The following is a 72,089-nucleotide window of genomic DNA, read 5'->3' on the forward strand; positions in this document are numbered from 1 at the left end:
AGTGACTGAATGTTTATGATAAAACGGATTGTTTTGCATTCGATGAGTGTGTGCGACTGTGCGTTTGTCATTTCCGGCTTCGGCATACCGCATGGTAATGAAGGCCTCGTGGTGAGTTGCTTTCTTAGTGAAGCAGCCTCGCCTTGGAGTTGGATGAGTTGGAGTGATATAAGTTGTCAGTGTCTGTATGTTGCTTAAATTCTCCCAAACAGTGGGCGCTAAGGATCAGGGCACGGTAGACCATTGCAGCCATTGATCTCGAGCAGAAAAATAAATATGCTTACAGCACCTGGTATTCCCAGGCGGTCACCCATCCAAGTACTAACCAGGCCCGACCCTGCTTAGCTTCCGAGATCAGACGAGATCGGGCGTGATCAGGGTGGTATGGCCGTACGCAAATGTTATCGGGTCCATACTACCTTTTATTCAGCAGGAGCACAAAAGGACTGAGAGCGCTGCCGTGGCCAGAGACGGGACTTGTACAGAAACAATGATTAGATCCATAATGAAGGAAAGCAATGCATAAAGACTTTATTCCATACTCAAAGTACCATATGAAAACGCAATGCAATACACTGCGTGTGCGGTTGAGTGATCTTTTGAAGAAATGTAGCGTTGCAACACCAGGGATAGACTGCAATGTATCTCTGTCGTTGCAGCCCTCTGATGCTCCCTGCTGCCGGCGTCACAACAGTGTCTGCATGTTTCACAAATAGAGTTTGGAGAGACGTTGTCGGTGTCTGTATGTTGCTTAAATTCTCCCAAACAGTGGGCGCTAAAGATCAGGGCATGGCAGACCATTGCAGCCATTGATCTCGAGCAGAAAAATAAATATGCTTACAGCACCTGGGATTCCCAGGCGGTCACCCATCCAAGTACTAACCAGGCCCGACCCTGCTTAGCTTCCGAGATCAGACGAGATCTGGCGTGATCAGGGTGGTATGGCCGTACGCAAATGTTCCCGGGTCCATACTACGTTTTATTCAGCAGGAGCACAAAAGGACTGAGAGCGCTGCCGTGGCCAGAGACGGGACTTGTACAGAAACAATGATTAGATCCATAATGAAGGAAAGCAATGCATAAAGACTTTATTCCATACTCAAAGTACCATATCAAAACGCAATGCAATACACTGCGTGTGCGGTTGAGTGATCTTTTGAAGAAATGTAGCGTTGCAACACCAGGGATAGACTGCAATGTATCTCTGTCGTTGCAGCCCTCTGATGCTCCCTGCTGCCGGCGTCACAACAGTGTCTGCATTTTTCACAAATAGAGTTTGGAGAGACGTTGTCAGTGTCTGTATGTTGCTTAAATTCTCCCAAACAGTGGGCGCTAAGGATCAGGGCACGGCAGACCATTGCAGCCATTGATCTCGAGCAGAAAAAAAAAGAAGCTTACAGCACCTGGTATTCCCAGGCGGTCTCCCATCCAAGTACTAACCAGGCCCGACCCTGCTTAGCTTCCGAGATCAGACGAGATCGGGCGTGTTCAGGGTGGTATGGCCGTAAGCGAGTATAGCCGCATCCAAAGTAGGTTTTAAACAGCAGGAGCACATAAGGACTGAGAGCGCTGCCGTGACCATAGACCAGACTTGTACAGAAACAATTATTAGATCAATAATGAAGGAAAGCAATGAATGAATACTTTATTCCGGACTCAAAGTACCATATCAAAACGCAATGCAATACACCGAGTTGGCGTGTGTGCTCGTTTGCGTGAACCTTTGAAGAAACATAGCGTTTCAAACGCTGCGATGGACTGCAGCAGGTCAAGCGAAGCAGTCATTCATAGCTCTTATTTCTTTACAACAACATGATCAGGGGAGAGCGCGAACGCAGTCCCCCACTACCAGAAATTATGCAATCGAGATTCCCACATTTGGGGAATTCGCACGGGTCAGCAACAGCCGCAGTGCAATGGCCGAGCCTCACCATGGGTGAACCACCTTCTTGATCATGGTATCTCCCTTGCCAGGTAAGTATGATTAGTACTCGTTCAGATGGGCTGAACGCTGCCCACGCGTGTTCCCTTGGAGAACGGTTGCAAAGAATTCGGAGATGTCTAGACTTTAAAGTCCGTGTTGCAGGGTTTATTTTCCAACAAGTGTGTGCAATTTGCTTGTTCTTAATACAGATTTAAACTGTTATCCATTTTATTTCATGTTGTTAGGTATCACAAAACGGAATGTAATACGACAAAGTAGGTACTATTTTAGCGGTTTGCAATTGATTCTCTTTTCCCCCAGGATAATTAAATATGTTCTATTATTTGCCATGCGGAGCCAGCCAGTCCTGTGAATGTATGCAAATTAGCCATGTGCACCTAACAGAAGAATGACGTAATGTTGAGAACGAGTCATACTAAAAAGGGAGAGCAATCGACAGCTAAACCAGACTGTATCAATCACACACTTTGGGTCCATTCTAACTTATGATAAGAGGCTAGTCTTTAAATCTTTGCAGTGACTGAATGTTTATGATAAAACGGATTGTTTTGCATTCGATGAGTGTGTGCGACTGTGCGTTTGTCATTTCCGGCTTCGGCATACCGCATGGTAATGAAGGCCTCGTGGTGAGTTGCTTTCTTAGTGAAGCAGCCTCGCCTTGGAGTTGGATGAGTTGGAGTGATATAAGTTGTCAGTGTCTGTATGTTGCTTAAATTCTCCCAAACAGTGGGCGCTAAGGATCAGGGCACGGCAGACCATTGCAGCCATTGATCTCGAGCAGAAAAATAAATATGCTTACAGCACCTGGTATTCCCAGGCGGTCACCCATCCAAGTACTAACCAGGCCCGACCCTGCTTAGCTTCCGAGATCAGACGAGATCGGGCGTGATCAGGGTGGTATGGCCGTACGCAAATGTTATCGGGTCCATACTACCTTTTATTCAGCAGGAGCACAAAAGGACTGAGAGCGCTGCCGTGGCCAGAGACGGGACTTGTACAGAAACAATGATTAGATCCATAATGAAGGAAAGCAATGCATAAAGACTTTATTCCATACTCAAAGTACCATATCAAAACGCAATGCAATACACTGCGTGTGCGGTTGAGTGATCTTTTGAAGAAATGTAGCGTTGCAACACCAGGGATAGACTGCAATGTATCTCTGTCGTTGCAGCCCTCTGATGCTCCCTGCTGCCGGCGTCACAACAGTGTCTGCATGTTTCACAAATAGAGTTTGGAGAGACGTTGTCAGTGTCTGTATGTTGCTTAAATTCTCCCAAACAGTGGGCGCTAAAGATCTCTGCCCGTATGCAAATTAGCCATGTGCGCCTAACAGAAGAATGACGTAATGTTGAGAACGAGTCATACTAAAAACCGAGAGCAAGCGAAAGCTAAACCAGACTGTATCAATCACACACTTTGGGTCCATTCTAACTTTTGATAAGAGGCTAGTCTTTAAATCTTTGCAGTGACTGAATGTTGATGATAAAACGGATTGTTTTGCATAAGATGAGTGTGTGCGACTGTGTGTTTGTCATTTCCGGCTTCGGCATACCGCATGGTCATGAAGGCCTCGTGGTGAGTTACTTTCTTAGTGAAGCAGCTTAGCCTTACAGTTGGATAAGTTGGAGTGATTGGAGTTTATTTTTCACAGTGAGAGAGGGGTGCACCGGTCCTGGAGGTACTGCAATACCAGGTCGATGCGTGGAGTGGACGGAGCAAGCCCCTATTCCATCTCCCAGTTCCAAAAAACAATTTAATATATGGTCCCCGGGTAGGGGACGTATCAGATATTAAACTGATAAGAACAGATACTACACTTGATCTTAGCCAAAAGGCCGAGAAGCGATGCCCACACATGCTCAGACCAAGAGTCCAGCTTCCCAAACACGTCGCTCCACTTAGCGGTTTGACAGACGACGACAAAACAAATAGAAGACCAGTCACCCTGTGTGCGTGTTTGTGAAAGCTGAAGAAAAATGCCGAGGTCGCTGCATCTCTCTGCTGGTCCCTGCTGCCAGCGTCACTAGTGTGTCTGCATGTTTCTCAAATAGAGTTTGGAGAGACGTTGTCAGTGTCTGTATGTTGCTTAAATTCTCCCAAACAGTGGGCGCTAAAGATCACGGCACGGCAGGCCATTGCAGCCAATGAGCTCGAGTTGAAAAATAAATGTGCTTACAGCACCAGGTGGTCCCCCATCGATGTAGTAACCAGGCCCGACCCTGCTTAGCTTCCGAGATCAGACGAGATCGGGCATGATCAGGCTGTTATGGCCGTAAACTAACATTTCCGGGTCCATACTAGGTTTTACACAGCAGGAGCACATAAGGACTGAGGGTGCTGCCGTGGCCAGAGACGGGACTTGTACAGAAACAATGATTAGATCCATAATGAAGGAAAGCAATGCATAAAGACTTTATTCCAGACTCAATGTACCATATCAAAACGTAATGCAATACACTGCGTGTGCGGTTGAGTGATCTTTTGAAGAAATGTAGCGTTGCAACACCAGGGATAGACTGCAATGTATCTCTGTCGTTGCAGCCCTCTGATGCTCCCTGCTGCCGGCGTCACAACAGTGTCTGCATGTTTCACAAATAGAGTTTGGAGAGACGTTGTCAGTGTCTGTATGTTGCTTAAATTCTCCCAAACAGTGGGCGCTAAGGATCAGGGCACGGCAGACCATTGCAGCCATTGATCTCGAGCAGAAAAATAAAAAAGCTTACAGCACCTGGTATTCCCAGGCGGTCACCCATCCAAGTACTAACCAGGCCCGACCCTGCTTAGCTTCCGAGATCAGACGAGACCGGGCGTGATCAGGGTGGTATGGCCGTACGCAAATGTTACCGGGTCCATACTACCTTTTATTCAGCAGGAGCACAAAAGGACTGAGAGCGCTGCCGTGGCCAGAGACGGGACTTGTACAGAAACAATGATTAGATCCATAATGAAGGAAAGCAATGCATAAAGACTTTATTCCATACTCAAAGTACCATATCAAAACGCAATGCAATACACTGCGTGTGCGGTTGAGTGATCTTTTGAAGAAATGTTGCGTTGCAACACCAGGGATAGACTGCAATGTATCTCTGTCGTTGCAGCCCTCTGATGCTCCCTGCTGCCGGCGTCACAACAGTGTCTGCATGTTTCACAAATAGAGTTTGGAGAGACGTTGTCAGTGTCTGTATGTTGCTTAAATTCTCCCAAACAGTGGGCGCTAAGGATCAGGGCACGGCAGACCATTGCAGCCATTGATCTCGAGCAGAAAAATAAAAAAGCTTACAGCACCTGGTATTCCCAGGCGGTCACCCATCCAAGTACTAACCAGGCCCGACCCTGCTTAGCTTCCGAGATCAGACGAGACCGGGCGTGATCAGGGTGGTATGGCCGTACGCAAATGTTACCGGGTCCATACTACCTTTTATTCAGCAGGAGCACAAAAGGACTGAGAGCGCTGCCGTGGCCAGAGACGGGACTTGTACAGAAACAATGATTAGATCCATAATGAAGGAAAGCAATGCATAAAGACTTTATTCCATACTCAAAGTACCATATCAAAACGCAATGCAATACACTGCGTGTGCGGTTGAGTGATCTTTTGAAGAAATGTTGCGTTGCAACACCAGGGATAGACTGCAATGTATCTCTGTCGTTGCAGCCCTCTGATGCTCCCTGCTGCCGGCGTCACAACAGTGTCTGCATGTTTCACAAATAGAGTTTGGAGAGACGTTGTCGGTGTCTGTATGTTGCTTATATTCTCCCAAACAGTGGGCGCTAAGGATCAGGGCACGGCAGACCATTGCAGCCATTGATCTCGAGCAGAAAAATAAAAATGCTTACAGCACCTGGTATTCCCAGGCGGTCACCCATCCAAGTACTAACCAGGCCCGACCCTGCTTAGCTTCCGAGATCAGACGAGATCGGGCGTGATCAGGGTGGTATGGCCGTACGCAAATGTTACCGGGTCCATACTACCTTTTATTCAGCAGGAGCACAAAAGGACTGAGAGCGCTGCCGTGGCCAGAGACGGGACTTGTACAGAAACAATGATTAGATCCATAATGAAGGAAAGCAATGCATAAAGACTTTATTCCATACTCAAAGTACCATATCAAAACGCAATGCAATACACTGCGTGTGCGGTTGAGTGATCTTTTGAAGAAATGTAGCGTTGCAACACCAGGGATAGACTGTAATGTATCTCTGTCGTTGCAGCCCTCTGATGCTCCCTGCTGCCGGCGTCACAACAGTGTCTGCATGTTTCACAAATAGAGTTTGGAGAGACGTTGTCAGTGTCTGTATGTTGCTTAAATTCTCCCAAACAGTGGGCGCTAAGGATCAGGGCACGGCAGACCATTGCAGCCATTGATCTCGAGCAGAAAAATAATTATGCTTACAGCACCTGGTATTCCCAGGCGGTCACCCATCCAAGTACTAACCAGGCCCGACCCTGCTTAGCTTCCGAGATCAGACGAGATCGGGCGTGATCAGGGTGGTATGGCCGTACGCAAATGTTACCGGGTCCATACTACCTTTTATTCAGCAGGAGCACAAAAGGACTGAGAGCGCTGCCGTGGCCAGAGACGGGACTTGTACAGAAACAATGATTAGATCCATAATGAAGGAAAGCAATGCATAAAGACTTTATTCCATACTCAAAGTACCATATCAAAACGCAATGCAATACACTGCGTGTGCGGTTGAGTGATCTTTTGAAGAAATGTAGCGTTGCAACACCAGGGATAGACTGCAATGTATCTCTGTCGTTGCAGCCCTCTGATGCTCCCTGCTGCCGGCGTCACAACAGTGTCTGCATGTTTCACAAATAGAGTTTGGAGAGACGTTGTCGGTGTCTGTATGTTGCTTATATTCTCCCAAACAGTGGGCGCTAAGGATCAGGGCACGGCAGACCATTGCAGCCATTGATCTCGAGCAGAAAAATAATTTTGCTTACAGCACCTGGTATTCCCAGGCGGTCACCCATCCAAGTACTAACCAGGCCCGACCCTGCTTAGCTTCCGAGATCAGACGAGATCGGGCGTGATCAGGGTGGTATGGCCGTACGCAAATGTTACCGGGTCCATACTACCTTTTATTCAGCAGGAGCACAAAAGGACTGAGAGCGCTGCCGTGGCCAGAGACGGGACTTGTACAGAAACAATGATTAGATCCATAATGAAGGAAAGCAATGCATAAAGACTTTATTCCATACTCAAAGTACCATATGAAAACGCAATGCAATACACTGCGTGTGCGGTTGAGTGATCTTTTGAAGAAATGTAGCGTTGCAACACCAGGGATAGACTGCAATGTATCTCTGTCGTTGCAGCCCTCTGATGCTCCCTGCTGCCGGCGTCACAACAGTGTCTGCATTTTTCACAAATAGAGTTTGGAGAGACGTTGTCAGTGTCTGTATGTTGCTCAAATTCTCCCAAACAGTGGGCGCTAAAGATCAGGGCACGGCAGACCATTGCAGCCATTGATCTCGAGCAGAAAAATAAATATGCTTACAGCACCTGGTATTCCCAGGCGGTCACCCATCCAAGTACTAACCAGGCCCGACCCTGCTTAGCTTCCGAGATCAGACGAGATCGGGCGTGATCAGGGTGGTATGGCCGTACGCAAATGTTCCCGGGTCCATACTACCTTTTATTCAGCAGGAGCACAAAAGGACTGAGAGCGCTGCCGTGGCCAGAGACGGGACATGTACAGAAACAATGATTAGATCCATAATGAAGGAAAGCAATGCATAAAGACTTTATTCCATACTCAAAGTACCATATCAAAACGCAATGCAATACACTGCGTGTGCGGTTGAGTGATCTTTTGAAGAAATGTAGCGTTGCAACACCAGGGATAGACTGCAATGTATCTCTGTCGTTGCAGCCCTCTGATGCTCCCTGCTGCCGGCGTCACAACAGTGTCTGCATGTTTCACAAATAGAGTTTGGAGAGACGTTGTCAGTGTCTGTATGTTGCTTAAATTCTCCCAAACAGTGGGCGCTAAAGATCTCTGCCCGTATGCAAATTAGCCATGTGCGCCTAACAGAAGAATGACGTAATGTTGAGAACGAGTCATACTAAAAACCGAGAGCAAGCGAAAGCTAAACCAGACTGTATCAATCACACACTTTGGGTCCATTCTAACTTTTGATAAGAGGCTAGTCTTTAAATCTTTGCAGTGACTGAATGTTGATGATAAAACGGATTGTTTTGCATAAGATGAGTGTGTGCGACTGTGTGTTTGTCATTTCCGGCTTCGGCATACCGCATGGTCATGAAGGCCTCGTGGTGAGTTACTTTCTTAGTGAAGCAGCTTAGCCTTACAGTTGGATAAGTTGGAGTGATTGGAGTTTATTTTTCACAGTGAGAGAGGGGTGCACCGGTCCTGGAGGTACTGCAATACCAGGTCGATGCGTGGAGTGGACGGAGCAAGCCCCTATTCCATCTCCCAGTTCCAAAAAACAATTTAATATATGGTCCCCGGGTAGGGGACGTATCAGATATTAAACTGATAAGAACAGATACTACACTTGATCTTAGCCAAAAGGCCGAGAAGCGATGCCCACACATGCTCAGACCAAGAGTCCAGCTTCCCAAACACGTCGCTCCACTTAGCGGTTTGACAGACGACGACAAAACAAATAGAAGACCAGTCACCCTGTGTGCGTGTTTGTGAAAGCTGAAGAAAAATGCCGAGGTCGCTGCATCTCTCTGCTGGTCCCTGCTGCCAGCGTCACCAGTGTGTCTGCATGTTTCTCAAATAGAGTTTGGAGAGACGTTGTCAGTGTCTGTATGTTGCTTAAATTCTCCCAAACAGTGGGCGCTAAAGATCACGGCACGGCAGGCCATTGCAGCCAATGAGCTCGAGTTGAAAAATAAATGTGCTTACAGCACCAGGTGGTCCCCCATCGATGTAGTAACCAGGCCCGACCCTGCTTAGCTTCCGAGATCAGACGAGATCGGGCATGATCAGGCTGTTATGGCCGTAAACTAACATTTCCGGGTCCATACTAGGTTTTATACAGCAGGAGCACATAAGGACTGAGGGTGCTGCCGTGGCCAGAGACGGGACTTGTACAGAAACAATGATTAGATCCATAATGAAGGAAAGCAATGCATAAAGACTTTATTCCATACTCAAAGTACCATATGAAAACGCAATGCAATACACTGCGTGTGCGGTTGAGTGATCTTTTGAAGAAATGTAGCGTTGCAACACCAGGGATAGACTGCAATGTATCTCTGTCGTTGCAGCCCTCTGATGCTCCCTGCTGCCGGCGTCACAACAGTGTCTGCATGTTTCACAAATAGAGTTTGGAGAGACGTTGTCAGTGTCTGTATGTTGCTTAAATTCTCCCAAACAGTGGGCGCTAAGGATCAGGGCACGGCAGACCATTGCAGCCATTGATCTCGAGCAGAAAAATAATTATGCTTACAGCACCTGGTATTCCCAGGCGGTCACCAATCCAAGTACTAACCAGGCCCGGCCCTGCTTAGCTTCCGAGATCAGACGAGATCGGGCGTGATCAGGGTGGTATGGCCGTACGCAAATGTTACCGGGTCCATACTACCTTTTATTCAGCAGGAGCACAAAAGGACTGAGAGCGCTGCCGTGGCCAGAGACGGGACTTGTACAGAAACAATGATTAGATCCATAATGAAGGAAAGCAATGCATAAAGACTTTATTCCATACTCAAAGTACCATATCAAAACGCAATGCAATACACTGCGTGTGCGGTTGAGTGATCTTTTGAAGAAATGTAGCGTTGCAACACCAGGGATAGACTGCAATGTATCTCTGTCGTTGCAGCCCTCTGATGCTCCCTGCTGCCGGCGTCACAACAGTGTCTGCATTTTTCACAAATAGAGTTTGGAGAGACGTTGTCAGTGTCTGTATGTTGCTCAAATTCTCCCAAACAGTGGGCGCTAAAGATCAGGGCACGGCAGACCATTGCAGCCATTGATCTCGAGCAGAAAAATAAATATGCTTACAGCACCTGGTATTCCAACCCGGTATCACGCCATTGCGTGCTCCTGCGCACGAACGTTAATCTATTGAAGCGTGTTCCCGAGCACGATAGTCCGACTTTTTGCGTGTTACACAAAACGAAATGTAAACCAATGCATTCTGAATGGGAGTGTTCTAAGACAATTAACGTTCTCCACAAAACGCTACGAGAGAGAGAGAAAGAGAGAGCTGGAGGTACAGAGAGAGAGAGAGAGAGAGCGAGAGAGAGGCTTCAGAAAGGGTGTGCGCAGATAGTACAGTGCACCCTAGTTATGTTTATGCCAAAACCTATATATATAATTAGGCTATAATTATATTATTTAGCGTGTAATGAGACAATCTATAGCCAAATTGTCGAAGATGCCCGAGAATCTTTCGGGATATCAGCATGGGAAATCGGCGAATCAGACCCATGAATCTATTGTAGCGACCCTGGGACAGTTAAATAGTTTGTGTGTTATGTGTTACATTATATTTCGTTGTCCGTTATGCCAGTTGTTCTATGTGCATGTATTGTAATGTTATTCTTGTCAAACAGCGTGTGGGGCGAATCATTAGGTCAGCTGGGGGAGGGCCTTGGAAGAACAGGAGGGTGGGGGCCTGCACGCGAGTGAGACCGTGTTGCCGGGGTAACCGGGGTTTGTTTGGGTCCGGTTTTCAGCTGTTGGTTTCAATGTTGTTACAATGTTACGGGTTTCAGTGACCTGGTTTTTGGTCCATTAAAACTACCTTCAACTAATGACTCGACATGATTATGTCACCGGCGAGGTCGTTACACTATAAAGAAACACGTCATCTCAAGCGGGAGAGAAAGTTTGCGGTGCTGGTTTGTGTCACCAACCCAGCAACCCAGTCGCCAAGAAAAAACGTTGACAGTGCACGTTTCCATGAACACTGGATACGTAGCATTTCAACGTAAAAAATAGCGTGTTATACCTACAGTATCCACGTGTGCCGCTGTGGAGGCGGGTTTCGGGGTTTGGGACACGTTTGTTTGGGGGGGGGGGGAGACTGTTGTTGACCGGGGGGGGGGGGGGGGGGGGGGGGGGGGGGGGGGAACACACCAACCCAGCAACCCAGTCGCCAAGAAAAAACGTTGACGGTGCACGTTTCCATGAACACTGGATACGTAGCATTTCAACGTAAAAAATAGCGTGTTATACCTACAGTATCCACGTGTGCCGCTGTGGAGGCGGGTTTCGGGGTTTGGGACACGATTGTTTAGGGGGGGGGGGGGAGACTGTTGTTGACCGGGGAGGGGGGGGGGGGGGGGGGGGGGAAGACACGTTTGTTGAGGGGGACGACGACACACGATTGTAGGGGGGGGGACACACGTTAGTTGAAGGGGGGGGGGGGGGGGGGGGGGGGGGGGGGGACACGTTTGTTGAGGGGGGGAGACACGTTTGTATCCTAACAACAAAACAAGTTAACAAAAGCCCCATTTGTCAACTGAGAACCCCAATTCCCAGAATCCCCCGCGGCTCCGGAACACGGCGTAGCTTATATTAATCTTTATTATCTGAATGGGAAATGCAATATTTTAGGACAGATACACCATTAAACGCGTTTCTAATGACATTTCTAGCGAGAAATGTACATTTTCCTTACATAATCTTCAGTCAGTGAATGTGTATGATCTTTATTAATCTTTATTATCTGAATGGGAAATGCAATATTTTAGGACAGATACACCATTAAACGCGTTTCTAATGACTTTTCTAGCGAGAAATGTACATTTTCCTTACATAATCTTCAGTCAGTGAATGTGTATGATCTTTATTAATCTTTATTATCTGAATGGGAAATGCAATATTTTAGGACCGATTCACCGTTAAACGTGTTTCTAATAACATTTCTAGCGAGAAATATACTTTTTATTTGCATAATCTTTAGTCAGTGATTGTGTCTGATCTTTAGTTTTATAGTTATTAGGATTTGATCGGCTCGCTCGCATGTTTCAACGACGTCAGGTTGCTTTCGCTAAACTAGCAGCTCACGTGCTTCCTGCGTTTGTGTTATTAAACTGTTACTTTATGTAACTTTTAATGATATCATCTTGTTAGAAACACGTATATCTGAGAGCCAACCCAGTCGCCAAAAGCATACGTTGACAGTGTACTTTTCGTGAACACTGGATTACGTCGCATTTCAACATAAAATAGCGTGTTATACACACACACACACACACACGCACGCACACGCACAGACACGCGCGCGCGCGCGCGCACGCACACATAATTTTTCAGATGTGAGTGCTGTTCCAAATCGAGTACTCCGTGGTGCACTAACCGGAAATTACGATCACGACTGCCGCCGTGGCTCCTCCCCCGCAATAAACATCCCGCTTTGAAAGGTGAACTCTTTACGCCTAGCAGCTATAAAAAACTATAAAAACTAAAAAATGACTCTATTAATGCAGGCTATGTGGAAAATGCGCCGACTTTGGCTCAGCCTGGCTCCGACTCTTCCGCTACGTATAAATATGTGTAATCCAGCACATATAAAGACGGGGACCAGAAAATAATTACTTTCTCTCCATTGAAACCCATTCATATTTTTCGATCTCAGAGGTCCCATGAGGGGCCTACCGGAAGGGGCGAACTTACGAGCTCTATGACGCTGCTCTCGAGCGACATATAGATAGGACTGCTAATCTTACAAGCATTCTCAAGATCGATTGTCGGCAGTAGTTCTATTCATTCTATCGCTGTAACTTTTCTCTCGTGTTGCTATGGACAAGTTGTTTGACCTGGATCTCCGTGACCCCCGCACAGAAGGAAGACACCTTGCCGTTGGGTTGATGCATGACCAATTCCTTGCAGAAGCCATGGTAACAACCTTTTGTACATTAACTGAACTTGAACTTGTACATGAAATGAATGTTTCAGTACCTCAGAAACTCCGTCTAACAAGATGTTGGACTTAAACACACAGGAGGCTGCGGAGAATGTCAATCGGGCAAGATCTGGAGGGGATTCACCACGGAGCTCAACCAAACGGAGCGGACGCGGCAAGGCCAGAGGGAGACGTGGAGGCCGTGCGGGCCATACAGGCCGTGCAGACCGATGGAGTGGCCTAACTACAGGTTTGTTTATGTGCAAATTCAGATTAGTTTAATTTGGTGACAAACAATTACCCATGGCAATTAGGGATGGGTCAGAATTTTCTATTATTCGATTTTTCGTTCCCGTGGGTCAAAGTCGATTTGTAACATTTGGACCGTTAAAGGTTGGGTATGGGATTTGCGAAACGCCAGCAGATTTTGAAAATACACAACTCAAATGGTCCTACCCCCTCTCCTTCAACGCTGACTCTACCCATTCCAAGTACAAGTACATGGGAGCGGGGGAGAGGGAGTGCCGTACGACCGTTTGATTGACGTACTTACTGTCAAATGAGTTTCTTGCAGCAGTGCAAGCACTTGAGTGTCTGCCGTAGAGATATATTAATCTGTCATGTACTGTTTAACAGGCATGGACACTGAGGTGTTGGCACTTCCTTCAGAGGATTCCTTGCCCTTACCCAGAGCACAGCAAAATCCTCAAGAGATGTTTGGTAAATATACAGTGTTTAATTCTGAAATCCAAATACTGTATATAGAATGTAGATCATTTGGTTATATTTTATTTGCAGAACAAAACATGGAGAGGCTTTCTGCCCTACTGGATTCAAGCCCCTGTCCTGCTGAGCCTGAGAGAAGCGCAGCATCATCGTGGTCTGTTAGGCAGCAGAAAGCCTCTGACCGTTGGGAGGAAGCACGGCCGTACCACCTCAGATGCCTTTTGGAATCTGAGGCTGTTGGCAAGCCATTGTGTTGCTTCTGCCACAAGCCGGCTGTTATAAGGTTGGATGTTCATCAATCAAATAATAGAATGTATCTATGTACACTAAAAAAAGTATATCATATAAATTGAGTGACTTGACTTGAGTGTTTTGTCTGCTTAGGTGCAGAGAGTGCCTTCCGGAGCAGTGGTTTTGTGGGGCCTGCGACATGCATAACCACAGCAAACGGCCACTCCACAACAGGGACAGCGTGGTGGATGGCTTCTTTAAAGCCATTCCCCCATCCACATGTATCTCAAGAGGAGAGACTGGAATATATGCCACACATGAGCAAGGTAAGGTCTGACAAATCTACCTGTCTAGACTTCCTGATCCTTATCTTGTTTATTCAGTCTGCTGCCATATACAGAATGTTCACTTTTCTTTTCGACAGATCGCATTTTACCCACAATGCCAGCACAGCACTGCACCTGCCAGGTCCCTAGCTTCACAGTGGAAGCTGGGAAACCAGTCATCTTGATTACCATCAATGGTAGAAACCAGTTCTCTATTTAGACTTCTGTTAGTCTAATATACAATATGTGTCAATGATTATGACTAATGTTGTTTTTTTCGTTAGGGCGTTATGATTTGCATTTGCCACGTTATGTGTGCCAAACATGCCTGCAGCAGTGGGCCCCTGATGTGAGAGACCTAGTCAGGAGTGGATATTGGCCAGCTTCTGCAAATGCTTCCACAATCTACACGGTGGACCTCCTCAACACCTTTCAGGAGCTGAAGTTGATCTCACCTGGATTCTCCAGGCAAGCCCTTGCAAAAATGCTGGAACATCGCACACTGTGTGCAGGAAGAGTAAGTGACATCAGCAATACTATTTATTATGCTCACCAATATTGTCAGCAATTTTTTTATTTTTTTTTTGACTATCTCAAAAATGTTTTCCATATTCTGATATACTTTCTAGTCTGGACAGATCAACGGGGATGCCCTGCAGAGGAGCTTTCTTGAGTTTGCATACGCCTCCTTTGAGAAAGACCAGCTCTGCTGTGATACCCCTTTCACCTGCCCTGCCTGCACACCTGAAATGGTAGCAGTGTCAGCAGATGGCAACAGGAAGCTTTATCGCTTTGGCCATACTGGAAGGTGCACTTTAAGTTCTCTTTGGTAATTGAGTCGTGACTGTAAGTGACAACAAGAGTAGGTAATGGATGTTATATATTTTTCCCCTAGATCTAATGACACTCCCTTTTTTGATGGGCTATTTCTAGCCAAAGACAGTGAGGTGTCTGATTTTGTCAACACAATACAGATGGCGGTGAAGAATGTAAGTTTAAGCTAAGTTTAAACACTCAAATAGTTCTGTTACTAAAGGAATCATTGCATTTCCTGGACTTCTAGAAGTATTCCATACTCCCTACTCTTTTGTCGTGAATTACATTAACAATATGTGTATGCACTATATTCACAGATAAAGGGGAGAGGCACATGTGGAGACTCTCAATGGGCAGCAGCAAGGGAGACCTCTAGGCGGGCCTCTAAACTGGATGAGGAAGGCGTTGAGGTTGCGGTGTGTCGGCATGGCTTCCTTTTAAAAGCCCTTAACATGTACCGAGGAGAGATATTTGCGTATCCTATGTATCTCCAAAGGGAGCTTCTCCCAAGCAAGGCACAGTTTTTTGCTATGGATGTGGCATGCAAATACTGGCCATACCTACAAAAAGTTGCTTCGGTCATTCCAGCTCTCAAGAGCCTCACAGAAATGAAGCCCTTCCTGAGCATCATGCATGCAAGAGCTCATGCTACCAAGTGTGAGGTATGTCTGTTATCTGTTATTTTCAAATGAATACGCCATGTGTTACTATAGGAATGGACAGCTTTAAGCTGAATTCCTTTTCCATAATATTTGTCCACGTTTTCCAACTGCTTCATTGGCTCTAATGAACCCCAAATCCACCCATCCTTGCAACAGATAAAATGGAGTGGTCGGAATCAGAAGGGAGCAGGCACAACTGCCGGTGAGGAGGTGGAGCAAATAAACAGCTACCTCTCCCGTTGTGCCCTGACAACAAAGTACATGTCAAAAGCAGGTAAGTCACTTTGGTCTGAGTTTATGCTATCATCTAATATTGCTCATAGATTGCAGAACATAATGTAATTCTCCTTATACCAGCACGTGTGGACATGCTCACTGTGCATGCAATGGGTTGGAACCATCACAAAGCAGAGACGCTACACAAGGCCCTCTCCACAAGATATGTGAAGGTATGTTTCATATTCATGTATGTTTTTGTGCCAGTTGTTAGGCAGACTGAGTTCCTATTGTAATTATTGTAAATATTTTAGACATCTAAAAGGGCAGAAGAAGAGGCAGAGAGGCTGTCACAACTGCAGAAGGACCTGCAGTGCTCAAATGCAATGGCTGTACAGTGGATTGCTGAAGTCAAGGAATGGGCAGAGAGCGGTGAGGACAGAACAATATACATGCCTTTTTGCAGTTTCCTTACAGACATTTGTGTTCAAACGGTAATCAAAATAATACACAATCAGTGAAGCATTAGTGCTGCAAAAATCTAGAAAACTCGGTTGCATTGTATAGAATACAGTACACTGAGCTTAATTTCACCCTAACGGATATCTACAGAGACCCCAGTAACGGGTCTGCACGTTCTCCAGCAGTCCATTGAGGGTCTCCATCTGGGTCTAAAGCAACAGAAACAAACCCTCTACCGTCAGAATGGTATGTAGGCTTTTTCTTGAGTTATCCGGTATACCTAACAATGTATCTATATTGTTTTTAATATAACCTATGCAAGGTTTTTGTGTCTGCATATTACGTTTCTCCTAAACAATCTAGACAGCAACAAGCTTCGCCATCGTCTCCGAAGAAAGTTGACGGAAGACAAAAAGCGCCTTCTCCAGGAGATTGATAAATACAACAGTCTTGTTGCAGACCTCTCCAAAAGGATTGATGTGGCCTTGGTTGACCACTCTCTGGCTGGACAGAGCACTGGCGCAATATGGCCATGGGAGGACTATGGCAGTGGTATGCATTTTTCAATGCTTTTAAAATGTCATGCAGTATATCGGAATAGTGAACTATCCTGAAATGATATATTAAATATAATGGTGGTTTTGTAATATATAAAACGATTTTGGGAAAGAAACATCATTTCTAAATTCTGTTTCCATTATGGTTGCATTGCTAAATGTTATGCCAGATACTCATGTATTGATCTTAATATTTTGGATCATTAGTAACAATCGGGGTCAAGAAACGACTGCACGACCAGGAAATGCTGAAAACACGGCTGGAAGAGGAGCTCCCTATCCTGGTGTTGGAGATGGCCCAGCACTGTACGTGGTTGCAGAACCTGGGAGTGGCCCTCAAGACGGAGCTTGCAAGATACGGTAAGTTAAAGACAAGTTTTGGGGATCCCATTTAATGTATTCAATTAGTGGGGGATGTTTCAATATATATTAACGTCGTTGGGTTTTCTGTCCTCTACTTGTAGAAGATGAAAATGGACTTCACTGTCTCTTGGCAAGAAGACTTGCGGAAGTGGAAGAACGACATCAAATGGTCCTGCAGCGGTATAAGACTGCTCTAGGTCCATTGGCCTCTGTCCTCCTTGATGTTTGTGAGGAAGAGGAATGTGATCCGATGGGCCTGGTCAGTCCAGACACCAGCGAGGATGAGGAAGATGCAAGAGAACAAGCAACTTAGTTGATGGTGTGGTTTCGTGCCTCGCTTGATGTACACAAATGATCATTGTTATTGCTATGTTTAAAATAAAAAAATAAAAAAATCTATCTCTTCAATTCAAGATGGGGTGGGTGAGAATAAATAGTGCTATAACCTCACTAGCCTTATTGACATGGACACATCTGTTCCGCATAGATTTCTATGCACGAGACTTTTTAGGAAGAGATCTATGACGCATAGAAATCTATGCGGATCAGATGTGCCATGTAAACGCGGATACTATGAATTTCATTCATATATACAATTTCAGAAGTGGATGAGATTCGAGAAATATCTTGTTATAATGAGAAAGAATGTCAAGGTTTGGGGGTTGATGAAAAACTATTTTGAACCTTTGTGGTATGGCAACCCAGTCGCCAAAAGCATACGTTGACAGTCACTTTAAGGACAAGTTATGAGAGAAATGCACATTAACTTTTTGTTATCTCATAAGCGGTGTGGTGCCGGCTCCTTTTGACCTTTTGACCCCAGACTTCAAAAACGTGTCCACAGGCCAGCTGTGTCTACCCACCTTAAGCCACAAATGTACACCTACATCCCACAGTAAATGGGGACTAGAAACATAACCTCTGTCATATACATTTACTCTACTGTTGGAGGTCACGCCCCTTTTTCCACCTTTTCGAGATAGCTAGAGATGCTAAAATGTTTACACACATTTCCCGGGGCCCCGTGTACGACATATCCGAGATTTGGAGTTCTAGCCCTTAGAGAAAAAAAGTTTTCCCAAATGGAGTGTCATTTGGACAAAGCCCCTCAGAAGTGTAGCCTGCAAGACCTAATGGTTCAGAATGTGGTGGAAAAAGTTTTTGAGATAGGAAGGTCCTACCGCCCTGAAATTTTAATACCTTATTCTAGGGCCTAACTGGGACCTCCGCACCGAAACTTGGCCCGGTCGGACCCCGAGGGCAGGAAGGGGGGGCCTGCCCTCGGGGTCTGACCGGGCCAAGTCTCGGACAGGAAGGGCCCCCCCTTCCTGCCCTCGGGGTCCGACCGGGCCAAGTTTCGTTGCGGAGGTCCCAGTTAGGCCCTAGAACAAGGTATTAAAATTTCAGGGCGGTAGGACCTTCCTATCTCAAAAACTGTTTTTCCACCACATTCTGAACCATTAGGTCTTGCAGGCTACACTTCTGAGGGGCTTTGTCCAAATGACACTCCATTTGGGAAAACTTTTTTTCTCTAAGGGCTAGAACTCCAAATCTCGGATATGTCGTACACGGGGCCCCGGGAAATGTGTGTAAACATTTTAGCATCCCTAGCTATCTCGAAAAGGTCGGCAAAGGGGCGTGACCTCCAACAGTACAGTAAATGTACATAAGACAGAGGTTAGTTTCTAGTCCCCATTTTTTGTGGGATGGAGGTGTACATTTGTGGCTAAAGGTGTGTAGACACAGCTGGCCTGTGGCCACGTTTTTGAAGTCGGGGGTCAAAAGGTCAAAAGGAGCCGGCACCACGCCGCTTATGAGATAACAAAAAGTTAATGTGTGTTTCTCTCATAACTTTTTGTCATTATTAAAGAGAGGCCTGATTCTCAGATATGCATGTTGGATGGCTGGATGGCTGGTTTGGGTAGAACTTCAGACCAAAATCTTGTAAGCGAGCCGCTGGGTGAGGTGCAACAAGATGGAGCACTTGCTGAGTAATTTCTTGTAGGGCCGGTGCGTAAGAGGGCAAACAAGATGTCCTTCAATATCTACGCTTCCAGGCGATTGCAACGGTGCCACACATGAACACATTCAAACATGTTTAATGGTAGTAATTAGCTGTCGAAATTGGAGGCCTTAATCAATAATGACCAGCTATTGATTTGCTTCCCGATAAAAGTTTGTGACAAATGACATGTTATTTAGCATCTACACATTGAGCTGAGTCCAATGACACAAAGCATGACACTCCACGGCCCTACACGGCCCCCTACACTACATGGCCCCTGTATTTTACATGGTACACCTATGGTCTAGGGCATGATCTCTGTGTGGCACAAGGTCGAGCTTGATCTCATTGGACTCAGCTGCTAATGTAGATGCTAAATAACATGTAATTTGTCAGAAAACTCCATCGGGTAGCAAATCTATAGCTGGTTATTATCTATAAAGGCCTCCAAAATCGACAGCTAATTACTACCCTGAAACATAGTCAAATATGGTCATGCATGGCACCGTTGCAATCGCCTCGAAACGTAGATGACAAATGACACCTTGTTTGCCCCGTTACGGGAAGATATTTTCATGGTATATCTTTCTATTTCCTAACCAAGCTCCATTGCCGTCTTTAACCAACGTGGTTTGCCGAGAGTCACGTGACGTTGACGCAGGCCCATTGAAAAGAAAAGGCCCAAAAAACGTAGGCATGTCACATGTTTAAAGCCGTTATTGTAATTAATTAATTTAATATTAAAATATAGGCTATTATATGTATACAATTATTACGTCGTGTAATATTCTATCTATAAGTAGACCATAACTTTTATTCAATTATCGTTATAACATGATCTGTATCTGACCATTGAACATCTTTAACCAAGTTCAGGTATAACCAGACCATATAACAAATATTTATAACATATAAACTAGGCTATACGTATAGCATATCATACATTTGGTTACAGGCCAAATTCGGTATAAATGTTACCCTCTGCTGGCCCACAACTAGATCGTCGCGTCCCTAGCAACCTGACGTCTTTGAAACATGCTAGGGAGACCATAAAACCAACTATCGAACAAAAGATCAGACACATTCACTGACTGAAGATTATGCAAGTAAAAAGTATATTTCTCGCTAGAAATGTTATTAGAAACACGTTTAATGGTCAATCTGTCCTAAAATATTGGATATATATATATATATATATATATATATATATATATATATATATATATATATATATATATATATATATATATATATATGCCTAATGCCTTCAGGGCGGCGCTACTGTTCAATCAGGACAAGAACAATGAGGTACTCCCACTCTTTTATCCCTGCAACCATCAGGTTACTAAATGATGACAAAAGTAAGGAGTAGGTGGAGAGCACACCAGTGTTGCTGGGTGTTTCCGGGGGCAGGGTGGTTGTTACTGACGGGCTGAAATGAATTGTGAGTTAAATGTGTGTGTTGGACTGCCTTTGATATATGTTTTTGTCTACCTCCTATTGCTATTTATTGTATTTATTAAGTAATCTATTATGTGAGACTGGAAACTGTGAACGAAATTGCCCATTTTGGGATAAATAAAGTTTTCTAATCTAATCTAATATATATATATATATATACGTAACCATTTCCCCCAAATGCTGGGAGAACGTATCGACCCCTATTGGTGCTATTCCTCCATTCATTTAGATGGGCGGAAGAAACGTGTATCTCTTCACGCTTTGGTCAGGCATAGCGTGACACTGAACACTCCTTGCGAGGTGGACCAATGTATCTATTTCACGCCTTGGCGTGATACCGGGTTGAACAGACTGTTCTGTGTTTATGTGTGGAAAAATAACATCATTACACGGTTCCATAAAATAACATAATCAGCAAAGACAATGGTTTTATTTCCATGCTTTAAACGGCATTCGGGCTGCTAGTTTCAGCGTCCATAGCAACCATCATAGGCTTAGCCACCATGTTTTTCTGTCGAGACAAAATACGTTTTCAGACAAACGTAATTGAGAATGCCGAACAGACAGGGACAGGGTTGTCCTTTAGGGCTTCGGCCTCCTAATTGATCATTGGTCAAAACTCTGCCCAATCCTCACCTTCTCTGACGCAGAGAAACTCGTCCACGCCTTAATCCCCTCCAGGCTTGATTACTGTAACAGCCTTCTCATCGGTACACCCTATAACACCTATGGTCCTTAGATTATTATTTATTTTATTGTGTTATTGCCCTTCGTGTTTTGTTGTAGCACTTTGAGATTATTTTTATGAAAAGTGATTTACAAATAAAATGTATTATTATTATTATTGTAGTAGGCTATATTTGAATGCCCTTTCACATATATGAAACCACCACCACACCATGGTTGGTTTGACGTAGCAGCTAACTTAATCATCCAAGAGAATCTGGTGTTTTGGTGTTGAATAAAGATCTATCAGCACAATATTTTAATAATCTGTTGTGACTAAATTGACATTCAGTAGGCCCTGCTTGCACTTGTATGTTTAAAATCAATATTTTCTATACAATATAGCCATTTGCAATTATACCTGGATGCATATCTTAAATACATTGAATGGATTAAATACTCAATTAATTGCTGCTACTACTCTATTAGCTAGAGACCCTTCAGCCCACAACTTTTGAGTTACTTTAACTTTCCACCATGTACTGCCTACAGACTGGAATTCATATTTATATTAACTGTTGTGTCCATACATATATATATATATATATATATATATATATATATATATATATATATATATATATATATATATATATATATATATATATATATATATATATGTGTGTGTGTGTCATTAAGCTCTTAGTGACCACATTTGAATGGCTGGGCAATCATGTATCAGGAGTAGCACCACATTCTAGAAAGACTGAAAATATGTTTTTATTTGAAGAGGGCAGGGGGACTAATTCAAATCTTTTGGCTGCCAGGACCTGACCCACTCCTTCCCACTGAAAAGAGAACAAATAATATATCAATGAACCGTTTTGTGATGATTGGTCGAACTCCACTTACATAACACACAGTATATACCTACTTTATATTGATTCTCATCTATAAAGGCAATTACAAATCAAGCCCAATCTTTGCACATTTCTGTTCTTGAGCAATACCACACTTTCAAGTCATTTTCTAATAATTCAAGATCTAATAATGTAATAGTGTATGACACATAAGAAAGGGAATGATGAAACCACTTGATAGGAAATCTGGTTGGCAAGTGTGTTTGGTGGAAGAACTACTGTTAAACGTTAAAATAGCAGCAGCTATTTTGGACCAAGATGGTGCAAAATAATATGGTATAATATAGAATACTCGGAAAAGCAATGAAGTGGTTTAAAAAAACCCAGTGAAACAGAAAGAAACCAAATTAAATACATACCAAACTGGGCAAGGCTGCCAATCAACAAGGACTTCTTTAATGCCCTATCAAGGAAAGGAACCATAAATTCATTAGTAAGATAATAAATTCAGTGTTAGCCTATGAGTTTGATAGACAAAATGCATTGACGGTACTATTCCAAAATATTTATGCAAATTACTTGTATACATGAGTAAATTACATTTACAGTATGCACTTAATATGCATGCTCATGATCAATCAGCGAGAATGTCATTCCTACAGTTAATCACGCATGTGTTTTTGCTGGGTCTTTATGGGTCTGTCAAACCTTTCTCATCCTCTCCTTCCCGTAACTCCTTATTTCGAAGGAGTCACGACCAATATGGTAGGGGCAATCTGAAAATATAAAAAACATGTTTTTCACAACAAAACCATCTATGCTTATCCACTGGCAAATATAAAATACCGCAAATATAAAATCAATAACAGTAATTATTAATACTGTATTAATGCTGTAATCGCTGCTATGAATACACAGGAGAATAATTTACAATTCCATAATTATAAATTGTGTAAAGGGTTTGTCAGTGCTCTGATCGTTACAAACTATTTCATCTTACTCTTCGGTAAAGTCTTGTTCCTTTTTTCAAGCCCCTTCTGGCTGTGATGCTCTGTAGGAAAGAAATGTTGAGGTATGCAAACAAAGACTCAAATGGTCATAACCAACATTCTTATTACAGTCCTTTTTCCAAAATAACTACAATAAATGTAATGCTATGGTGAAAAGAATAGTAGTCAATTAGAAATTCGATCTGTACAGACATTCTGAACATACCTTTTCTCCTCCGCTTCCTCTGCACAGTAGAGACCGCTGTTGGAATGGAAAATAAAATATTACTCATTCAGGCAATGATGTTTATTTGTATGACACTTAGTACCTTCTCATGCATGCTTTAATTGAAAAATTCATACCTGGTCCTTCCGTGTCCGGGTGGGCCACCTCCTCTACCTGCAGGGCCCCCTCCTCCACCTGCAGGGCCCCCTCCTCCACCTGCAGGGCTACCTCCTCCCCCTCCTCCACCTGCAGGGCCACCTCCTCCACCTGCAGGGCCACCTCCTCCACCTGCAGGGCCACCTCCTCCACCTCCTCCACCTGCAGGGCCACCTCCTCCAACTGCAGGGCCACCTCCTCCCCCTCCTCCACCTGCAGGGCCACCTCCTCCAACTGCAGGGCCACCTCCTCCCCCTCCTCCACCTGCAGGGCCACCTCCTCCCCCTCCTCCACCTGCACGGCCCTGTCCTCCACCTCTCCCATGTCCATGTCCATCTAAGATGACATAAGATAACACTCACTCAAAGTCCAACAGTGGAACTTCAACAGTGCAAGTGTAAATTCAGTTTTAAAAAATATGAAATTAAGACCATACAGATCTATACACATCTATACACATAAATAACCATAAACAAACATGAAAAGAGGTTAGCACTTATACAGCTGACTTAGTATATTGTAATTTGTAGCATAATATATTGGAGTATATATGCAGTATATAACAATATATAGGATTAGCCTCTTTAATTGTCATAGATATTCCTGTATGTCTTCACCTGAGTGGTCCCCCTGCCCTCTTCTGGCCCCTCTGCAGTCCCACTTGCAAAAGGGGTCCATCCTGTGCAAGTTTGAAAAGTGTTGCAAAGGGTTATTAAATTGCAAATGGCAACCAAAAAAATTGTAGCAATAGTTCCATGATAAAAATGAATGTGGTGGACAAATAACAAGATGCAGTTAGTATTTTGGTAAACAAAGCAGAGGGTGTGTGGAATTTATAAAAATAAAGAATCATACCTTGACAAATGTACTCATGGATGGAGCCCATTTTTTTGAGGGACTCCTCCGCAAATGTGGCCAAGGTGCAACGAGGTGTGAACACCTTGACCACATGGCTCTTTTTAGTGGCTTTTCCAAGCAGCAGGACAGGTTTATATCCTGCTGCTTGAAGCTTTTCGAGCTGTAAGGAAATCACAGCATGTTAATGTTTTGCCTGTAGTAATCAAAAAAGACCTACTATTCAAAGCAATAGTGATTCAGACAGTTAAAGGTAGAACATAATTAATCTGAATTGTTTACATACCAGGAGGAACATTTCCTGCTTGACAACAGCCATGTTGTGGTTCTTCTTGCGGGAAGACGCCCACTCTTCCCGCTTAGCCTCAAATTTTCTCAAGGCAATTTTGAGGCGTTCCTTTACAGGCTGGACCATTTTGCAGTGGCTGCAAACCTTTTTAGCGCAAGGCAGAATGGTTTTGCAGGAGGGGCATGTTTTACATGTGCTGCCTGGCATATTGAAAGATTACCTAATTTACAAAGACACAGACAAACCGAATAGACAGATAAACAAAACAGATTAGATACACAGATAGTAGATAGATAAGAAAGATTATAGATATAAAATATTAGCATTGGCAGAGAGATAGTTAAGATGTATGATGCTTATTTGAAGCTGCAGGGAGAAAAAAGTAAATCACTAAAAACAAACTATTTTTTACAAACAGCCGACTACATTGTGTAAATTACCTTCTAACATGATGCTGTGTATGGTACTTATCTAAGCCTTTCTCATTGTTCAATTTCAATTACTAACGAACTAGCTAGCCTACCCGAGGGACAGGTGGCAACGTAGGCCTACATTAGCCTATGAAGCAACGCTTTTGTTATCTGTTATTAGCTGTTAATACCTGTTAATATTCTTTGACAACGGCAATATAATTATTTGCACTATCAACTCCATAATCTTAGTATTTCAAGCATTCAACCGTTTTTAAATAGCAGTCAATCATAGTTGAACTTACGTCACACAAACCAGCACCTCAAATTTTCGGTCACTCCAGAGTTGACGTCTTTCTTTCAACCCGGTGTCACGCGATTGCGTGCTCCTGCGCACGACCGTGTGCGTGTGTGTGCGTGCGTGCGTGCGTGTGTGTGTGTGCGTGTGTGTGTGTGTGTGTGTGTGTCTGTGCGTGTGCGTGCGTGTGTGTGTGTGTATAACACGCTATTTTATGTTGAAATGCGACGTAATCCAGTGTTCACGAAAAGTACACTGTCAACGTATGCTTTTGGCGACTGGGTTGGCTCTCAGATATACGTGTTTCTAACAAGATGATATCATTAAAAGTTACATAAAGTAACAGTTTAATAACACAAACGCAGGAAGCACGTGAGCTGCTAGTTTAGCGAAAGCAACCTGACGTCGTTGAAACATGCGAGCGAGCCGATCAAATCCTAATAACTATAAAACTAAAGATCAGACACAATCACTGACTAAAGATTATGCAAGTAAAAAGTATATTTCTCGCTAGAAATGTTATTAGAAACACGTTTAACGGTGAATCGGTCCTAAAATATTGCATTTCCCATTCAGATAATAAAGATTAATAAAGATCATACACATTCACTGACTGAAGATTATGTAAGGAAAATGTACATTTCTCGCTAGAAAAGTCATTAGAAACGCGTTTAATGGTGTATCTGTCCTAAAATATTGCATTTCCCATTCAGATAATAAAGATTAATAAAGATCATACACATTCACTGACTGAAGATTATGTAAGGAAAATGTACATTTCTCGCTAGAAATGTCATTAGAAACGCGTTTAATGGTGTATCTGTCCTAAAATATTGCATTTCCCATTCAGATAATAAAGATTAATATAAGCTACGCCGTGTTCCGGAGACGCGGGGGATTCTGGGAATTGGGGTTCTCAGTTGACAAATGGGGCTTTTGTTAACTTGTTTTGTTGTTAGGATACAAACGTGTCTCCCCCCCTCAACAAACGTGTCCCCCCCCCCCCCCCCCCTTCAACTAACGTGTGTCCCCCCCCCTACAATCGTGTGTCGTCGTCCCCCTCAACAAACGTGTCTCCCCCCCCCCCCCCCCCCCCCCCCCCTCCCCGGTCAACAACAGTCTCCCCCCCCCCCCCCCCCAAACAATCGTGTCCCAAACCCCGAAACCCGCCTCCACAGCGGCACACGTGGATACTGTAGGTATAACACGCTATTTTTTACGTTGAAATGCTACGTATCCAGTGTTCATGGAAACGTGCACCGTCAACGTTTTTTCTTGGCGACTGGGTTGCTGGGTTGGTGTGTTCCCCCCCCCCCCCGGTCAACAACAGTCTCCCCCCCCCCCCAAACAAACGTGTCCCAAACCCCGAAACCCGCCTCCACAGCGGCACACGTGGATACTGTAGGTATAACACGCTATTTTTTACGTTGAAATGCTACGTATCCAGTGTTCATGGAAACGTGCACTGTCAACGTTTTTTCTTGGCGACTGGGTTGCTGGGTTGGTGACACAAACCAGCACCGCAAACTTTCTCTCCCGCTTGAGATGACGTGTTTCTTTATAGTGTAACGACCTCGCCGGTGACATAATCATGTCGAGTCATTAGTTGAAGGTAGTTTTAATGGACCAAAAACCAGGTCACTGAAACCCGTAACATTGTAACAACATTGAAACCAACAGCTGAAAACCGGACCCAAACAAACCCCGGTTACCCCGGCAACACGGTCTCACTCGCGTGCAGGCCCCCACCCTCCTGTTCTTCCAAGGCCCTCCCCCAGCTGACCTAATGATTCGCCCCACACGCTGTTTGACAAGAATAACATTACAATACATGCACATAGAACAACTGGCATAACGGACAACGAAATATAATGTAACACATAACACACAAACTATTTAACTGTCCCAGGGTCGCTACAATAGATTCATGGGTCTGATTCGCCGATTTCCCATGCTGATATCCCGAAAGATTCTCGGGCATCTTCGACAATTTGGCTATAGATTGTCTCATTACACGCTAAATAATATAATTATAGCCTAATTATATATATAGGTTTTGGCATAAACATAACTAGGGTGCACTGTACTATCTGCGCACACCCTTTCTGAAGCCTCTCTCTCGCTCTCTCTCTCTCTCTCTGTCCCTCCCGCTCTCTCTTTCTCTCTCTCTCGTAGCGTTTTGTGGAGAACGTTAATTGTCTTAGAACACTCCCATTCAGAATGCATTGGTTTACATTTCGTTTTGTGTAACACGCAAAAAGTCGGACTATCGTGCTCGGGAACACGCTTCAATAGATTAACGTTCGTGCGCAGGAGCACGCAATGGCGTGATACCGGGTTGGGTATTCCCAGGCGGTCACCCATCCAAGTACTAACCAGGCCCGACCCTGCTTAGCTTCCGAGATCAGACGAGATCGGGCGTGATCAGGGTGGTATGGCCGTACGCAAATGTTACCGGGTCCATACTACCTTTTATTCAGCAGGAGCACAAAAGGACTGAGAGCGCTGCCGTGGCCAGAGACGGGACTTGTACAGAAACAATGATTAGATCCATAATGAAGGAAAGCAATGCATAAAGACTTTATTCCATACTCAAAGTACCATATCAAAACGCAATGCAATACACTGCGTGTGCGGTTGAGTGATCTTTTGAAGAAATGTAGCGTTGCAACACCAGGGATAGACTGTAATGTATCTCTGTCGTTGCAGCCCTCTGATGCTCCCTGCTGCCGGCGTCACAACAGTGTCTGCATGTTTCACAAATAGAGTTTGGAGAGACGTTGTCAGTGTCTGTATGTTGCTTAAATTCTCCCAAACAGTGGGCGCTAAGGATCAGGGCACGGCAGACCATTGCAGCCATTGATCTCGAGCAGAAAAATAATTATGCTTACAGCACCTGGTATTCCCAGGCGGTCACCCATCCAAGTACTAACCAGGCCCGACCCTGCTTAGCTTCCGAGATCAGACGAGATCGGGCGTGATCAGGGTGGTATGGCCGTACGCAAATGTTACCGGGTCCATACTACCTTTTATTCAGCAGGAGCACAAAAGGACTGAGAGCGCTGCCGTGGCCAGAGACGGGACTTGTACAGAAACAATGATTAGATCCATAATGAAGGAAAGCAATGCATAAAGACTTTATTCCATACTCAAAGTACCATATCAAAACGCAATGCAATACACTGCGTGTGCGGTTGAGTGATCTTTTGAAGAAATGTAGCGTTGCAACACCAGGGATAGACTGCAATGTATCTCTGTCGTTGCAGCCCTCTGATGCTCCCTGCTGCCGGCGTCACAACAGTGTCTGCATGTTTCACAAATAGAGTTTGGAGAGACGTTGTCGGTGTCTGTATGTTGCTTATATTCTCCCAAACAGTGGGCGCTAAGGATCAGGGCACGGCAGACCATTGCAGCCATTGATCTCGAGCAGAAAAATAATTATGCTTACAGCACCTGGTATTCCCAGGCGGTCACCCATCCAAGTAATAAACCAGGCCCGACCCTGCTTAGCTTCCGAGATCAGACGAGATCGGGCGTGATCAGGGTGGTATGGCCGTACGCAAATGTTACCGGGTCCATACTACCTTTTATTCAGCAGGAGCACAAAAGGACTGAGAGCGCTGCCGTGGCCAGAGACGGGACTTGTACAGAAACAATGATTAGATCCATAATGAAGGAAAGCAATGCATAAAGACTTTATTCCATACTCAAAGTACCATATGAAAACGCAATGCAATACACTGCGTGTGCGGTTGAGTGATCTTTTGAAGAAATGTAGCGTTGCAACACCAGGGATAGACTGCAATGTATCTCTGTCGTTGCAGCCCTCTGATGCTCCCTGCTGCCGGCGTCACAACAGTGTCTGCATTTTTCACAAATAGAGTTTGGAGAGACGTTGTCAGTGTCTGTATGTTGCTCAAATTCTCCCAAACAGTGGGCGCTAAAGATCAGGGCACGGCAGACCATTGCAGCCATTGATCTCGAGCAGAAAAATAAATATGCTTACAGCACCTGGTATTCCCAGGCGGTCACCCATCCAAGTACTAACCAGGCCCGACCCTGCTTAGCTTCCGAGATCAGACGAGATCGGGCGTGATCAGGGTGGTATGGCCGTACGCAAATGTTACCGGGTCCATACTACCTTTTATTCAGCAGGAGCACAAAAGGACTGAGAGCGCTGCCGTGGCCAGAGACGGGACTTGTGAAACAATGATTAGATCCATAATGAAGGAAAGCAATGCATAAAGACTTTATTCCATACTCAAAGTACCATATCAAAACGCAATGCAATACAGTGCGTGTGCGGTTGAGTGATCTTTTGAAGAAATGTAGCGTTGCAACACCAGGGATAGACTGCAATGTATCTCTGTCGTTGCAGCCCTCTGATGCTCCCTGCTGCCGGCGTCACAACAGTGTCTGCATGTTTCACAAATAGAGTTTGGAGAGACGTTGTCAGTGTCTGTATGTTGCTTAAATTCTCCCAAACAGTGGGCGCTAAAGATCTCTGCCCGTATGCAAATTAGCCATGTGCGCCTAACAGAAGAATGACGTAATGTTGAGAACGAGTCATACTAAAAACCGAGAGCAAGCGAAAGCTAAACCAGACTGTATCAATCACACACTTTGGGTCCATTCTAACTTTTGATAAGAGGCTAGTCTTTAAATCTTTGCAGTGACTGAATGTTGATGATAAAACGGATTGTTTTGCATAAGATGAGTGTGTGCGACTGTGTGTTTGTCATTTCCGGCTTCGGCATACCGCATGGTCATGAAGGCCTCGTGGTGAGTTACTTTCTTAGTGAAGCAGCTTAGCCTTACAGTTGGATAAGTTGGAGTGATTGGAGTTTATTTTTCACAGTGAGAGAGGGGTGCACCGGTCCTGGAGGTACTGCAATACCAGGTCGATGCGTGGAGTGGACGGAGCAAGCCCCTATTCCATCTCCCAGTTCCAAAAAACAATTTAATATATGGTCCCCGGGTAGGGGACGTATCAGATATTAAACTGATAAGAACAGATACTACACTTGATCTTAGCCAAAAGGCCGAGAAGCGATGCCCACACATGCTCAGACCAAGAGTCCAGCTTCCCAAACACGTCGCTCCACTTAGCGGTTTGACAGACGACGACAAAACAAATAGAAGACCAGTCACCCTGTGTGCGTGTTTGTGAAAGCTGAAGAAAAATGCCGAGGTCGCTGCATCTCTCTGCTGGTCCCTGCTGCCAGCGTCACCAGTGTGTCTGCATGTTTCTCAAATAGAGTTTGGAGAGACGTTGTCAGTGTCTGTATGTTGCTTAAATTCTCCCAAACAGTGGGCGCTAAAGATCACGGCACGGCAGGCCATTGCAGCCAATGAGCTCGAGTTGAAAAATAAATGTGCTTACAGCACCAGGTGGTCCCCCATCGATGTAGTAACCAGGCCCGACCCTGCTTAGCTTCCGAGATCAGACGAGATCGGGCATGATCAGGCTGTTATGGCCGTAAACTAACATTTCCGGGTCCATACTAGGTTTTATACAGCAGGAGCACATAAGGACTGAGGGTGCTGCCGTGGCCAGAGACGGGACTTGTACAGAAACAATGATTAGATCCATAATGAAGGAAAGCAATGCATAAAGACTTTATTCCAGACTCAATGTACCATATCAAAACGTAATGCAATACACTGCGTGTGCGGTTGAGTGATCTTTTGAAGAAATGTAGCGTTGCAACACCAGGGATAGACTGCAATGTATCTCTGTCGTTGCAGCCCTCTGATGCTCCCTGCTGCCGGCGTCACAACAGTGTCTGCATGTTTCACAAATAGAGTTTGGAGAGACGTTGTCAGTGTCTGTATGTTGCTTAAATTCTCCCAAACAGTGGGCGCTAAGGATCAGGGCACGGCAGACCATTGCAGCCATTGATCTCGAGCAGAAAAATAAAAAAGCTTACAGCACCTGGTATTCCCAGGCGGTCACCCATCCAAGTACTAACCAGGCCCGACCCTGCTTAGCTTCCGAGATCAGACGAGACCGGGCGTGATCAGGGTGGTATGGCCGTACGCAAATGTTACCGGGTCCATACTACCTTTTATTCAGCAGGAGCACAAAAGGACTGAGAGCGCTGCCGTGGCCAGAGACGGGACTTGTACAGAAACAATGATTAGATCCATAATGAAGGAAAGCAATGCATAAAGACTTTATTCCATACTCAAAGTACCATATGAAAACGCAATGCAATACACTGCGTGTGCGGTTGAGTGATCTTTTGAAGAAATGTAACGTTGCAACACCAGGGATGGACTGCAATGTATCTCTGTCGTTGCAGCCCTCTGATGCTCCCTGCTGCCGGCGTCACAACAGTGTCTGCATGTTTCACAAATAGAGTTTGGAGAGACGTTGTCGGTGTCTGTATGTTGCTTATATTCTCCCAAACAGTGGGCGCTAAGGATCAGGGCACGGCAGACCATTGCAGCCATTGATCTCGAGCAGAAAAATAAAAATGCTTACAGCACCTGGTATTCCCAGGCGGTCACCCATCCAAGTACTAACCAGGCCCGACCCTGCTTAGCTTCCGAGATCAGACGAGATCGGGCGTGATCAGGGTGGTATGGCCGTACGCAAATGTTACCGGGTCCATACTACCTTTTATTCAGCAGGAGCACAAAAGGACTGAGAGCGCTGCCGTGGCCAGAGACGGGACTTGTACAGAAACAATGATTAGATCCATAATGAAGGAAAGCAATGCATAAAGACTTTATTCCATACTCAAAGTACCATATCAAAACGCAATGCAATACACTGCGTGTGCGGTTGAGTGATCTTTTGAAGAAATGTAGCGTTGCAACACCAGGGATAGACTGCAATGTATCTCTGTCGTTGCAGCCCTCTGATGCTCCCTGCTGCCGGCGTCACAACAGTGTCTGCATGTTTAACAAATAGAGTTTGGAGAGACGTTGTCAGTGTCTGTATGTTGCTTAAATTCTCCCAAACAGTGGGCGCTAAAGATCAGGGCACGGCAGACCATTGCAGCCATTGATCTCGAGCAGAAAAATAAATATGCTTACAGCACCTGGTATTCCCAGGCGGTCACCCATCCAAGTACTAACCAGGCCCGACCCTGCTTAGCTTCCGAGATCAGACGAGATCGGGCGTGATCAGGGTGGTATGGCCGTACGCAAATGTTACCGGGTCCATACTACCTTTTATTCAGCAGGAGCACAAAAGGACTGAGCGCGCTGCCGTGGCCAGAGACGGGACTTGTACAGAAACAATGATTAGATCCATAATGAAGGAAAGCAATGCATAAAGACTTTATTCCATACTCAAAGTACCATATCAAAACGCAATGCAATACACTGCGTGTGCGGTTGAGTGATCTTTTGAAGAAATGTAGCGTTGCAACACCAGGGATAGACTGCAATGTATCTCTGTCGTTGCAGCCCTCTGATGCTCCCTGCTGCCGGCGTCACAACAGTGTCTGCATTTTTCACAAATAGAGTTTGGAGAGACGTTGTCAGTGTCTGTATGTTGCTTAAATTCTCCCAAACAGTGGGCGCTAAAGATCAGGGCACGGCAGACCATTGCAGCCATTGATCTCGAGCAGAAAAATAAATATGCTTACAGCACCTGGTATTCCCAGGCGGTCACCCATCCAAGTACTAACCAGGCCCGACCCTGCTTAGCTTCCGAGATCAGACGAGATCGGGCGTGATCAGTGTGGTTTGGCCGTACGCAAATGTTACCGGGTCCATACTACCTTTTATTCAGCAGGAGCACAAAAGGACTGAGAGCGCTGCCGTGGCCAGAGACGGGACTTGTACAGAAACAATGATTAGATCCATAATGAAGGAAAGCAATGCATAAAGACTTTATTCCATACTCAAAGTACCATATCAAAACGCAATGCAATACACTGCGTGTGCGGTTGAGTGATCTTTTGAAGAAATGTAGCGTTGCAACACCAGGGATAGACTGCAATGTATCTCTGTCGTTGCAGCCCTCTGATGCTCCCTGCTGCCGGCGTCACAACAGTGTCTGCATGTTTCACAAATAGAGTTTGGAGAGACGTTGTCAGTGTCTGTATGTTGCTTAAATTCTCCCAAACAGTGGGCGCTAAGGATCAGGGCACGGCAGACCATTGCAGCCATTGATCTCGAGCAGAAAAATAAAAAAGCTTACAGCACCTGGTATTCCCAGGCGGTCACCCATCCAAGTACTAACCAGGCCCGACCCTGCTTAGCTTCCGAGATCAGACGAGACCGGGCGTGATCAGGGTGGTATGGCCGTACGCAAATGTTACCGGGTCCATACTACCTTTTATTCAGCAGGAGCACAAAAGGACTGAGAGCGCTGCCGTGGCCAGAGACGGGACTTGTACAGAAACAATGATTAGATCCATAATGAAGGAAAGCAATGCATAAAGACTTTATTCCATACTCAAAGTACCATATCAAAACGCAATGCAATACACTGCGTGTGCGGTTGAGTGATCTTTTGAAGAAATGTTGCGTTGCAACACCAGGGATAGACTGCAATGTATCTCTGTCGTTGCAGCCCTCTGATGCTCCCTGCTGCCGGCGTCACAACAGTGTCTGCATGTTTCACAAATAGAGTTTGGAGAGACGTTGTCAGTGTCTGTATGTTGCTCAAATTCTCCCAAACAGTGGGCGCTAAAGATCAGGGCACGGCAGACCATTGCAGCCATTGATCTCGAGCAGAAAAAAAAATATGCTTACAGCACCTGGTATTCCCAGGCGGTCACCCATCCAAGTACTAACCAGGCCCGACCCTGCTTAGCTTCCGAGATCAGACGAGATCGGGCGTGATCAGGGTGGTATGGCCGTAAACTAACATTTCCGGGTCCATACTAGGTTTTATACAGCAGGAGCACATAAGGACTGAGGGTGCTGCCGTGGCCAGAGACGGGACTTGTACAGAAACAATGATTAGATCCATAATGAAGGAAAGCAATGCATAAAGACTTTATTCCAGACTCAATGTACCATATCAAAACGTAATGCAATACACTGCGTGTGCGGTTGAGTGATCTTTTGAAGAAATGTAGCGTTGCAAAACCAGGGATAGACTGCAATGTATCTCTGTCGTTGCAGCCCTCTGATGCTCCCTGCTGCCGGCGTCACAACAGTGTCTGCATGTTTCACAAATAGAGTTTGGAGAGACGTTGTCAGTGTCTGTATGTTGCTTAAATTCTCCCAAACAGTGGGCGCTAAGGATCAGGGCACGGCAGACCATTGCAGCCATTGATCTCGAGCAGAAAAATAAAAATGCTTACAGCACCTGGTATTCCCAGGCGGTCACCCATCCAAGTACTAACCAGGCCCGACCCTGCTTAGCTTCCGAGATCAGACGAGACCGGGCGTGATCAGGGTAGTATGGCCGTACGCAAATATTACCGGGTCCATACTACCTTTTATTCAGCAGGAGCACAAAAGGACTGAGAGCGCTGCCGTGGCCAGAGACGGGACTTGTACAGAAACAATGATTAGATCCATAATGAAGGAAAGCAATGCATAAAGACTTTATTCCATACTCAAAGTACCATATGAAAACGCAATGCAATACACTGCGTGTGCGGTTGAGTGATCTTTTGAAGAAATGTAGCGTTGCAACACCAGGGATAGACTGCAATGTATCTCTGTCGTTGCAGCCCTCTGATGCTCCCTGCTGCCGGCGTCACAACAGTGTCTGCATGTTTCACAAATAGAGTTTGGAGAGACGTTGTCAGTGTCTGTATGTTGCTTAAATTCTCCCAAACAGTGGGCGCTAAAGATCTCTGCCCGTATGCAAATTAGCCATGTGCGCCTAACAGAAGAATGACGTAATGTTGAGAACGAGTCATACTAAAAACCGAGAGCAAGTGAAAGCTAAACCAGACTGTATCAATCACACACTTTGGGTCCATTCTAACTTTTGATAAGAGGCTAGTCTTTAAATCTTTGCAGTGACTGAATGTTGATGATAAAACGGATTGTTTTGCATAAGATGAGTGTGTGCGACTGTGTGTTTGTCATTTCCGGCTTCGGCATACCGCATGGTCATTAAGGCCTCGTGGTGAGTTACTTTCTTAGTGAAGCAGCTTAGCCTTACAGTTGGATAAGTTGGAGTGATTGGAGTTTATTTTTCACAGTGAGAGAGGGGTGCACCGGTCCTGGAGGTACTGCAATACCAGGTCGATGCGTGGAGTGGACGGAGCAAGCCCCTATTCCATCTCCCAGTTCCAAAAAACAATTTAATATATGGTCCCCGGGTAGGGGACGTATCAGATATTAAACTGATAAGAACAGATACTACACTTGATCTTAGCCAAAAGGCCGAGAAGCGATGCCCACACATGCTCAGACCAAGAGTCCAGCTTCCCAAACACGTCGCTCCACTTAGCGGTTTGACAGACGACGACAAAACAAATAGAAGACCAGTCACCCTGTGTGCGTGTTTGTGAAAGCTGAAGAAAAATGCCGAGGTCGCTGCATCTCTCTGCTGGTCCCTGCTGCCAGCGTCACTAGTGTGTCTGCATGTTTCTCAAATAGAGTTTGGAGAGACGTTGTCAGTGTCTGTATGTTGCTTAAATTCTCCCAAACAGTGGGCGCTAAAGATCACGGCACGGCAGGCCATTGCAGCCAATGAGCTCGAGTTGAAAAATAAATGTGCTTACAGCACCAGGTGGTCCCCCATCGATGTAGTAACCAGGCCCGACCCTGATTAGCTTCCGAGATCAGACGAGATCGGGCATGATCAGGCTGTTATGGCCGTAAACTAACATTTCCGGGTCCATACTAGGTTTTATACAGCAGGAGCACATAAGGACTGAGGGTGCTGCCGTGGCCAGAGACGGGACTTGTACAGAAACAATGATTAGATCCATAATGAAGGAAAGCAATGCATAAAGACTTTATTCCAGACTCAATGTACCATATCAAAACGTAATGCAATACACTGCGTGTGCGGTTGAGTGATCTTTTGAAGAAATGTAGCGTTGCAAAACCAGGGATAGACTGCAATGTATCTCTGTCGTTGCAGCCCTCTGATGCTCCCTGCTGCCGGCGTCACAACAGTGTCTGCATGTTTCACAAATAGAGTTTGGAGAGACGTTGTCAGTGTCTGTATGTTGCTTAAATTCTCCCAAACAGTGGGCGCTAAGGATCAGGGCACGGCAGACCATTGCAGCCATTGATCTCGAGCAGAAAAATAAAAAAGCTTACAGCACCTGGTATTCCCAGGCGGTCACCCATCCAAGTACTAACCAGGCCCGACCCTGCTTAGCTTCCGAGATCAGACGAGACCGGGCGTGATCAGGGTAGTATGGCCGTACGCAAATGTTACCGGGTCCATACTACCTTTTATTCAGCAGGAGCACAAAAGGACTGAGAGCGCTGCCGTGGCCAGAGACGGGACTTGTACAGAAACAATGATTAGATCCATAATGAAGGAAAGCAATGCATAAAGACTTTATTCCATACTCAAAGTACCATATGAAAACGCAATGCAATACACTGCGTGTGCGGTTGAGTGATCTTTTGAAGAAATGTAGCGTTGCAACACCAGGGATAGACTGCAATGTATCTCTGTCGTTGCAGCCCTCTGATGCTCCCTGCTGCCGGCGTCACAACAGTGTCTGCATGTTTCACAAATAGAGTTTGGAGAGACGTTGTCAGTGTCTGTATGTTGCTTAAATTCTCCCAAACAGTGGGCGCTAAAGATCTCTGCCCGTATGCAAATTAGCCATGTGCGCCTAACAGAAGAATGACGTAATGTTGAGAACGAGTCATACTAAAAACCGAGAGCAAGCGAAAGCTAAACCAGACTGTATCAATCACACACTTTGGGTCCATTCTAACTTTTGATAAGAGGCTAGTCTTTAAATCTTTGCAGTGACTGAATGTTGATGATAAAACGGATTGTTTTGCATTAGATGAGTGTGTGCGACTGTGTGTTTGTCATTTCCGGCTTCGGCATACCGCATGGTCATGAAGGCCTCGTGGTGAGTTACTTTCTTAGTGAAGCAGCTTAGCCTTACAGTTGGATAAGTTGGAGTGATTGGAGTTTATTTTTCACAGTGAGAGAGGGGTGCACCGGTCCTGGAGGTACTGCAATACCAGGTCGATGCGTGGAGTGGACGGAGCAAGCCCCTATTCCATCTCCCAGTTCCAAAAAACAATTTAATATATGGTCCCCGGGTAGGGGACGTATCAGATATTAAACTGATAAGAACAGATACTACACTTGATCTTAGCCAAAAGGCCGAGAAGCGATGCCCACACATGCTCAGACCAAGAGTCCAGCTTCCCAAACACGTCGCTCCACTTAGCGGTTTGACAGACGACGACAAAACAAATAGAAGACCAGTCACCCTGTGTGCGTGTTTGTGAAAGCTGAAGAAAAATGCCGAGGTCGCTGCATCTCTCTGCTGGTCCCTGCTGCCAGCGTCACTAGTGTGTCTGCATGTTTCTCAAATAGAGTTTGGAGAGACGTTGTCAGTGTCTGTATGTTGCTTAAATTCTCCCAAACAGTGGGCGCTAAAGATCACGGCACGGCAGGCCATTGCAGCCAATGAGCTCGAGTTGAAAAATAAATGTGCTTACAGCACCAGGTGGTCCCCCATCGATGTAGTAACCAGGCCCGACCCTGCTTAGCTTCCGAGATCAGACGAGATCGGACATGATCAGGCTGTTATGGCCGTAAACTAACATTTCCGGGTCCATACTAGGTTTTATACAGCAGGAGCACATAAGGACTGAGGGTGCTGCCGTGGCCAGAGACGGGACTTGTACAGAAACAATGATTAGATCCATAATGAAGGAAAGCAATGCATAAAGACTTTATTCCAGACTCAATGTACCATATCAAAACGTAATGCAATACACTGCGTGTGCGGTTGAGTGATCTTTTGAAGAAATGTAGCGTTGCAACACCAGGGATAGACTGCAATGTATCTCTGTCGTTGCAGCCCTCTGATGCTCCCTGCTGCCGGCGTCACAACAGTGTCTGCATGTTTCACAAATAGAGTTTGGAGAGACGTTGTCAGTGTCTGTATGTTGCTTAAATTCTCCCAAACAGTGGGCGCTAAGGATCAGGGCACGGCAGATCATTGCAGCCATTGATCTCGAGCAGAAAAATAAAAATGCTTACAGCACCTGGTATTCCCAGTCGGTCACCCATCCAAGTACTAACCATGCCCGACCCTGCTTAGCTTCCGAGATCAGACGAGATCGGGCGTGATCAGGGTGGTATGGCCGTACGCAAATGTTACCGGGTCCATACTACCTTTTATTCAGCAGGAGCACAAAAGGACTGAGAGCGCTGCCGTGGCCAGAGACGGGACTTGTACAGAAACAATGATTAGATCCATAATGAAGGAAAGCAATGCATAAAGACTTTATTCCATACTCAAAGTACCATATGAAAACGCAATGCAATACACTGCGTGTGCGGTTGAGTGATCTTTTGAAGAAATGTAGCGTTGCAACACCAGGGATAGACTGCAATGTATCTCTGTCGTTGCAGCCCTCTGATGCTCCCTGCTGCCGGCGTCACAACAGTGTCTGCATGTTTCACAAATAGAGTTTGGAGAGACGTTGTCAGTGTCTGTATGTTGCTTAAATTCTCCCAAACAGTGGGCGCTAAAGATCTCTGCCCGTATGCAAATTAGCCATGTGCGCCTAACAGAAGAATGACGTAATGTTGAGAACGAGTCATACTAAAAACCGAGAGCAAGCGAAAGCTAAACCAGACTGTATCAATCACACACTTTGGGTCCATTCTAACTTTTGATAAGAGGCTAGTCTTTAAATCTTTGCAGTGACTGAATGTTGATGATAAAACGGATTGTTTTGCATTAGATGAGTGTGTGCGACTGTGTGTTTGTCATTTCCGGCTTCGGCATACCGCATGGTCATGAAGGCCTCGTGGTGAGTTACTTTCTTAGTGAAGCAGCTTAGCCTTACAGTTGGATAAGTTGGAGTGATTGGAGTTTATTTTTCACAGTGAGAGAGGGGTGCACCGGTCCTGGAGGTACTGCAATACCAGGTCGATGCGTGGAGTGGACGGAGCAAGCCCCTATTCCATCTCCCAGTTCCAAAAAACAATTTAATATATGGTCCCCGGGTAGGGGACGTATCAGATATTAAACTGATAAGAACAGATACTACACTTGATCTTAGCCAAAAGGCCGAGAAGCGATGCCCACACATGCTCAGACCAAGAGTCCAGCTTCCCAAACACGTCGCTCCACTTAGCGGTTTGACAGACGACGACAAAACAAATAGAAGACCAGTCACCCTGTGTGCGTGTTTGTGAAAGCTGAAGAAAAATGCCGAGGTCGCTGCATCTCTCTGCTGGTCCCTGCTGCCAGCGTCACTAGTGTGTCTGCATGTTTCTCAAATAGAGTTTGGAGAGACGTTGTCAGTGTCTGTATGTTGCTTAAATTCTCCCAAACAGTGGGCGCTAAAGATCACGGCACGGCAGGCCATTGCAGCCAATGAGCTCGAGTTGAAAAATAAATGTGCTTACAGCACCAGGTGGTCCCCCATCGATGTAGTAACCAGGCCCGACCCTGCTTAGCTTCCGAGATCAGACGAGATCGGACATGATCAGGCTGTTATGGCCGTAAACTAACATTTCCGGGTCCATACTAGGTTTTATACAGCAGGAGCACATAAGGACTGAGGGTGCTGCCGTGGCCAGAGACGGGACTTGTACAGAAACAATGATTAGATCCATAATGAAGGAAAGCAATGCATAAAGACTTTATTCCAGACTCAATGTACCATATCAAAACGTAATGCAATACACTGCGTGTGCGGTTGAGTGATCTTTTGAAGAAATGTAGCGTTGCAACACCAGGGATAGACTGCAATGTATCTCTGTCGTTGCAGCCCTCTGATGCTCCCTGCTGCCGGCGTCACAACAGTGTCTGCATGTTTCACAAATAGAGTTTGGAGAGACGTTGTCAGTGTCTGTATGTTGCTTAAATTCTCCCAAACAGTGGGCGCTAAGGATCAGGGCACGGCAGATCATTGCAGCCATTGATCTCGAGCAGAAAAATAAAAATGCTTACAGCACCTGGTATTCCCAGTCGGTCACCCATCCAAGTACTAACCATGCCCGACCCTGCTTAGCTTCCGAGATCAGACGAGATCGGGCGTGATCAGGGTGGTATGGCCGTACGCAAATGTTACCGGGTCCATACTACCTTTTATTCAGCAGGAGCACAAAAGGACTGAGAGCGCTGCCGTGGCCAGAGACGGGACTTGTACAGAAACAATGATTAGATCCATAATGAAGGAAAGCAATGCATAAAGACTTTATTCCATACTCAAAGTACCATATCAAAACGCAATGCAATACACTGCGTGTGCGGTTGAGTGATCTTTTGAAGAAATGTAGCGTTGCAACACCAGGGATAGACTGCAATGTATCTCTGTCGTTGCAGCCCTCTGATGCTCCCTGCTGCCGGCGTCACAACAGTGTCTGCATTTTTCACAAATAGAGTTTGGAGAGACGTTGTCAGTGTCTGTATGTTGCTTAAATTCTCCCAAACAGTGGGCGCTAAGTATCAGGGCACGGCAGATCATTGCAGCCATTGATCTCGAGCAGAAAAATAAAAATGCTTACAGCACCTGGTATTCCCAGGCGGTCACCCATCCAAGTACTAACCAGGCCCGACCCTGCTTAGCTTCCGAGATCAGACGAGATCGGGCGTGATCAGGGTGGTATGGCCGTACGCAAATGTTACCGGGTCCATACTACCTTTTATTCAGCAGGAGCACAAAAGGACTGAGAGCGCTGCCGTGGCCAGAGACGGGACTTGTACAGAAACAATGATTAGATCCATAATGAAGGAAAGCAATGCATAAAGACTTTATTCCATACTCAAAGTACCATATCAAAACGCAATGCAATACACTGCGTGTGCGGTTGAGTGATCTTTTGAAGAAATGTAGCGTTGCAACACCAGGGATAGACTGCAATGTATCTCTGTCGTTGCAGCCCTCTGATGCTCCCTGCTGCCGGCGTCACAACAGTGTCTGCATTTTTCACAAATAGAGTTTGGAGAGACGTTGTCAGTGTCTGTATGTTGCTTAAATTCTCCCAAACAGTGGGCGCTAAGGATCAGGGCACGGCAGACCATTGCAGCCATTGATCTCGAGCAGAAAAATAAAAATGCTTACAGCACCTGGTATTCCCAGGCGGTCACCCATCCAAGTACTAACCAGGCCCGACCCTGCTTAGCTTCCGAGATCAGACGAGATCGGGCGTGATCAGGGTGGTATGGCCGTACGCAAATGTTACCGGGTCCATACTACCTTTTATTCAGCAGGAGCACAAAAGGACTGAGAGCGCTGCCGTGGCCAGAGACGGGACTTGTACAGAAACAATGATTAGATCCATAATGAAGGAAAGCAATGCATAAAGACTTTATTCCATACTCAAAGTACCATATCAAAACGCAATGCAATACACTGCGTGTGCGGTTGAGTGATCTTTTGAAGAAATGTAGCGTTGCAACACCAGGGATAGACTGTAATGTATCTCTGTCGTTGCAGCCCTCTGATGCTCCCTGCTGCCGGCGTCACAACAGTGTCTGCATGTTTCACAAATAGAGTTTGGAGAGACGTTGTCAGTGTCTGTATGTTGCTTAAATTCTCCCAAACAGTGGGCGCTAAAGATCTCTGCCCGTATGCAAATTAGCCATGTGCGCCTAACAGAAGAATGACGTAATGTTGAGAACGAGTCATACTAAAAACCGAGAGCAAGCGAAAGCTAAACCAGACTGTATCAATCACACACTTTGGGTCCATTCTAACTTTTGATAAGAGGCTAGTCTTTAAATCTTTGCAGTGACTGAATGTTGATGATAAAACGGATTGTTTTGCATAAGATGAGTGTGTGCGACTGTGTGTTTGTCATTTCCGGCTTCGGCATACCGCATGGTCATGAAGGCCTCGTGGTGAGTTACTTTCTTAGTGAAGCAGCTTAGCCTTACAGTTGGATAAGTTGGAGTGATTGGAGTTTATTTTTCACAGTGAGAGAGGGGTGCACCGGTCCTGGAGGTACTGCAATACCAGGTCGATGCGTGGAGTGGACGGAGCAAGCCCCTATTCCATCTCCCAGTTCCAAAAAACAATTTAATATATGGTCCCCGGGTAGGGGACGTATCAGATATTAAACTGATAAGAACAGATACTACACTTGATCTTAGCCAAAAGGCCGAGAAGCGATGCCCACACATGCTCAGACCAAGAGTCCAGCTTCCCAAACACGTCGCTCCACTTAGCGGTTTGACAGACGACGACAAAACAAATAGAAGACCAGTCACCCTGTGTGCGTGTTTGTGAAAGCTGAAGAAAAATGCCGAGGTCGCTGCATCTCTCTGCTGGTCCCTGCTGCCAGCGTCACTAGTGTGTCTGCATGTTTCTCAAATAGAGTTTGGAGAGACGTTGTCAGTGTCTGTATGTTGCTTAAATTCTCCCAAACAGTGGGCGCTAAAGATCACGGCACGGCAGGCCATTGCAGCCAATGAGCTCGAGTTGAAAAATAAATGTGCTTACAGCACCAGGTGGTCCCCCATCGATGTAGTAACCAGGCCCGACCCTGATTAGCTTCCGAGATCAGACGAGATCGGGCATGATCAGGCTGTTATGGCCGTAAACTAACATTTCCGGGTCCATACTAGGTTTTATACAGCAGGAGCACATAAGGACTGAGGGTGCTGCCGTGGCCAGAGACGGGACTTGTACAGAAACAATGATTAGATCCATAATGAAGGAAAGCAATGCATAAAGACTTTATTCCAGACTCAATGTACCATATCAAAACGTAATGCAATACACTGCGTGTGTGGTTGAGTGATCTTTTGAAGAAATGTAGCGTTGCAAAACCAGGGATAGACTGCAATGTATCTCTGTCGTTGCAGCCCTCTGATGCTCCCTGCTGCCGGCGTCACAACAGTGTCTGCATGTTTCACAAATAGAGTTTGGAGAGACGTTGTCAGTGTCTGTATGTTGCTTAAATTCTCCCAAACAGTGGGCGCTAAGGATCAGGGCACGGCAGACCATTGCAGCCATTGATCTCGAGCAGAAAAATAAAAAAGCTTACAGCACCTGGTATTCCCAGGCGGTCACCCATCCAAGTACTAACCAGGCCCGACCCTGCTTAGCTTCCGAGATCAGACGAGACCGGGCGTGATCAGGGTGGTATGGCCGTACGCAAATGTTACCGGGTCCATACTACCTTTTATTCAGCAGGAGCACAAAAGGACTGAGAGCGCTGCCGTGGCCAGAGACGGGACTTGTACAGAAACAATGATTAGATCCATAATGAAGGAAAGCAATGCATAAAGACTTTATTCCATACTCAAAGTACCATATCAAAACGCAATGCAATACACTGCGTGTGCGGTTGAGTGATCTTTTGAAGAAATGTTGCGTTGCAACACCAGGGATAGACTGCAATGTATCTCTGTCGTTGCAGCCCTCTGATGCTCCCTGCTGCCGGCGTCACAACAGTGTCTGCATGTTTCACAAATAGAGTTTGGAGAGACGTTGTCGGTGTCTGTATGTTGCTTATATTCTCCCAAACAGTGGGCGCTAAGGATCAGGGCACGGCAGACCATTGCAGCCATTGATCTCGAGCAGAAAAATAAAAATGCTTACAGCACCTGGTATTCCCAGGCGGTCACCCATCCAAGTACTAACCAGGCCCGACCCTGCTTAGCTTCCGAGATCAGACGAGATCGGGCGTGATCAGGGTGGTATGGCCGTACGCAAATGTTACCGGGTCCATACTACCTTTTATTCAGCAGGAGCACAAAAGGACTGAGAGCGCTGCCGTGGCCAGAGACGGGACTTGTACAGAAACAATGATTAGATCCATAATGAAGGAAAGCAATGCATAAAGACTTTATTCCATACTCAAAGTACCATATGAAAACGCAATGCAATACACTGAGTGTGCGGTTGAGTGATCTTTTGAAGAAATGTAGCGTTGCAACACCAGGGAAAGACTGCAATGTATCTCTGTCGTTGCAGCCCTCTGATGCTCCCTGCTGCCGGCGTCACAACAGTGTCTGCATTTTTCACAAATAGAGTTTGGAGAGACGTTGTCAGTGTCTGTATGTTACTTAAATTCTCCCAAACAGTGGGCGCTAAAGATCAGTGCACGGCAGACCATTGCAGCCATTGATCTCGAGCAGAAAAATAAATATGCTTACAGCACCTGGTATTCCCAGGCGGTCACCCATCCAAGTACTAACCAGGCCCGACCCTGCTTAGCTTCCGAGATCAGACGAGATCGGGCGTGATCAGGGTGGTATGGCCGTACGCAAATGTTACCGGGTCCATACTACCTTTTATTCAGCAGGAGCACAAAAGGACTGAGAGCGCTGCCGTGGCCAGAGACGGGACTTGTACAGAAACAATGATTAGATCCATAATGAAGGAAAGCAATGCATAAAGACTTTATTCCATACTCAAAGTACCATATGAAAACGCAATGCAATACACTGCGTGTGCGGTTGAGTGATCTTTTGAAGAAATGTAGCGTTGCAACACCAGGGATAGACTGCAATGTATCTCTGTCGTTGCAGCCCTCTGATGCTCCCTGCTGCCGGCGTCACAACAGTGTCTGCATTTTTCACAAATAGAGTTTGGAGAGACGTTGTCAGTGTCTGTATGTTGCTCAAATTCTCCCAAACAGTGGGCGCTAAAGATCAGGGCACGGCAGACCATTGCAGCCATTGATCTCGAGCAGAAAAAAAAATATGCTTACAGCACCTGGTATTCCCAGGCGGTCACCCATCCAAGTACTAACCAGGCCCGACCCTGCTTAGCTTCCGAGATCAGACGAGATCGGGCGTGATCAGGCTGTTATGGCCGTAAACTAATATTTCCGGGTCCATACTAGGTTTTATACAGCAGGAGCACATAAGGACTGAGGGTGCTGCCGTGGCCAGAGACGGGACTTGTACAGAAACAATGATTAGATCCATAATGAAGGAAAGCAATGCATAAAGACTTTATTCCAGACTCAATGTACCATATCAAAACGTAATGCAATACACTGCGTGTGCGGTTGAGTGATCTTTTGAAGAAATGTAGCGTTGCAAAACCAGGGATAGACTGCAATGTATCTCTGTCGTTGCAGCCCTCTGATGCTCCCTGCTGCCGGCGTCACAACAGTGTCTGCATGTTTCACAAATAGAGTTTGGAGAGACGTTGTCAGTGTCTGTATGTTGCTTAAATTCTCCCAAACAGTGGGCGCTAAGGATCAGGGCACGGCAGACCATTGCAGCCATTGATCTCGAGCAGAAAAATAAAAAAGCTTACAGCACCTGGTATTCCCAGGCGGTCACCCATCCAAGTACTAACCAGGCCCGACCCTGCTTAGCTTCCGAGATCAGACGAGACCGGGCGTGATCAGGGTAGTATGGCCGTACGCAAATGTTACCGGGTCCATACTACCTTTTATTCAGCAGGAGCACAAAAGGACTGAGAGCGCTGCCGTGGCCAGAGACGGGACTTGTACAGAAACAATGATTAGATCCATAATGAAGGAAAGCAATGCATAAAGACTTTATTCCATACTCAAAGTACCATATGAAAACGCAATGCAATACACTGCGTGTGCGGTTGAGTGATCTTTTGAAGAAATGTAGCGTTGCAACACCAGGGATAGACTGCAATGTATCTCTGTCGTTGCAGCCCTCTGATGCTCCCTGCTGCCGGCGTCACAACAGTGTCTGCATGTTTCACAAATAGAGTTTGGAGAGACGTTGTCAGTGTCTGTATGTTGCTTAAATTCTCCCAAACAGTGGGCGCTAAGGATCAGGGCACGGCAGACCATTGCAGCCATTGATCTCGAGCAGAAAAATTAAAATGCTTACAGCACCTGGTATTCCCAGGCGGTCACCCATCCAAGTACTAACCAGGCCCGACCCTGCTTAGCTTCCGAGATCAGACGAGATCGGGCGTGATCAGGGTGGTATGGCCGTACGCAAATGTTACCGGGTCCATACTACCTTTTATTCAGCCGGAGCACAAAAGGACTGAGAGCGCTGCCGTGGCCAGAGACGGGACTTGTACAGAAACAATGATTAGATCCATAATGAAGGAAAGCAATGCATAAAGACTTTATTCCATACTCAAAGTACCATATCAAAACGCAATGCAATACACTGCGTGTGCGGTTGAGTGATCTTTTGAAGAAATGTAGCGTTGCAACACCAGGGATAGACTGCAATGTATCTCTGTCGTTGCAGCCCTCTGATGCTCCCTGCTGCCGGCGTCACAACAGTGTCTGCATTTTTCACAAATAGAGTTTGGAGAGACGTTGTCAGTGTCTGTATGTTGCTTAAATTCTCCCAAACAGTGGGCGCTAAGGATCAGGGCACGGCAGACCATTGCAGCCATTGATCTCGAGCAGAAAAAAAAAAAGCTTACAGCACCTGGTATTCCCAGGCGGTCTCCCATCCAAGTACTAACCAGGCCCGACCCTGCTTAGCTTCCGAGATCAGACGAGATCGGGCGTGTTCAGGGTGGTATGGCCGTAAGCGAGTATAGCCGCATCCAAAGTAGGTTTTAAACAGCAGGAGCACATAAGGACTGAGAGCGCTGCCGTGACCATAGACCAGACTTGTACAGAAACAATTATTAGATCAATAATGAAGGAAAGCAATGAATGAATACTTTATTCCGGACTCAAAGTACCATATCAAAACGCAATGCAATACACCGAGTTGGCGTGTGTGCTCGTTTGCGTGAACCTTTGAAGAAACATAGCGTTTCAAACGCTGCGATGGACTGCAGCAGGTCAAGCGAAGCAGTCATTCATAGCTCTTATTTCTTTACAACAACATGATCAGGGGAGAGCGCGAACGCAGTCCCCCACTACCAGAAATTATGCAATCGAGATTCCCACATTTGGGGAATTCGCACGGGTCAGCAACAGCCGCAGTGCAATGGCCGAGCCTCACCATGGGTGAACCACCTTCTTGATCATGGTATCTCCCTTGCCAGGTAAGTATGATTAGTACTCGTTCAGATGGGCTGAACGCTGCCCACGCGTGTTCCCTTGGAGAACGGTTGCAAAGAATTCGGAGATGTCTAGACTTTAAAGTCCGTGTTGCAGGGTTTATTTTCCAACAAGTGTGTGCAATTTGCTTGTTCTTAATACAGATTTAAACTGTTATCCATTTTATTTCATGTTGTTAGGTATCACAAAACGGAATGTAATACGACAAAGTAGGTACTATTTTAGCGGTTTGCAATTGATTCTCTTTTCCCCCAGGATAATTAAATATGTTCTATTATTTGCCATGCGGAGCCAGCCAGTCCTGTGAATGTATGCAAATTAGCCATGTGCACCTAACAGAAGAATGACGTAAAGTTGAGAACGAGTCATACTAAAAAGGGAGAGCAATCGACAGCTAAACCAGACTGTATCAATCACACACTTTGGGTCCATTCTAACTTATGATAAGAGGCTAGTCTTTAAATCTTTGCAGTGACTGAATGTTTATGATAAAACGGATTGTTTTGCATTCGATGAGTGTGTGCGACTGTGCGTTTGTCATTTCCGGCTTCGGCATACCGCATGGTAATGAAGGCCTCGTGGTGAGTTGCTTTCTTAGTGAAGCAGCCTCGCCTTGGAGTTGGATGAGTTGGAGTGATATAAGTTGTCAGTGTCTGTATGTTGCTTAAATTCTCCCAAACAGTGGGCGCTAAGGATCAGGGCACGGCAGACCATTGCAGCCATTGATCTCGAGCAGAAAAAAAAAATGCTTACAGCACCTGGTATTCCCAGGCGGTCTCCCATCCAAGTACTAACCAGGCCCGACCCTGCTTAGCTTCCGAGATCAGACGAGATCGGGCTTGATCAGGGTGGTTTGGCCGTATCCAAATGTTACCGGGTCCATACTAGCTTTCACACAGCAGGAGCACATAAGGACTGAGAGCGCTGCCGTGGCCAGAGACGGGACTTGTACAGAAACAATGATTAGATCCATAATGAAGGAAAGCAATGCATAAAGACTTTATTCCAGACTCAAAGTATCATATCAAAACGCAATGCAATACACTGCGTGTGCGGTTGAGTGATCTTTTGAAGAAATGTAGCGTTGCAACACCAGGGATAGACTGCAATGTATCTCTGTCGTTGCAGCCCTCTGATGCTCCATGCTGCCGGCGTCACAACAGTGTCTGCATTTTTCACAAATAGAGTTTGGAGAGATGTTGTCAGTGTCTGTATGTTGCTTAAATTCTCCCAAACAGTGGGCGCTAAGGATCAGGGCACGGCAGACCATTGCAGCCATTGATCTCGAGCAGAAAAATAAAAATGCTTACAGCACCTGGTATTCCCAGGCGGTCACCCATCCAAGTACTAACCAGGCCCGACCCTGCTTAGCTTCCGAGATCAGACGAGATCGGGCGTGATCAGGGTGGTATGGCCGTACGCAAATGTTATCGGGTCCATACTACCTTTTATTCAGCAGGAGCACAAAAGGACTGAGAGCGCTGCCGTGGCCAGAGACGGGACTTGTACAGAAACAATGATTCGATCCATAATGAAGGAAAGCAATGCATAAAGACTTTATTCCCTACTCAAAGTACCATATCAAAACGCAATGCAATACACTGCGTGTGCGGTTGAGTGATCTTTTGAAGAAATGTAGCGTTGCAACACCAGGGATAGACTGCAATGTATATCTGTCGTTGCAGCCCTCTGATGCTCCCTGCTGCCGGCGTCACAACAGTGTCTGCATGTTTCACAAATAGAGTTTGGAGAGACGTTGTCGGTGTCTGTATGTTGCTTAAATTCTCCCAAACAGTGGGCGCTAAAGATCAGGGCACGGCAGACCATTGCAGCCATTAATCTCGAGCAGAAAAATAAATATGCTTACAGCACCTGGTATTCCCAGGCGGTCACCCATCCAAGTACTAACCAGGCCCGACCCTGCTTAGCTTCCGAGATCAGACGAGATCGGGCGTGATCAGGGTGGTATGGCCGTACGCAAATGTTACCGGGTCCATACTACCTTTTATTCAGCAGGAGCACAAAAGGACTGAGAGCGCTGCCGTGGCCAGAGACGGGACTTGTACAGAAACAATGATTAGATCCATAATGAAGGAAAGCAATGCATAAAGACTTTATTCCATACTCAAAGTACCATATCAAAACGCAATGCAATACACTGCGTGTGCGGTTGAGTGATCTTTTGAAGAAATGTAGCGTTGCAACACCAGGGATAGACTGCAATGTATCTCTGTCGTTGCAGCCCTCTGATGCTCCCTGCTGCCGGCGTCACAACAGTGTCTGCATTTTTCACAAATAGAGTTTGGAGAGACGTTGTCAGTGTCTGTATGTTGCTTAAATTCTCCCAAACAGTGGGCGCTAAAGATCAGGGCACGGCAGACCATTGCAGCCATTGATCTCGAGCAGAAAAAAAAAAAGCTTACAGCACCTGGTATTCCCAGGCGGTCTCCCATCCAAGTACTAACCAGGCCCGACCCTGCTTAGCTTCCGAGATCAGACGAGATCGGGCGTGATCAGGGTGGTATGGCCGTACGCAAATGTTACCGGGTCCATACTACCTTTTATTCAGCCGGAGCACAAAAGGACTGAGAGCGCTGCCGTGGCCAGAGACGGGACTTGTACAGAAACAATGATTAGATCCATAATGAAGGAAAGCAATGCATAAAGACTTTATTCCATACTCAAAGTACCATATCAAAACGCAATGCAATACACTGCGTGTGCGGTTGAGTGATCTTTTGAAGAAATGTAGCGTTGCAACACCAGGGATAGACTGCAATGTATCTCTGTCGTTGCAGCCCTCTGATGCTCCCTGCTGCCGGCGTCACAACAGTGTCTGCATTTTTCACAAATAGAGTTTGGAGAGACGTTGTCAGTGTCTGTATGTTGCTTAAATTCTCCCAAACAGTGGGCGCTAAGGATCAGGGCACGGCAGACCATTGCAGCCATTGATCTCGAGCAGAAAAAAAAAAAGCTTACAGCACCTGGTATTCCCAGGCGGTCTCCCATCCAAGTACTAACCAGGCCCGACCCTGCTTAGCTTCCGAGATCAGACGAGATCGGGCGTGTTCAGGGTGGTATGGCCGTAAGCGAGTATAGCCGCATCCAAAGTAGGTTTTAAACAGCAGGAGCACATAAGGACTGAGAGCGCTGCCGTGACCATAGACCAGACTTGTACAGAAACAATTATTAGATCAATAATGAAGGAAAGCAATGAATGAATACTTTATTCCGGACTCAAAGTACCATATCAAAACGCAATGCAATACACCGAGTTGGCGTGTGTGCTCGTTTGCGTGAACCTTTGAAGAAACATAGCGTTTCAAACGCTGCGATGGACTGCAGCAGGTCAAGCGAAGCAGTCATTCATAGCTCTTATTTCTTTACAACAACATGATCAGGGGAGAGCGCGAACGCAGTCCCCCACTACCAGAAATTATGCAATCGAGATTCCCACATTTGGGGAATTCGCACGGGTCAGCAACAGCCGCAGTGCAATGGCCGAGCCTCACCATGGGTGAACCACCTTCTTGATCATGGTATCTCCCTTGCCAGGTAAGTATGATTAGTACTCGTTCAGATGGGCTGAACGCTGCCCACGCGTGTTCCCTTGGAGAACGGTTGCAAAGAATTCGGAGATGTCTAGACTTTAAAGTCCGTGTTGCAGGGTTTATTTTCCAACAAGTGTGTGCAATTTGCTTGTTCTTAATACAGATTTAAACTGTTATCCATTTTATTTCATGTTGTTAGGTATCACAAAACGGAATGTAATACGACAAAGTAGGTACTATTTTAGCGGTTTGCAATTGATTCTCTTTTCCCCCAGGATAATTAAATATGTTCTATTATTTGCCATGCGGAGCCAGCCAGTCCTGTGAATGTATGCAAATTAGCCATGTGCACCTAACAGAAGAATGACGTAATGTTGAGAACGAGTCATACTAAAAAGGGAGAGCAATCGACAGCTAAACCAGACTGTATCAATCACACACTTTGGGTCCATTCTAACTTATGATAAGAGGCTAGTCTTTAAATCTTTGCAGTGACTGAATGTTTATGATAAAACGGATTGTTTTGCATTCGATGAGTGTGTGCGACTGTGCGTTTGTCATTTCCGGCTTCGGCATACCGCATGGTAATGAAGGCCTCGTGGTGAGTTGCTTTCTTAGTGAAGCAGCCTCGCCTTGGAGTTGGATGAGTTGGAGTGATATAAGTTGTCAGTGTCTGTATGTTGCTTAAATTCTCCCAAACAGTGGGCGCTAAGGATCAGGGCACGGCAGACCATTGCAGCCATTGATCTCGAGCAGAAAAAAAAAAAGCTTACAGCACCTGGTATTCCCAGGCGGTCTCCCATCCAAGTACTAACCAGGCCCGACCCTGCTTAGCTTCCGAGATCAGACGAGATCGGGCTTGATCAGGGTGGTTTGGCCGTATCCAAATGTTACCGGGTCCATACTAGCTTTCACACAGCAGGAGCACATAAGGACTGAGAGCGCTGCCGTGGCCAGAGACGGGACTTGTACAGAAACAATGATTCGATCCATAATGAAGGAAAGCAATGCATAAAGACTTTATTCCCTACTCAAAGTACCATATCAAAACGCAATGCAATACACTGCGTGTGCGGTTGAGTGATCTTTTGAAGAAATGTAGCGTTGCAACACCAGGGATAGACTGCAATGTATATCTGTCGTTGCAGCCCTCTGATGCTCCCTGCTGCCGGCGTCACAACAGTGTCTGCATGTTTCACAAATAGAGTTTGGAGAGACGTTGTCGGTGTCTGTATGTTGCTTAAATTCTCCCAAACAGTGGGCGCTAAAGATCAGGGCACGGCAGACCATTGCAGCCATTAATCTCGAGCAGAAAAATAAATATGCTTACAGCACCTGGTATTCCCAGGCGGTCACCCATCCAAGTACTAACCAGGCCCGACCCTGCTTAGCTTCCGAGATCAGACGAGATCGGGCGTGATCAGGGTGGTATGGCCGTACGCAAATGTTACCGGGTCCATACTAGCTTTTATTCAGCAGGAGCACAAAAGGACTGAGAGCGCTGCCGTGGCCAGAGACGGGACTTGTACAGAAACAATGATTAGATCCATAATGAAGGAAAGCAATGCATAAAGACTTTATTCCATACTCAAAGTACCATATCAAAACGCAATGCAATACACTGCGTGTGCGGTTGAGTGATCTTTTGAAGAAATGTAGCGTTGCAACACCAGGGATAGACTGCAATGTATCTCTGTCGTTGCAGCCCTCTGATGCTCCCTGCTGCCGGCGTCACAACAGTGTCTGCATTTTTCACAAATAGAGTTTGGAGAGACGTTGTCAGTGTCTGTATGTTGCTTAAATTCTCCCAAACAGTGGGCGCTAAAGATCAGGGCACGGCAGACCATTGCAGCCATTGATCTCGAGCAGAAAAAAAAAAAGTTTACAGCACCTGGTATTCCCAGGCGGTCTCCCATCCAAGTACTAACCAGGCCCGACCCTGCTTAGCTTCCGAGATCAGACGAGATCGGGCGTGTTCAGGGTGGTATGGCCGTAAGCGAGTATAGCCGCATCCAAAGTAGCTTTTAAACAGCAGGAGCACATAAGGACTGAGAGCGCTGCCGTGACCATAGACCAGACTTGTACAGAAACAATTATTAGATCAATAATGAAGGAAAGCAATGAATGAATACTTTATTCCGGACTCAAAGTACCATATCAAAACGCAATGCAATACACCGAGTTGGCGTGTGTGCTCGTTTGCGTGAACCTTTGAAGAAACATAGCGTTTCAAACGCTGCGATGGACTGCAGCAGGTCAAGCGAAGCAGTCATTCATAGCTCTTATTTCTTTACAACAACATGATCAGGGGAGAGCGCGAACGCAGTCCCCCACTACCAGAAATTATGCAATCGAGATTCCCACATTTGGGGAATTCGCACGGGTCAGCAACAGCCGCAGTGCAATGGCCGAGCCTCACCATGGGTGAACCACCTTCTTGATCATGGTATCTCCCTTGCCAGGTAAGTATGATTAGTACTCGTTCAGATGGGCTGAACGCTGCCCACGCGTGTTCCCTTGGAGAACGGTTGCAAAGAATTCGGAGATGTCTAGACTTTAAAGTCCGTGTTGCAGGGTTTATTTTCCAACAAGTGTGTGCAATTTGCTTGTTCTTAATACAGATTTAAACTGTTATCCATTTTATTTCATGTTGTTAGGTATCACAAAACGGAATGTAATACGACAAAGTAGGTACTATTTTAGCGGTTTGCAATTGATTCTCTTTTCCCCCAGGATAATTAAATATGTTCTATTATTTGCCATGCGGAGCCAGCCAGTCCTGTGCACGTATGCAAATTAGCCATGTGCACCTAACAGAAGAATGACGTAATGTTGAGAACGAGTCATACTAAAAAGGGAGAGCAATCGACAGCTAAACCAGACTGTATCAATCACACACTTTGGGTCCATTCTAACTTATGATAAGAGGCTAGTCTTTAAATCTTTGCAGTGACTGAATGTTTATGATAAAACGGATTGTTTTGCATTCGATGAGTGTGTGCGACTGTGCGTTTGTCATTTCCGGCTTCGGCATACCGCATGGTAATGAAGGCCTCGTGGTGAGTTGCTTTCTTAGTGAAGCAGCCTCGCCTTGGAGTTGGATGAGTTGGAGTGATATAAGTTGTCAGTGTCTGTATGTTGCTTAAATTCTCCCAAACAGTGGGCGCTAAAGATCAGGGCACGGCAGACCATTGCAGCCATTGATCTCGAGCAGAAAAATAAATATGCTTACAGCACCTGGTATTCCCAGGCGGTCACCCATCCAAGTACTAACCAGGCCCGACCCTGCTTAGCTTCCGAGATCAGACGAGATCGGGCGTGATCAGGGTGGTATGGCCGTACGCAAATGTTACCGGGTCCATACTACCTTTTATTCAGCAGGAGCACAAAAGGACTGAGAGCGCTGCCGTGGCCAGAGACGGGACTTGTACAGAAACAATGATTAGATCCATAATGATGGAAAGCAATGCATAAAGACTTTATTCCATACTCAAAGTACCATATGAAAACGCAATGCAATACACTGCGTGTGCGGTTGAGTGATCTTTTGAAGAAATGTAGCGTTGCAACACCAGGGATAGACTGCAATGTATCTCTGTCGTTGCAGCCCTCTGATGCTCCCTGCTGCCGGCGTCACAACAGTGTCTGCATTTTTCACAAATAGAGTTTGGAGAGACGTTGTCAGTGTCTGTATGTTGCTTAAATTCTCCCAAACAGTGGGCGCTAAAGATCAGGGCACGGCAGACCATTGCAGCCATTGATCTCGAGCAGAAAAATAAATATGCTTACAGCACCTGGTATTCCCAGGCGGTCACCCATCCAAGTACTAACCAGGCCCGACCCTGCTTAGCTTCCGAGATCAGACGAGATCGGGCGTGATCAGGGTGGTATGGCCGTACGCAAATGTTACCGGGTCCATACTACCTTTTATTCAGCAGGAGCACAAAAGGACTGAGCGCGCTGCCGTGGCCAGAGACGGGACTTGTACAGAAACAATGATTAGATCCATAATGAAGGAAAGCAATGCATAAAGACTTTATTCCATACTCAAAGTACCATATCAAAACGCAATGCAATACACTGCGTGTGCGGTTGAGTGATCTTTTGAAGAAATGTAGCGTTGCAACACCAGGGATAGACTGCAATGTATCTCTGTCGTTGCAGCCCTCTGATGCTCCCTGCTGCCGGCGTCACAACAGTGTCTGCATTTTTCACAAATAGAGTTTGGAGAGACGTTGTCAGTGTCTGTATGTTGCTTAAATTCTCCCAAACAGTGGGCGCTAAAGATCAGGGCACGGCAGACCATTGCAGCCATTGATCTCGAGCAGAAAAATAAATATGCTTACAGCACCTGGTATTCCCAGGCGGTCACCCATCCAAGTACTAACCAGGCCCGACCCTGCATAGCTTCCGAGATCAGACGAGATCGGGCGTGATCAGGGTGGTATGGCCGTACGCAAATATTACCGGGTCCATACTACCTTTTATTCAGCAGGAGCACAAAAGGACTGAGAGCGCTGCCGTGGCCAGAGACGGGACTTGTACAGAAACAATGATTAGATCCATAATGAAGGAAAGCAATGCATAAAGACTTTATTCCATACTCAAAGTACCATATCAAAACGCAATGCAATACACTGCGTGTGCGGTTGAGTGATCTTTTGAAGAAATGTAGCGTTGCAACACCAGGGATAGACTGCAATGTATCTCTGTCGTTGCAGCCCTCTGATGCTCCCTGCTGCCGGCGTCACAACAGTGTCTGCATGTTTCCAAATAGAGTTTGGAGAGACGTTGTCAGTGTCTGTATGTTGCTTAAATTCTCCCAAACAGTGGGCGCTAAAGATCAGGGCACGGCAGACCATTGCAGCCATTGATATCGAGCAGAAAAATAAATATGCTTACAGCACCTGGTATTCCCAGGCGGTCACCCATCCAAGTACTAACCAGGCCCGACCCTGCTTAGCTTCCGAGATCAGACGAGATCGGGCGTGATCAGGGTGGTATGGCCGTACGCAAATGTTACCGGGTCCAGACTACCTTTTATTCAGCAGGAGCACAAAAGGACTGAGCGCGCTGCCGTGGCCAGAGACGGGACTTGTACAGAAACAATGATTAGATCCATAATGAAGGAAAGCAATGCATAAAGACTTTATTCCATACTCAAAGTACCATATCAAAACGCAATGCAATACACTGCGTGTGCGGTTGAGTGATCTTTTGAAGAAATGTAGCGTTGCAACACCAGGGATAGACTGCAATGTTTCTCTGTCGTTGCAGCCCTCTGATGCTCCATGCTGCCGGCGTCACAACAGTGTCTGCATTTTTCACAAATAGAGTTTGGAGAGATGTTGTCAGTGTCTGTATGTTGCTTAAATTCTCCCAAACAGTGGGCGCTAAGGATCAGGGCACGGCAGACCATTGCAGCCATTGATCTCGAGCAGAAAAATAAATATGCTTACAGCACCTGGTATTCCCAGGCGGTCACCCATCCAAGTACTAACCAGGCCCGACCCTGCTTAGCTTCCGAGATCAGACGAGATCGGGCGTGATCAGGGTGGTTTGGCCGTACGCAAATGTTACCGGGTCCATACTACCTTTTATTCAGCAGGAGCACAAAAGGACTGAGAGCGCTGCCGTGGCCAGAGACGGGACTTGTACAGAAACAATGATTAGATCCATAATGAAGGAAAGCAATGCATAAAGACTTTATTCCATACTCAAAGTACCATATCAAAACGCAATGCAATACACTGCGTGTGCGGTTGAGTGATCTTTTGAAGAAATGTAGCGTTGCAACACCAGGGATAGACTGCAATGTATCTCTGTCGTTGCAGCCCTCTGATGCTCCCTGCTGCCGGCGTCACAACAGTGTCTGCATGTTTCACAAATAGAGTTTGGAGAGACGTTGTCGGTGTCTGTATGTTGCTTAAATTCTCCCAAACAGTGGGCGCTAAAGATCAGGGCACGGCAGACCATTGCAGCCATTGATCTCGAGCAGAAAAATAAATATGCTTACAGCACCTGGGATTCCCAGGCGGTCACCCATCCAAGTACTAACCAGGCCCGACCCTGCTTAGCTTCCGAGATCAGACGAGATCTGGCGTGATCAGGGTGGTATGGCCGTACGCAAATGTTACCGGGTCCATACTAGCTTTCATACAGCAGGAGCACATATGGACTGAGAGCGCTGCCGTGGCCAGAGACGGGACTTGTACAGAAACAATGATTAGATCCATAATGAAGGAAAGCAATGCATAAAGACTTTATTCCAGACTCAAAGTACCATTTCAAAACGCAATGCAATACGCTGCGTGTGCGGTTGAGTGATCTTTTGAAGAAATGTTGCGTTGCAACACCAGGGATAGACTGCAATGTATCACTGTCGTTGCAGCCCTCTTATGCTCCCTGCTGCCGGCGTCACAACAGTGTCTGCATGTTTCACAAATAGAGTTTGGAGAGACGTTGTCAGTGTCTGTATGTTGCTTAAATTCTCCCAAACAGTGGGCGCTAAAGATCAGGGCACGGCAGACCATTGCAGCCATTGATCTCGAGCAGAAAAATAAAAATGCTTACAGCACCTGGTATTCCCAGGCGGTCACCCATCCAAGTACTAACCAGGCCCGACCCTGCTTAGCTTCCGAGATCAGACGAGATCGGGCGTGATCAGGGTGGTATGGCCGTACGCAAATGTTACCGGGTCCATACTACCTTTTATTCAGCAGGAGCACAAAAGGACTGAGAGCGCTGCCGTGGCCAGAGACGGGACTTGTACAGAAACAATGATTAGATCCATAATGAAGGAAAGCAATGCATAAAGACTTTATTCCATACTCAAAGTACCATATCAAAACGCAATGCAATACACTGCGTGTGCGGTTGAGTGATCTTTTGAAGAAATGTAGCGTTGCAACACTAGGGATAGACTGCAATGTATCTCTGTCGTTGCAGCCCTCTGATGCTCCCTGCTGCCGGCGTCACAACAGTGTCTGCATGTTTCACAAATAGAGTTTGGAGAGACGTTGTCGGTGTCTGTATGTTGATTAAATTCTCCCAAACAGTGGGCGCTAAGGATCAGGGCACGGCAGACCATTGCAGCCATTGATCTCGAGCAGAAAAATAAAAAAGCTTACAGCACCTGGTATTCCCAGGCGGTCACCCATCCAATTACTTACCAGGCCCGACCCTGCTTTGCTTCCGAGATCAGACGAGATCGGGCTTGATCAGGGTGGTATGGCCGTATGCAAATGTTACCGGGTCCATACTAGCTTTCACACAGCAGGAGCACATAAGGACTGAGAGCGCTGCCGTGGCCAGAGACGGGACTTGTACAGAAACAATGATTAGATCCATAATGAAGGAAAGCAATGCATAAAGACTTTATTCCAGACTCAAAGTATCATATCAAAACGCAATGCAATACACTGCGTGTGCGGTTGAGTGATCTTTTGAGGAAATGTAGCGTTGCAACACCAGGGATAGACTGCAATGTATCTCTGTCGTTGCAGCCCTCTGATGCTCCCTGCTGCCGGCGTCACAACAGTGTCTGCATTTTTCACAAATAGAGTTTGGAGAGACGTTGTCAGTGTCTGTATGTTGCTTAAATTCTCCCAAACAGTGGGCGCTAAGGATCAGGGCACGGCAGACCATTGCAGCCATTGATCTCGAGCAGAAAAATAAAAATGCTTACAGCACCTGGTATTCCCAGGCGGTCACCCATCCAAGTACTAACCAGGCCCGACCCTGCTTAGCTTCCGAGATCAGACGAGATCGGGCGTGATCAGGGTGGTTTGGCCGTACGCAAATGTTACCGGGTCCATACTACCTTTTATTCAGCAGGAGCACAAAAGGACTGAGAGCGCTGCCGTGGCCAGAGACGGGACTTGTACAGAAACAATGATTAGATCCATAATGAAGGAAAGCAATGCATAAAGACTTTATTCCATACTCAAAGTACCATATCAAAACGCAATGCAATACACTGCGTGTGCGGTTGAGTGATCTTTTGAAGAAATGTAGCGTTGCAACACCAGGGATAGACTGCAATGTATCTCTGTCGTTGCAGCCCTCTGATGCTCCCTGCTGCCGGCGTCACAACAGTGTCTGCATGTTTCACAAATAGAGTTTGGAGAGACGTTGTCAGTGTCTGTATGTTGCTTAAATTCTCCCAAACAGTGGGCGCTAAAGATCAGGGCACGGCAGACCATTGCAGCCATTGATCTCGAGCAGAAAAATAAATATGCTTACAGCACCTGGTATTCCCAGGCGGTCACCCATCCAAGTACTAACCAGGCCCGACCCTGCTTAGCTTCCGAGATCAGACGAGATCGGGCGTGATCAGGGTGGTATGGCCGTACGCAAATGTTCCCGGGTCCATACTACGTTTTATTCAGCAGGAGCACAAAAGGACTGAGAGCGCTGCCGTGGCCAGAGACGGGACTTGTACAGAAACAATGATTAGATCCATAATGAAGGAAAGCAATGCATAAAGACTTTATTCCATACTCAAAGTACCATATCAAAACGCAATGCAATACACTGCGTGTGCGGTTGAGTGATCTTTTGAAGAAATGTAGCGTTGCAACACCAGGGATAGACTGCAATGTATCTCTGTCGTTGCAGCCCTCTGATGCTCCCTGCTGCCGGCGTCACAACAGTGTCTGCATTTTTCACAAATAGAGTTTGGAGAGACGTTGTCAGTGTCTGTATGTTGCTTAAATTCTCCCAAACAGTGGGCGCTAAAGATCAGGGCACGGCAGACCATTGCAGCCATTGATCTCGAGCAGAAAAATAAATATGCTTACAGCACCTGGTATTCCCAGGCGGTCACCCATCCAAGTACTAACCAGGCCCGATCCTGCTTAGCTTCCGAGATCAGACGAGATCGGGCGTGATCAGGATGGTATGGCCGTACGCAAATGTTACCGGGTCCATACTACCTTTTATTCAGCAGGAGCACAAAAGGACTGAGAGCGCTGCCGTGGCCAGAGACGGGACTTGTACAGAAACAATGATTAGATCCATAATGAAGGAATGCAATGCATAAAGACTTTATTCCATACTCAAAGTACCATATGAAAACGCAATGCAATACACTGCGTGTGCGGTTGAGTGATCTTTTGAAGAAATGTAGCGTTGCAACACCAGGGATAGACTGCAATGTATCTCTGTCGTTGCAGCCCTCTTATGCTCCCTGCTGCCGGCGTCACAACAGTGTCTGCATTTTTCACAAATAGAGTTTGGAGAGACGTTGTCAGTGTCTGTATGTTGCTTAAATTCTCCCAAACAGTGGGCGCTAAGGATCAGGGCACGGCAGACCATTGCAGCCATTGATCTCGAGCAGAAAAATAAAAATGCTTACAGCACCTGGTATTCCCAGGCGGTCACCCATCCAAGTACTAACCAGGCCCGACCCTGCTTAGCTTCCGATATCAGACAAGATCGGGCGTGATCAGGGTGGTTTGGCCGTACGCAAATGTTCCCGGGTCCATACTACGTTTTATTCAGCAGGAGCACAAAAGGACTGAGAGCGCTGCCGTGGCCAGAGACGGGACTTGTACAGAAACAATGATTAGATCCATAATGAAGGAAAGCAATGCATAAAGACTTTATTCCATACTCAAAGTACCATATCAAAACGCAATGCAATACACTGCGTGTGCGGTTGAGTGATCTTTTGAAGAAATGTAGCGTTGCAACACCAGGGATAGACTGCAATGTATCTCTGTCGTTGCAGCCCTCTGATGCTCCCTGCTGCCGGCGTCACAACAGTGTCTGCATTTTTCACAAATAGAGTTTGGAGAGACGTTGTCAGTGTCTGTATGTTGCTTAAATTCTCCCAAACAGTGGGCGCTAAGGATCAGGGCACGGCAGACCATTGCAGCCATTGATCTCGAGCAGAAAAATAAATATGCTTACAGCACCTGGTATTCCCAGGCGGTCACCCATCCAAGTACTAACCAGGCCCGACCCTGCTTTGCTTCCGAGATCAGACGAGATCGGGCGTGATCAGGGTGGTATGGCCGTACGCAAATGTTACCGGGTCCATACTACCTTTTATTCAGCAGGAGCACAAAAGGACTGAGAGCGCTGCCGTGGCCAGAGACGGGACATGTACAGAAACAATGATTAGATCCATAATGAAGGAAAGCAATGCATAAAGACTTTATTCCATACTCAAAGTACCATATCAAAACGCAATGCAATACACTGCGTGTGCGGTTGAGTGATCTTTTGAAGAAATGTAGCGTTGCAACACCAGGGATAGACTGCAATGTATCTCTGTCGTTGCAGCCCTCTGATGCTCCCTGCTGCCGGCGTCACAACAGTGTCTGCATTTTTCACAAATAGAGTTTGGAGAGACGTTGTCAGTGTCTGTATGTTGCTTAAATTCTCCCAAACAGTGGGCGCTAAGGATCAGGGCACGGCAGACCATTGCAGCCATTGATCTCGAGCAGAAAAATAAAAATGCTTACAGCACCTGGTATTCCCAGGCGGTCACCCATCCAAGTACTAACCAGGCCCGACCCTGCTTAGCTTCCGAGATCAGACGAGATCGGGCGTGATCAGGGTGGTATGGCCGTACGCAAATGTTACCGGGTCCATACTACCTTTTATTCAGCCGGAGCACAAAAGGACTGAGAGCGCTGCCGTGGCCAGAGACGGGACTTGTACAGAAACAATGATTAGATCCATAATGAAGGAAAGCAATGCATAAAGACTTTATTCCATACTCAAAGTACCATATCAAAACGCAATGCAATACACTGCGTGTGCGGTTGAGTGATCTTTTGAAGAAATGTAGCGTTGCAACACCAGGGATAGACTGTAATGTATCTCTGTCGTTGCAGCCCTCTGATGCTCCCTGCTGCCGGCGTCACAACAGTGTCTGCATGTTTCACAAATAGAGTTTGGAGAGACGTTGTCAGTGTCTGTATGTTGCTTAAATTCTCCCAAACAGTGGGCGCTAAAGATCTCTGCCCGTATGCAAATTAGCCATGTGCGCCTAACAGAAGAATGACGTAATGTTGAGAACGAGTCATACTAAAAACCGAGAGCAAGCGAAAGCTAAACCAGACTGTATCAATCACACACTTTGGGTCCATTCTAACTTTTGATAAGAGGCTAGTCTTTAAATCTTTGCAGTGACTGAATGTTGATGATAAAACGGATTGTTTTGCATAAGATGAGTGTGTGCGACTGTGTGTTTGTCATTTCCGGCTTCGGCATACCGCATGGTCATGAAGGCCTCGTGGTGAGTTACTTTCTTAGTGAAGCAGCTTAGCCTTACAGTTGGATAAGTTGGAGTGATTGGAGTTTATTTTTCACAGTGAGAGAGGGGTGCACCGGTCCTGGAGGTACTGCAATACCAGGTCGATGCGTGGAGTGGACGGAGCAAGCCCCTATTCCATCTCCCAGTTCCAAAAAACAATTTAATATATGGTCCCCGGGTAGGGGACGTATCAGATATTAAACTGATAAGAACAGATACTACACTTGATCTTAGCCAAAAGGCCGAGAAGCGATGCCCACACATGCTCAGACCAAGAGTCCAGCTTCCCAAACACGTCGCTCCACTTAGCGGTTTGACAGACGACGACAAAACAAATAGAAGACCAGTCACCCTGTGTGCGTGTTTGTGAAAGCTGAAGAAAAATGCCGAGGTCGCTGCATCTCTCTGCTGGTCCCTGCTGCCAGCGTCACTAGTGTGTCTGCATGTTTCTCAAATAGAGTTTGGAGAGACGTTGTCAGTGTCTGTATGTTGCTTAAATTCTCCCAAACAGTGGGCGCTAAAGATCACGGCACGGCAGGCCATTGCAGCCAATGAGCTCGAGTTGAAAAATAAATGTGCTTACAGCACCAGGTGGTCCCCCATCGATGTAGTAACCAGGCCCGACCCTGCTTAGCTTCCGAGATCAGACGAGATCGGGCATGATCAGGCTGTTATGGCCGTAAACTAACATTTCCGGGTCCATACTAGGTTTTACACAGCAGGAGCACATAAGGACTGAGGGTGCTGCCGTGGCCAGAGACGGGACTTGTACAGAAACAATGATTAGATCCATAATGAAGGAAAGCAATGCATAAAGACTTTATTCCAGACTCAATGTACCATATCAAAACGTAATGCAATACACTGCGTGTGCGGTTGAGTGATCTTTTGAAGAAATGTAGCGTTGCAACACCAGGGATAGACTGCAATGTATCTCTGTCGTTGCAGCCCTCTGATGCTCCCTGCTGCCGGCGTCACAACAGTGTCTGCATGTTTCACAAATAGAGTTTGGAGAGACGTTGTCAGTGTCTGTATGTTGCTTAAATTCTCCCAAACAGTGGGCGCTAAGGATCAGGGCACGGCAGACCATTGCAGCCATTGATCTCGAGCAGAAAAATAAAAAAGCTTACAGCACCTGGTATTCCCAGGCGGTCACCCATCCAAGTACTAACCAGGCCCGACCCTGCTTAGCTTCCGAGATCAGACGAGACCGGGCGTGATCAGGGTGGTATGGCCGTACGCAAATGTTACCGGGTCCATACTACCTTTTATTCAGCAGGAGCACAAAAGGACTGAGAGCGCTGCCGTGGCCAGAGACGGGACTTGTACAGAAACAATGATTAGATCCATAATGAAGGAAAGCAATGCATAAAGACTTTATTCCATACTCAAAGTACCATATCAAAACGCAATGCAATACACTGCGTGTGCGGTTGAGTGATCTTTTGAAGAAATGTAGCGTTGCAACACCAGGGATAGACTGCAATGTATCTCTGTCGTTGCAGCCCTCTGATGCTCCCTGCTGCCGGCGTCACAACAGTGTCTGCATGTTTCACAAATAGAGTTTGGAGAGACGTTGTCAGTGTCTGTATGTTGCTTAAATTCTCCCAAACAGTGGGCGCTAAGGATCAGGGCACGGCAGATCATTGCAGCCATTGATCTCGAGCAGAAAAATAAAAATGCTTACAGCACCTGGTATTCCCAGGCGGTCACCCATCCAAGTACTAACCAGGCCCGACCCTGCTTAGCTTCCGAGATCAGACGAGATCGGGCGTGATCAGGGTGGTATGGCCGTACGCAAATGTTACCGGGTCCATACTACCTTTTATTCAGCAGGAGCACAAAAGGACTGAGAGCGCTGCCGTGGCCAGAGACGGGACTTGTACAGAAACAATGATTAGATCCATAATGAAGGAAAGCAATGCATAAAGACTTTATTCCATACTCAAAGTACCATATCAAAACGCAATGCAATACACTGCGTGTGCGGTTGAGTGATCTTTTGAAGAAATGTAGCGTTGCAACACCAGGGATAGACTGCAATGTATCTCTGTCGTTGCAGCCCTCTGATGCTCCCTGCTGCCGGCGTCACAACAGTGTCTGCATTTTTCACAAATAGAGTTTGGAGAGACGTTGTCAGTGTCTGTATGTTGCTTAAATTCTCCCAAACAGTGGGCGCTAAGGATCAGGGCACGGCAGACCATTGCAGCCATTGATCTCGAGCAGAAAAATAAAAATGCTTACAGCACCTGGTATTCCCAGGCGGTCACCCATCCAAGTACTAACCAGGCCCGACCCTGCTTAGCTTCCGAGATCAGACGAGATCGGGCGTGATCAGGGTGGTATGGCCGTACGCAAATGTTACCGGGTCCATACTACCTTTTATTCAGCCGGAGCACAAAAGGACTGAGAGCGCTGCCGTGGCCAGAGACGGGACTTGTACAGAAACAATGATTAGATCCATAATGAAGGAAAGCAATGCATAAAGACTTTATTCCATACTCAAAGTACCATATCAAAACGCAATGCAATACACTGCGTGTGCGGTTGAGTGATCTTTTGAAGAAATGTAGCGTTGCAACACCAGGGATAGACTGTAATGTATCTCTGTCGTTGCAGCCCTCTGATGCTCCCTGCTGCCGGCGTCACAACAGTGTCTGCATGTTTCACAAATAGAGTTTGGAGAGACGTTGTCAGTGTCTGTATGTTGCTTAAATTCTCCCAAACAGTGGGCGCTAAAGATCTCTGCCCGTATGCAAATTAGCCATGTGCGCCTAACAGAAGAATGACGTAATGTTGAGAACGAGTCATACTAAAAACCGAGAGCAAGCGAAAGCTAAACCAGACTGTATCAATCACACACTTTGGGTCCATTCTAACTTTTGATAAGAGGCTAGTCTTTAAATCTTTGCAGTGACTGAATGTTGATGATAAAACGGATTGTTTTGCATAAGATGAGTGTGTGCGACTGTGTGTTTGTCATTTCCGGCTTCGGCATACCGCATGGTCATGAAGGCCTCGTGGTGAGTTACTTTCTTAGTGAAGCAGCTTAGCCTTACAGTTGGATAAGTTGGAGTGATTGGAGTTTATTTTTCACAGTGAGAGAGGGGTGCACCGGTCCTGGAGGTACTGCAATACCAGGTCGATGCGTGGAGTGGACGGAGCAAGCCCCTATTCCATCTCCCAGTTCCAAAAAACAATTTAATATATGGTCCCCGGGTAGGGGACGTATCAGATATTAAACTGATAAGAACAGATACTACACTTGATCTTAGCCAAAAGGCCGAGAAGCGATGCCCACACATGCTCAGACCAAGAGTCCAGCTTCCCAAACACGTCGCTCCACTTAGCGGTTTGACAGACGACGACAAAACAAATAGAAGACCAGTCACCCTGTGTGCGTGTTTGTGAAAGCTGAAGAAAAATGCCGAGGTCGCTGCATCTCTCTGCTGGTCCCTGCTGCCAGCGTCACTAGTGTGTCTGCATGTTTCTCAAATAGAGTTTGGAGAGACGTTGTCAGTGTCTGTATGTTGCTTAAATTCTCCCAAACAGTGGGCGCTAAAGATCACGGCACGGCAGGCCATTGCAGCCAATGAGCTCGAGTTGAAAAATAAATGTGCTTACAGCACCAGGTGGTCCCCCATCGATGTAGTAACCAGGCCCGACCCTGCTTAGCTTCCGAGATCAGACGAGATCGGGCATGATCAGGCTGTTATGGCCGTAAACTAACATTTCCGGGTCCATACTAGGTTTTACACAGCAGGAGCACATAAGGACTGAGGGTGCTGCCGTGGCCAGAGACGGGACTTGTACAGAAACAATGATTAGATCCATAATGAAGGAAAGCAATGCATAAAGACTTTATTCCAGACTCAATGTACCATATCAAAACGTAATGCAATACACTGCGTGTGCGGTTGAGTGATCTTTTGAAGAAATGTAGCGTTGCAACACCAGGGATAGACTGCAATGTATCTCTGTCGTTGCAGCCCTCTGATGCTCCCTGCTGCCGGCGTCACAACAGTGTCTGCATGTTTCACAAATAGAGTTTGGAGAGACGTTGTCAGTGTCTGTATGTTGCTTAAATTCTCCCAAACAGTGGGCGCTAAGGATCAGGGCACGGCAGACCATTGCAGCCATTGATCTCGAGCAGAAAAATAAAAAAGCTTACAGCACCTGGTATTCCCAGGCGGTCACCCATCCAAGTACTAACCAGGCCCGACCCTGCTTAGCTTCCGAGATCAGACGAGACCGGGCGTGATCAGGGTGGTATGGCCGTACGCAAATGTTACCGGGTCCATACTACCTTTTATTCAGCAGGAGCACAAAAGGACTGAGAGCGCTGCCGTGGCCAGAGACGGGACTTGTACAGAAACAATGATTAGATCCATAATGAAGGAAAGCAATGCATAAAGACTTTATTCCATACTCAAAGTACCATATCAAAACGCAATGCAATACACTGCGTGTGCGGTTGAGTGATCTTTTGAAGAAATGTAGCGTTGCAACACCAGGGATAGACTGCAATGTATCTCTGTCGTTGCAGCCCTCTGATGCTCCCTGCTGCCGGCGTCACAACAGTGTCTGCATGTTTCACAAATAGAGTTTGGAGAGACGTTGTCAGTGTCTGTATGTTGCTTAAATTCTCCCAAACAGTGGGCGCTAAGGATCAGGGCACGGCAGATCATTGCAGCCATTGATCTCGAGCAGAAAAATAAAAATGCTTACAGCACCTGGTATTCCCAGGCGGTCACCCATCCAAGTACTAACCAGGCCCGACCCTGCTTAGCTTCCGAGATCAGACGAGATCGGGCGTGATCAGGGTGGTATGGCCGTACGCAAATGTTACCGGGTCCATACTACCTTTTATTCAGCAGGAGCACAAAAGGACTGAGAGCGCTGCCGTGGCCAGAGACGGGACTTGTACAGAAACAATGATTAGATCCATAATGAAGGAAAGCAATGCATAAAGACTTTATTCCATACTCAAAGTACCATATCAAAACGCAATGCAATACACTGCGTGTGCGGTTGAGTGATCTTTTGAAGAAATGTAGCGTTGCAACACCAGGGATAGACTGCAATGTATCTCTGTCGTTGCAGCCCTCTGATGCTCCCTGCTGCCGGCGTCACAACAGTGTCTGCATTTTTCACAAATAGAGTTTGGAGAGACGTTGTCAGTGTCTGTATGTTGCTTAAATTCTCCCAAACAGTGGGCGCTAAGGATCAGGGCACGGCAGACCATTGCAGCCATTGATCTCGAGCAGAAAAATAAAAATGCTTACAGCACCTGGTATTCCCAGGCGGTCACCCATCCAAGTACTAACCAGGCCCGACCCTGCTTAGCTTCCGAGATCAGACGAGATCGGGCGTGATCAGGGTGGTATGGCCGTACGCAAATGTTACCGGGTCCATACTACCTTTTATTCAGCCGGAGCACAAAAGGACTGAGAGCGCTGCCGTGGCCAGAGACGGGACTTGTACAGAAACAATGATTAGATCCATAATGAAGGAAAGCAATGCATAAAGACTTTATTCCATACTCAAAGTACCATATCAAAACGCAATGCAATACACTGCGTGTGCGGTTGAGTGATCTTTTGAAGAAATGTAGCGTTGCAACACCAGGGATAGACTGCAATGTATATCTGTCGTTGCAGCCCTCTGATGCTCCCTGCTGCCGGCGTCACAACAGTGTCTGCATGTTTCACAAATAGAGTTTGGAGAGACGTTGTCGGTGTCTGTATGTTGCTTAAATTCTCCCAAACAGTGGGCGCTAAAGATCTCTGCCCGTATGCAAATTAGCCATGTGCGCCTAACAGAAGAATGACGTAATGTTGAGAACGAGTCATACTAAAAACCGAGACCAAGCGAAAGCTAAACCAGACTGTATCAATCACACACTTTGGGTCCATTCTAACTTTTGATAAGAGGCTAGTCTTTAAATCTTTGCAGTGACTGAATGTTGATGATAAAACGGATTGTTTTGCATAAGATGAGTGTGTGCGACTGTGTGTTTGTCATTTCCGGCTTCGGCATACCGCATGGTCATGAAGGCCTCGTGGTGAGTTACTTTCTTAGTGAAGCAGCTTAGCCTTGCAGTTGGATAAGTTGGAGTGATTGGAGTTTATTTTTCACAGTGAGAGAGGGGTGCACCGGTCCTGGAGGTACTGCAATACCAGGTCGATGCGTGGAGTGGACGGAGCAAGCCCCTATTCCATCTCCCAGTTCCAAAAAACAATTTAATATATGGTCCCCGGGTAGGGGACGTATCAGATATTAAACTGATAAGAACAGATACTACACTTGATCTTAGCCAAAAGGCCGAGAAGCGATGCCCACACATGCTCATACCAAGAGTCCAGCTTCCCAAACACGTCGCTCCACTTAGCGGTTTGACAGACGACGACAAAACAAATAGAAGACCAGTCACCCTGTGTGCGTGTTTGTGAAAGCTGAAGAAAAATGCCGAGGTCGCTGCATCTCTCTGCTGGTCCCTGCTGCCAGCGTCACTAGTGTGTCTGCATGTTTCTCAAATAGAGTTTGGAGAGACGTTGTCAGTGTCTGTATGTTGCTTAAATTCTCCCAAACAGTGGGCGCTAAAGATCACGGCACAGCAGGCCATTGCAGCCAATGAGCTCGAGTTGAAAAATAAATGTGCTTACAGCACCAGGTGGTCCCCCATCGATGTAGTAACCAGGCCCGACGCTGCTTAGCTTCCGAGATCAGACGAGATCGGGCATGATCAGGCTGTTATGGCCGTAAACTAACATTTCCGGGTCCATACTAGGTTTTATACAGCAGGAGCACATAAGGACTGAGGGTGCTGCCGTGGCCAGAGACGGGACTTGTACAGAAACAATGATTAGATCCATAATGAAGGAAAGCAATGCATAAAGACTTTATTCCATACTCAAAGTACCATATGAAAACGCAATGCAATACACTGCGTGTGCGGTTGAGTGATCTTTTGAAGAAATGTAGCGTTGCAACACCAGGGATAGACTGCAATGTATCTCTGTCGTTGCAGCCCTCTGATGCTCCCTGCTGCCGGCGTCACAACAGTGTCTGCATGTTTCACAAATAGAGTTTGGAGAGACGTTGTCAGTGTCTGTATGTTGCTTAAATTCTCCCAAACAGTGGGCGCTAAGGATCAGGGCACGGCAGACCATTGCAGCCATTGATCTCGAACAGAAAAATAAAAATGCTTACAGCACCTGGTATTCCCAGGCGGTCACCCATCCAAGTACTAACCAGGCCCGATCCTGCTTAGCTTCCGAGATAAGACGAGATCGGGCGTGATCAGGATGGTATGGCCGTACGCAAATGTTACCGGGTCCATACTACCTTTTATTCAGCAGGAGCACAAAAGGAATGAGAGCGCTGCCGTGGCCAGAGACGGGACTTGTACAGAAACAATGATTAGATCCATAATGAAGGAAAGCAATGCATAAAGACTTTATTCCATACTCAAAGTACCATATCAAAACGCAATGCAATACACTGCGTGTGCGGTTGAGTGATCTTTTGAAGAAATGTAGCGTTGCAACACCAGGGATAGACTGCAATGTTTCTCTGTCGTTGCAGCCCTCTGATGCTCCATGCTGCCGGCGTCACAACAGTGTCTGCATTTTTCACAAATAGAGTTTGGAGAGATGTTGTCAGTGTCTGTATGTTGCTTAAATTCTCCCAAACAGTGGGCGCTAAGGATCAGGGCACGGCAGACCATTGCAGCCATTGATCTCGAGCAGAAAAATAAAAATGCTTACAGCACCTGGTATTCCCAGGCGGTCACCCATCCAAGTACTAACCAGGCCCGACCCTGCTTAGCTTCCGAGATCAGACGAGATCGGGCGTGATCAGGGTGGTATGGCCGTACGCAAATGTTACCGGGTCCATACTACCTTTTATTCAGCAGGAGCACAAAAGGACTGAGAGCGCTGCCGTGGCCAGAGACGGGACATGTACAGAAACAATGATTAGATCCATAATGAAGGAAAGCAATGCATAAAGACTTTATTCCATACTCAAAGTACCATATCAAAACGCAATGCAATACACTGCGTGTGCGGTTGAGTGATCTTTTGAAGAAATGTAGCGTTGCAACACCAGGGATAGACTGCAATGTATCTCTGTCGTTGCAGCCCTCTGATGCTCCCTGCTGCCGGCGTCACAACAGTGTCTGCATTTTTCACAAATAGAGTTTGGAGAGACGTTGTCAGTGTCTGTATGTTGCTTAAATTCTCCCAAACAGTGGGCGCTAAGGATCAGGGCACGGCAGACCATTGCAGCCATTGATCTCGAGCAGAAAAATAAAAATGCTTACAGCACCTGGTATTCCCAGGCGGTCACCCATCCAAGTACTAACCAGGCCCGACCCTGCTTAGCTTCCGAGATCAGACGAGATCGGGCGTGATCAGGGTGGTATGGCCGTACGCAAATGTTACCGGGTCCATACTACCTTTTATTCAGCCGGAGCACAAAAGGACTGAGAGCGCTGCCGTGGCCAGAGACGGGACTTGTACAGAAACAATGATTAGATCCATAATGAAGGAAAGCAATGCATAAAGACTTTATTCCATACTCAAAGTACCATATCAAAACGCAATGCAATACACTGCGTGTGCGGTTGAGTGATCTTTTGAAGAAATGTAGCGTTGCAACACCAGGGATAGACTGTAATGTATCTCTGTCGTTGCAGCCCTCTGATGCTCCCTGCTGCCGGCGTCACAACAGTGTCTGCATGTTTCACAAATAGAGTTTGGAGAGACGTTGTCAGTGTCTGTATGTTGCTTAAATTCTCCCAAACAGTGGGCGCTAAAGATCTCTGCCCGTATGCAAATTAGCCATGTGCGCCTAACAGAAGAATGACGTAATGTTGAGAACGAGTCATACTAAAAACCGAGAGCAAGCGAAAGCTAAACCAGACTGTATCAATCACACACTTTGGGTCCATTCTAACTTTTGATAAGAGGCTAGTCTTTAAATCTTTGCAGTGACTGAATGTTGATGATAAAACGGATTGTTTTGCATAAGATGAGTGTGTGCGACTGTGTGTTTGTCATTTCCGGCTTCGGCATACCGCATGGTCATGAAGGCCTCGTGGTGAGTTACTTTCTTAGTGAAGCAGCTTAGCCTTACAGTTGGATAAGTTGGAGTGATTGGAGTTTATTTTTCACAGTGAGAGAGGGGTGCACCGGTCCTGGAGGTACTGCAATACCAGGTCGATGCGTGGAGTGGACGGAGCAAGCCCCTATTCCATCTCCCAGTTCCAAAAAACAATTTAATATATGGTCCCCGGGTAGGGGACGTATCAGATATTAAACTGATAAGAACAGATACTACACTTGATCTTAGCCAAAAGGCCGAGAAGCGATGCCCACACATGCTCAGACCAAGAGTCCAGCTTCCCAAACACGTCGCTCCACTTAGCGGTTTGACAGACGACGACAAAACAAATAGAAGACCAGTCACCCTGTGTGCGTGTTTGTGAAAGCTGAAGAAAAATGCCGAGGTCGCTGCATCTCTCTGCTGGTCCCTGCTGCCAGCGTCACTAGTGTGTCTGCATGTTTCTCAAATAGAGTTTGGAGAGACGTTGTCAGTGTCTGTATGTTGCTTAAATTCTCCCAAACAGTGGGCGCTAAAGATCACGGCACGGCAGGCCATTGCAGCCAATGAGCTCGAGTTGAAAAATAAATGTGCTTACAGCACCAGGTGGTCCCCCATCGATGTAGTAACCAGGCCCGACCCTGCTTAGCTTCCGAGATCAGACGAGATCGGGCATGATCAGGCTGTTATGGCCGTAAACTAACATTTCCGGGTCCATACTAGGTTTTACACAGCAGGAGCACATAAGGACTGAGGGTGCTGCCGTGGC

General features: G+C 46.2%; 3 long non-coding RNA genes across 3 annotated transcripts; 2 read left to right on the forward strand and 1 right to left on the reverse strand.

Moving 5' to 3' along the window:
- The first annotated feature begins 12,568 nt into the window (after positions 1-12,568).
- LOC307081415 lies at positions 12,569-13,557 on the forward strand. The gene is made up of 3 exons (XR_013812145.1): positions 12,569-12,786; positions 12,891-13,041; positions 13,428-13,557. It is a non-coding gene; the product is annotated as an uncharacterized lncRNA (long non-coding RNA).
- A 3,175-nt stretch (positions 13,558-16,732) lies between these two features.
- Positions 16,733-17,528, forward strand: LOC307081416. Its single transcript, XR_013812146.1, has 3 exons — positions 16,733-16,782; positions 16,995-17,147; positions 17,252-17,528. It is a non-coding gene; the product is annotated as an uncharacterized lncRNA (long non-coding RNA).
- A 6,284-nt stretch (positions 17,529-23,812) lies between these two features.
- On the reverse strand, positions 23,813-25,106 carry LOC307081428. Its single transcript, XR_013812148.1, has 4 exons — positions 24,655-25,106; positions 24,369-24,531; positions 24,131-24,192; positions 23,813-23,849 (listed from the first exon to the last, which is right to left on the reverse strand). It is a non-coding gene; the product is annotated as an uncharacterized lncRNA (long non-coding RNA).
- Positions 25,107-72,089: the final 46,983 nt, after the last annotated feature.

Source organism: Pollachius pollachius, assembly GCF_949987615.1.
Source record: "Pollachius pollachius genome assembly, chromosome: 10".
Taxonomy (NCBI): Eukaryota; Metazoa; Chordata; class Actinopteri; order Gadiformes; family Gadidae; genus Pollachius; species Pollachius pollachius.